We start from the raw sequence: 72089 nt of genomic DNA on the forward strand, positions 1-72089 counted from the left end.
AGAGCGTGAGCAGGGGAGGGAGAAAGAGAGGGAGACACAGAATCCGGAGCTGACTCCAGGGTCTGAGCTGTCAGCACAGAGCCTGACTCGGGGCTCAAACCCATAAATGGTGAGATCATGACCTGAGCGGAAGCTGGACACCTAAACGGCTGAGCCACCGAGGTGCCCCTTAAAAACCCACTTGTAAAATGGCATGAATAAATGTTTTAAAAAGAAAGCAATGAAATTCTCAAACTGACAGCAACATAACTCCTAAAAGTTTCATATTCTGACTTATAAAAACTGATCCAAATAACGTCCATGCTCACATTTCACTGGAGATACGGAAAAAATGTAAATCAAAAAAATTTCAGTTACCACTACACGTCTGTGAAACCAGCCATAATAAGTACAAATGGTAGTCAACGTGAAGGACCAAAGCTGCAGGAAACGAAAGGTATTCCCAGTAAACTATCTGACACTGTCAAACAATATTTACAAAAATCTGTAACAACGTGGAGTGTCTACCCACATAGCCATGGGAGAAGGTGGGGGGCAGGTGGGAGGGGGGTCCGAAGCGAAGTGGATCCCGTGGTTCATTTCTGAAATTTACAACTGAAGAAATAGCAATTTATGGGTTGTTGTTGTGTTGTTGTTGTTGTTTTTAATAATATGGACCTAATTACCTTAAGAAACAGACAAGACAAGCTGTGGCCGGAATCATGAGGAAACGGTGAGGCAGAAGACTGCTGTTTGTAATAAGCCTTGGGATATTAATCAGTGTTGTGATCATGCTTTGTTTTGAAATTTTTTTCTAGCATAATTAATTAATTGATTTGAGAACCGTGTGGGCATCATGCAAATTTTCCACTTCCTTATGTGCAAATTTGGCTGCAAGAAACACGAGCAATATTGCACCCAGCTGACCTGGTGGGAATACACAAAACACACACACACACACACACACACACACACACCCCTCAGATATCTACCAGCTGTCTCCATGCACCGTGTGTATGAACCACACCCCTCCACAGCCCCTATTATGCATCAGTATCACTCTTGAAGATGAATAGCGATAAGTGTGGCTGTTTCTTCCTAGTCACGCCAGCATTGACAATTTTAGCTATTTTTTTTATTTTGCTCTTAACGAAAGTATTTTTAAAATGTTATGTCCATTCTGATCACTGTGTGTCAAGTCAATTTATGTCACTGATGACGTTTTTGTCATGCCCCTAACTCCATTTTTTGCCTTGCGGTCTTTGTTTGTTTGTTGTCGGGTTTGTTTGGCATGCGTAATTAATAGACTTGATTTTTTAGAGCAGTTTTAGGCTTACAGAAAAATTGAATGGGAAGCATAGAACTCCCCCAAACAGTTTCCTCTGTTATTAACATCTTGTACCACTGTGGTACATTTGTTACAAGTGAGGAGCCAATATTGATGAATTATTATTAACTAAAGCCTGCAGTTCAGTCTTTGTGTTGTACATTGTACGGGTTCTGACAGATGTGTAACATGTATTACCGCATCTTACACAATAGTTTCACTGCTCTAAACATCCCCTGTGCTCCCCTTACTCATTCCCCCCACCCCACTAACACTTGGTAGCTGCTAATCTTTTTACTCCCCATAATCTTTTTCCTGCCCTACGGGGAGTAAAATATCATGTAATTGGAACCATACAGTATTTAGCTTTTTCAGACTGACTTCTGTCCCCTAGTAATAGGTGTTTAAGATTCTACCACGTGTTTTTGTGACTTGGTAGCGCATTTCATTTCATTGCTGAGTAATACTCCATTGTATGGATGTGCCATAGTTTATTTTCCCATTCATCTACCGAAAGGACATTTTGGTGACTTCCAAGTTTGGGCAATGACGAATAAAGCTGCTATAAATATTTGTGTGCAGGCTTTTGTGTGGACATAAGCTTTCAACTCATTTAAGGGCAATTAAGTTTTGTTTTATTTGTTTTAGAGAGAGAGAGAAAGCACCAGCTGGGGAAAGAGACAGAGGGACAGAGAGAGAGAGAGAGAGAGAGAGAGAGAATCACAATGAGGCTCCATGTCGAGCGTGGAGCCCAATGTGGGGTTCGGTCCCCCAGGACTGCGAGATCATGACCTGAGCTGAAATCCGGAGTCCAACACTCAACCCACTGAGCCACCCAGACGCTGGGAGGGGCAGTTAAGCTTTTTAACTCAAGGAACGCAATTGTACGGTAAAAGTAGGTTTAATTTTGCAAAAAAAAAAAAACAGCAACAACTATGAAACTGTCTTCCAAAGTGGCTGTAACATTTTGCATTCTCACCAGCAATACAGGAGAGCTCTGTTTACTCCAGATCCTTGCCATCACTGGATGTTGTCAACGTTTTGGATCCTGGGCATTATAACAGGGTGTGTAGGTGTACCTCATTTTTTTTTATTGCAACTCCTTAATGACTTGATATTGAGCATCTTTTCACATGCTTATTTTCCATCTGCGTATCTTCTTTGGTAAGGTGTCTTTTCAGACTTTCGTCCATTTTTTAACTGGGTCGTTTCTTTCCTCGCTGTTGAGTTTTAAGAATTCCTTGTGTATTTTGGATACCGCTTCTTTATCAAATATGTATTTTGCAAAGATTTTCTCAAAAACCTGGCTTGTCGTTTCCTTTTCTAAACAGTGTCTGTCACAGAGCAGAAGTTTTTAATTTCAGTGAAGTCCAACTTGCCATTTTTTCTTTCGTGGGTCATGTTTTTTATTGCACAATTTTGCACAAGTCAACGATTTTTAGGAATTCATGGACTGTGATAGCCACTGACCACACTGAGCCTTTTCAACCATCCATTTATTTGACCAGATAATTCCATTTTGAATAAAGTCCCTAAAACAATTGGTGCCGATGTACTGAGCAGCACAATTTACAGTGAAAAATAGGAAACCTACCGCCAAACAGAGGAGAATGGAGACATAATAATAGAGAATATTAACGTTATAAAATACACTGTTGAAGATTGTTAACACGTCAACATACTTGGCACACAAATAGAAGTTCATGGAAATGTTAGGTGCAGAAAGTGGCACAGAAAGTATTATTTATCCATTAATTTCAACTGAGAAAAAATACGACCTGACAAATAGAAATGAAAATCTAGAAACATGTTTTCGTTAGAATAAGTAGCACTAGTTGCTGTAAAACACATTCCAAAGTTCGTAGTAAAAGTTGAATTTTTCATTCATGCAAAGCCTTATTTCAGGTTAAGTAACCGTTAAGGGACCCAGGATCCTTCTATTTGGGGCTGTACCCCCCCCCCCCCACCCCGCCGGCCCCGGGCTGTGGCACTCTTGGCCCTTCCTTCCTCTGCGTTTGGCTGGCGGATGAAAGAAGAATTTGGGGGATCACACAGCAGGTTTTCATGGCCACGTTTAGAAGGCTGAACTTGACCTGCACACACCTGGCTACATCTACCTTCAAGACAGGCTGGGAGAAGTGACCTAGCCGTGTGCCCTAGACATGAAGGGATGCTTCTGTGCCTACATAACGCTGCACCTGACAAAATTAGACTGGTGTTCTTAGGTTTCTTTCCTTTTCAATTTTGCTGGACTCCGTAGTAATACATAAGTATTCTTTATCATCTTAATCTATTTAGTTCCAGAGTCCAGATTATGAGAGTTTAGACACCACTTATACCACTTACCCAAGTCTATCAGGTTCCTGTGTTCAGATAGGAAGAGTTTTGATAGCTATTATTTACTCCTTCTTTCCTTAAAAAAAGAAAATTGAAATTTGCAGCCTCTCTGGATTCATCCCCTATCCTTCATGTCAGACAATACCTCCTAAACCGACTTGGAGTATTGCTGGTCCTATTTAAAAATTTTACAGCAAGATGACATGTCTTGCCAAAGAACAACGCCGAAAAATCATTTCTGTGATTCTTTATTCCTAACCTAAATTTATGTGTGTGTGTGTGTGTGTGTGTGTGTTGTGGTCGTTGCTTTGTTTTTTAGAGAGAGAGAGAGAGAACACGAAGGGGAGAGAGGGGCAGAGGGGGAGAGAGGGAAGCTTAAGCAGGCTCCACACTCAGCATGGAGCCCAACCCAGGGCTCGAGCCCACAACTCTGGGATCATGAGCTGAGCCGAAATCAAGAGGTGGACGCTCCACTGACTGAGCCACTCAAGCGCCCCTAAATTTTTTTTTTGTTTGTTTTCTAAGAGAAAGCAAAATTCCTAAGATTTTCTTCCCTGCGTATTAACAACTAGTGTTTGGTTATGCATCAAGAACATTCATCAGGGTCAATTCTTGTAGAAATGTTTCATATTAACACAGATTGTTTATATAAGGGCCTGTAAACATGTTGTATTTGAAGCGTAGAACATCTTTATATGATAATCCATTTCTAAAAATGTTTTTTTTTTTCCTGTGGCAGCTCTTCCTGCCCATGGGTTCTCTCCCCGTGTTTTAATAAAGTGCTTTAGTGTAAAAAAAAAAAAAAAATCCGTTTCCATGATCACCTTAACATTGTTCTCCAGTCACCTTTTTTTCTTTTAAGATTTTATTTTTAAGTAACCTCTACACCCAATGTGGGGCTCAAACTTAGAACCCCAAGATCAAGAGTCACAGGCTTTATCCACTGAGCCAGCCAGGTGTCCTTCCAGGTACCTTTTAAATTTAACAAAAGTTTTGGGGCGCCTGGGTGGCTCAGTCGGTTGAGCATCCGACTTCAGCTCAGGTCACGATCTCGCGGTCCGCGAGTTCGAGCCCCGCGTCGGCTCTGGGGTGATGGCTCAGAGCCTGGAGCCTGCTTCCGATTCTGTGTCTCCCTCTCTCTCTGCCCCTCCCCCATTCATGCTGTGTCTCTCTCTGTCTCAAAAATAAATAAACGTTAAAAAATTTTTTTTTTAATAATAAAAAAATAAATTTAACAAAAGTTTTGAAAAACGTTTGAAGGTTTTCTAAAGTAAGTTGATTGTTAGTATCCTTGTGGTTTTTCCAGATTTTTTACTATTAATTTGCCAATTTGTATAAAATGTCTCCTACAGGCTCTTAATATATATTTACCCTTTATCTATGTTTACCTTAAATAATATTTGCATGTTTAATGTATTTAATTCTGTAGTTATGAGTGTCTGACTTTATTTTTCCTACGAAGGTTTTATTATATTCTGTTAATATATATTATACATTCCAAGATAAATCACTATCCATCTATGCAAGGCTTTGTTGCTAAGTTATTACATTTATTTTTTTTTATTTTATCTTCTAACTACATGCCATTAATGTAAGTGTGCAATTGATTTGTTGAAGACCACATTAAAATCTTGCCATTTTGTGAACTTCTCATTTTTTGGTTGATATCCTTGATTTTCTGTATGATTATACAATTAGTAGAGGTTGACTTCCTAACAAACTATCCAGGAAACTTATTTGCGACTTTCCTTTAACTAGCTTCTTATACAGTAGTTTTAAGGTTTCATTAAGATATACAAAGTTCAATCTGTGTGCACTCTTAGTTTTGTGATTAAGTAAACCTATTAAAACCAAAATATTTATAAAACTAACTGAATTAAGGAAACCGTGACAGATTGGGAATTATATCATCTGACCTCATTGGATTTGGAATTCTATCTCTATAGACGTTAAAAGAACAAATTACCAATGCATTGCTATCCTAAGTGAATAAGTGTAACGTAAAAAATTTTACAAATGCACTTTTTGTATAACCGTAAGTATACTATAACACATTTTGTAAATGCATTTTTTTGCAAAAAATAAAATTTGACTACAATGGCAAAGGCTATTTCTGAAATGAATTCTGAGAATTACAGTCAGTTATCAGATCAGGAACTGTTTGGAGTGTTACAGTATCACCACCTACTGGAGAATTAGAATTGCAACATTTTTTATTGTGGAAATCCTCATCAAATGGCGATATTTACTGAATTTAGACATCCCTAGACTCATAACATTTCTTAAGATGTTGGGGTCCTAACCCCTTACTTTACACACATGTAAAAATAGACACAGAAGGGTTAAACAGTTCAATGATTTGCCTAAAATCACTAATTATGCATAAGATGAGTATATATGCCAAATTGTAGATAAGACTTTACGACATTTCTACTAGTCCTCAGTCCCATGATCTGTGGTCTCTATCCTGTGTCTTCTACTGCAACACTCATCATGTTCGTTGTCAGTGACCTTTATAATAAAGGCGAAAAACACTCGTGTTTTCCTACCAAATGATTTAGCATAATTTCCCATTTTTCCTTTACTGCCTCAGAATAATGAAGAGCTAAGTGTTCACTGCATCCTTAGGTTTTCTCCTACCAATGAATGCTGATCAAATTATCTATATTAGCAGCCAGTTTCTCAATATCTCTCTTGCATTTTCCCACCCACAATCTAAAAAGGAAGACAGCACTTTCCAACCTTCTGCCTACAAATTAAAAGGCTGCTGGAAACTGTATGAGAAAGCAGGCTCCCTCTCAAACTGGGAGAGAATAAATTAGTGTTAAAGTTTGTTAGTAATTTCACAGCACTGTATCTATCAGAAGCTTACCTAATGTCACTTTGACACCACAATTCTACTTCTGGGTATTCATTCTCCTGATAGTTTTGCCCAAATATTCATTGCAGTATTATTGGTGATAGCAAAAACAAAACAAATCTGGAAACAACCTAAATGTTATATAAAAAGATACTGATAAATTATGGAACATTGACACAGCCAATACTGTATGGAGTACTGTTCAGCTATTTTTTTTTAATCACATGGTTCTGTGCACACTTATAAGAAACAAAGCCTAACCTTTATGCTTAAAAAAAAAAAAAGAGCCAGTTTTTATTTTATTTATTTTTGAGAGAGAGAGAGAGACAGAGACAGAGTGTGAGCAGGGGAAGGGCAGAGAGACAGACAGACAGACAGACAGACTCTGATGCAGGCTCCAGGCTCTGAGCTGTCAGCACAGAGCCTCACTCGGGGCTCGAACTTATAAACCACAAGATCATGACCTGAGCTGAAGTTGGATGCTTAACCGACTGAGCCACCCAGGAGCCCCTGTACTTGTTTTTTTTTCTTTTTTTTTCTTTTTTTTTAATATTCAACACGTGAGATTGAGAGTTTATAGGAGTATAAGTATCCATGTGGGTTTAGTTCTTTGTTGACTAAACTTGAGTTTTCTGTATTTATTTTGTAGTGGATTCTTTATAAAAACTAGAGTGTATTGAATGTGCCTACCTTTTAGGCTGTTAAATAAACCCTAATCTTAATATTTAATTATCTGTAATTTAGCAAATGGGTTAAGGAGTCCTTCAGCTCTAAAAGAGAGTTATGACCTTACACTGTCATTTAAAAAAAAATTTTTTTAATGTTTATTTTTGAGAGGGGCAGAGAGAGAGAGAGAGAGACAGAATCTGAAGCAGTCTCCAGGCTCCGAACTGTCAGCACAGAGCCCACTGCGGGACTTGAACTCACGAACCACAAGGTCATGAACTGAGCTAAGTCGGATGTTTAACCCACTGAGCCACCCAGGCACTCTTAGTCTAACTCTTGATGGCCACCTTTGATGAAAATCTTTATTTGCACAAGAATACAATTTGAAAAAATTATAATTACTTTACAACCATGCAAAAACTTTAATATACCCGAGAGTCTTTGTCTTTTCAGTTAACGTCTTATCTTTTTCCGTCATCAATAAATGTAATGTTAAAACTTCTTTGGTGAGGTGACTGGATTTCCAAGTTAACCAAACGCTTTCCTACCAAGTATTTCTCAGTCTAAATAATCTCTAATTTGCAAAAAGACATGGGCCTTGTTAGAGCAGTCACCCTCAAAGTGGTTTGGATGGCCCTAAAAGGGCATGTCTGCCCCAAGTAGGCAGAATTAGACAATATCTGTGGTGCACAGGGTTGAATAGTGTCCTCCACAAAATTCATGTCCATCCAGAACCTCGGAATATGACTTGATTTGAAACAGGGGCCTTTGCAGATGTGATCAAGGTCATGTTTAAGGTAAGATCATCTTGGATCAGGGTGGGCCCAAAATCCAGTGGGACTTTTCTTAAAATAGACAGAAAAGGAAAAGACCCAGGGATACTGAGAAGAATGTGATGTGAATATACAGGCAGGAGTTGAAGTGATGCATCCTCAAACCAAGGGAGGCCAAGGATTGAGGGCCACCAGCAGAAGCTGGGAGAGTGGAAGGGACTGGGTTCTCCCTCAGAGCCTCCAGAAGAAACCAACCCCGGTGACGCATTGACTTCAGACTGGTGGCCTCTGGAACTGGGAGAGAAGGTATTTGTGTTATTTTAAAGCCTAGTTTGTTTATGATGTCCAGTCAACTTTGCCATGGCATCCCCAGGACACTAGTATACATGGGATGCCTTCTCGAGGATGGGATGCCTGGGGTCGGGTGGGGAGTCCGGTAGAGCTCTCTTTCCATGAGGTAAACCAAGATTTCAATTTCAAGATAGAAAACCCATGAGGCTCAGCTGTGACTTTACTCAGCACTCCACAGCCTGGGCCAATCCACCTCCCCCATGCCCCCCATACAAACGCTTCAAGGAAACAACCTGTGAGGGCAACACTGAGAGAACAGCTCAGGAAAACAAGATCTGTATTTAATTCCCATTACAGTGCAGTAAAATGTCGTAGAGAATGAAGAAAATGATCAGGCTTTTTCAGAGAAAGCCGCATCTGTTGGAGGGGCGCCTGGGTGGCTCAGTCGGTTAAGTGTCCGACTCTCGATTTTGGCTCAGGTCATGATCTCAAGGTTTGTGAGATCAAGCCCTGTGTCAGGTTCTATGCCGAGCGGGGAGTCTGCTTGGGATTCTCTCTCCCCCTCGCTGTCTGTGCCTCCCCCGCTCACTCGTGCATTTTCTCTCTCTCTCTCAAAATAAATAAAACCTTAAAAAAACTGTCGGAACGTCAAGAAAATTTTAAGCACATAGGCAGTGAGTTTGATGAAAGGCCATATTTGAAAAACATCTTCGAAAATATCAACACATGTGAACCTCAGCCACCTGATACTAGGTCATGCTGCGGCTCCAAAATGATTCTGGGAAAGAGAATCTTCTCAGACAAGGGTTAAATGAAGTCTTCCTCTGAGACCACCAAACTGAAGGACATTTGGTTAATGATCCTAAGTGTCTTGGACATAGAATGTGGGCAGAGAGATATTCTGCAGGTTTTCAGTGTATTAATGGCTGGGGCTTAGTGTCAATCACCCTAATATCCATGCAGGCTTAGAACAGAGCAAGACATAGTTGGCTCAAAAGAAATACAATATTTATAATATAAAATATTTATGGGGCGCCCGGTGGCTCAGTTGGTTACTCATCCAACTCTTGATTCCTGCTCAGGTCATGATCTCGTAGTTTGTGAGTTCAAGCCCCACCTCGGGCTCTGTGCTGATGACAGGTCCCGGTTGGGATTCTGCTTCTCCTTCTCTCTGCCCCTCCCCTGCTCATGTTTGCGCTCTCTCTCTCTCTCTCTCTCTCTCTCTCAAAATAAATAAACTTAAAAATATAAAAATATTTACACGGTATCACTGTTTTCACAGCATTTAAATCCGTGAAAAGAGTGCACAAATCAAATTTTACAAATATAATCATATCTAAACATTCTATAGAATGTTTTTATTTGTAAGAACCACAGAAAATACCCTTGTGGACACCGAAAAAAACCTCCTGCGGCAAAAATATTTATTTTGTTATTAATCTCTTTTGTTTATAAGGTACTTAAGTATCTTTAAAGTGAAGAGCCCTCTGGGGCGCCTGGGTGGCGCAGTCGGTTAGGCGTCCAACTTCAGCCAGGTCATGATCTCAAGGTCCGTGAGTTCGAGCCCCGCGTCGGGCTCTGGGCTGATGGCTCAGAGCCTGGAGCCTGCTTCCGATTCTGTGTCTCCCTCTCTCTCTGCCCCTCCCCCGTTCATGCTCTGTCTCTCTCTGTCCCAAAAATAAATAAACGTTGAAAAAAAAAATTAAAAAAAAAAAAAATAAAGTGAAGAGCCCTCAGAATTTGTTTTCTGACATGAATTTTTGTTTGTTTTTAGAGCTTTAGTGCAACATAACTGCCAAAAAAATTGTGAGATATTTAAAGTGTATGTGATTTTGTATATATAGTATATATTTAAATATATTAAATATGATAATCATATTAATATGTGATATATTTAAATATGTAAATATTTAATACATTACATATTACAATATATACTATTGTATATTTAAGTATATTAAATATGATGATCATATTAATATGTGATATATAGTTAAATATCATTTAGCATTAAATGATACACATTTAAATATTGTATATATATATACATATATAGTGAAAAGATTCCCCACAATCAAGTGAACCCACCCATCTCCTCCCATATTTACCTTTTTTGGGAACCAGGGGGACACTTGAGATCTATTCTCTTGGCAGATTTCAGTTACGCAATGTAGTACTATCAACCATAGTCACCACGCAATTCGTTAGCGCCTCAGACCTTATTCACCTTGCACCTCAAGGTTTGTACCCTTCCACAGCCTCTCCCTGCCATTTCCTTACCCCAACACTTGGCAACCACAATCTCCTCTCTGTTTTATGAGTTTGGCTTTTTTTTTTTTAAGCTTCCATGTATAAATGGTACCACGCGGTGTGTGTGTGTCCTTCTCTGAATGATTTCACTTAGCACAATGGCAGGACATAACCCTTGAGTTCCTACACGTCGAAGAATGCGGGACAACCGACGGGGGTTCTCTGAGACGCATACTTAGCCGTCGGGCTTCCTTCTCTAGGCGGGGACGGTACCTGGTGTTGTCTAGGAATTTAGGGTGAAATTTCCTTCATTGCATTTTTGTCATTCACATTGCCTGCCCTAATTCTGGTCCTTTCTGCAGATACTGGGTGTGTTTGTCTTGTCGTGGCTGTGTTTGCCTTGGGGCCCAGGAAGAGGGGTGAAGTTCAGGTGCTGGGAAGGGCCTGGGGTAGTGAAGAAGAAAACTACTGGCTCTGTGCTCTCCACAAAAAGCTGAGGGCTTAAGGAATAGCTTGGTCAAATGTGCGATCAAATCAATCAATACAATTTGATTACACTAGACTCTCTAAATGGCTTTTTAAATGTTTTTTTTTTTTTTTTTAATTTTTTTTTTTCAACGTTTATTTATTTTTGGGACAGAGAGAGGCAGAGCATGAGCGGGGGAGGGGCAGAGAGAGAGGGAGACACAGAATCGGAAACAGGCTCCAGACCCTGAGCCATCAGCCCAGAGCCCGACGCGGGCCTCGAACTCACGGACCGCGAGATCGTGACCTGGCTGAAGTCGGACGCTTAACCGACTGCGCCACCCAGGCGCCCCTAAATGTTTTTATGTGAGTATAATTGACACAGTAGTTTCGAATGTACAACATAGGGATTCAACCTCTCTACATTATGCTGTGCTCAAAAGTGTAGCTCCCATCTGTCACCATACAACACCATGACAACATCATTGACTATATTCCCTAAGCTCTGCCTTTTATTCCCATGGCTTTATTCACGACATAACTGGAAGCCTGTATCTCCCACTCCCCTTCACCCATTTTGCCTTTCCCCCACCCCCTCTGACAACCACCAGTTTGGTCTTTGTATTTATGGATCTTATTCTACTTTTTATGTGGTTATTCATTTGGTTTGTTTTTTAAATTCCACATATGAGTGAAATCGCATGGTACTTGTGTTTCTCTGTCTGACTAAATTCACTTAGGATAATACCCTCTAGGTCCATACGTGTTTTCACAGGTGTCAAGATCTCATCCTTTTTTATTGGCTGTATCATACATATCTATATATCTATATCTATATCTATATCTATATCTATATCTATCTTATCCCCATATCTTGGCTGTTGTAAACAAAGCTGCAGTAAACATAGAGGTACATATAGCTTTTAGAATTAGTGTTTTCATTTCCTTTGGGTAAACACCCAGTAGTGGAATTATAAATATTGGGTCATATGGCATTTCTACATTTAATTTTTTGAAGAACCTGCTAAATATTTTTTCAACTTTCTTTCCCAGGTTATTTGGCAAAGAATGGGAACAACCCCTGCAAATTTCACCTCACCAGTTCGACTCTCCCTCTCCCTCCCATTCTCTCTCTGTTTCCTAAACTCAGCTTTACAGGGGCACCTGGGTGGCTCAGTATGTTAAACATTTGACCACAGCTCAGGTCATGATCTCATGGTTTGTGAGTTCGAGCCCCACGTCAGGCTCCGGGCAGGGGAGCCGGCTTCGGATTCTGTGTCTCCTTCTCTCTCTCTCTCTGCCCCTTCCCTGCTCTCTCTCTCTCAGAAAACGAATAAAACTTTTTAAAAAATTTTTTAATAAATTCAGCTTTACATTTCTATATAATAGCTATCAAAGTGATATACTTAATCCGCTTTTAATGTATATTTTATACATTTACACATTTATAACACCGTATGGCTGAGAACTTCAGTCAAGATTAGGAGGAATCTGAAGCTCAAATTGGGAATCGCAAATTACAGGCAAGTCTGTGGGCTGGTGCCCCCTCTGGTGGACAGTTTTTACATTGCACATGCTTTTTTTTTTTTTTTTTTAGGGGCTTTTTTTTTTTTTTTTTTTTTTTTTTTTTAGTGTTTATGTATTTGAAAGAGAGCGCACACAGGAGTGAAGCAGGAGAGTCAGAGAGAGAGGGAAAGAGAATCCCAAGCAGGCCCCGCGCTGTCAGCACAGCCCAAGTCAGGGCTTGACCTCACGAACCAGGCGATCATGACCTGAGCCGACACCAAGTGTCAGACACTCAACCCACTGAGCCCCCCAGGCACCCCTGTCGCTTGGCTTTGTGTAGGTCCTACAGCAGAAAATGGTGCAGAAGCTGATTCTATGTGCCGGGTGATTTGGGGTTCTGGAGGTGGCTGCCTGAGACACAGCTCAGAGTCTGAAGGGGCTGCTGAATGTTGGAGGCCAACCCTAATTACCACTATGGTCCTTTGTTGGGAAGATGCGTAAGCCCATGATGCTGCAGTGTCTCTGACTCAACACGACCGGAGCACTCGTAAGAGTCAGAACCAACGCCGTAGGTCGGTGTTTCCCAGCGCGGGAAACGGCGGCCTGCGTGTAGCTTCCTGACCGAGGCGCCGGTCCAGAGCCCGTGCAGGGTAACCTCCCACCCGGTGTTGCTTTCCAAGGCCCAGGAGCATTAGTACCTCCGCACCACTGTAGCCCACCGAAGGCACCACTGTGGCAGGTCGACGGCACGTGGGTGGCTGAAATGGCAGGGACTTGGTCAACAGGACTGAGCGTCGCCCTCTGGACAGGGCTGAGGCCTTGGGCCTGCCCCGGGTCTTCCGCGGCTCTAGATGCGTCGTCCTGTTCTGTGTCGTCTTGTCGTTGACGGCCTCTTTTACTGAATGCTACCTGGCTAGCTTCAACCGGGTGTTTAGTTCCTCTGTGAATGTAGTCAATGGCTCTATTTTCAGTCACAGGCGGACAGAAATGCAATACTACAAGTTTGGTGGCCGCCTTTCTTCCTTTGTTTTTACCCTTCCTCTGCATGGTCATTTTGCTCCGGCTAAATGCTTCACTAACAAAGATGGTAACACATTACACAACTGAGAACAGGGAAGTTGGGGGGGGGGGGGGATGCCTCTGAACAGCCAAAACAGATATTGCAAAGCCCATGTGTGAGATTGATGTAATGTTTGCATAATCCTGAAACCGCTATCTGAGGACAATGCTAACATCTTTTACTGCTATAAGGGAAGATCTTTTAGAGGTAAAAGAGAGCAGCTTTCTGGGAAATTTGCAGTGATGATTGTCCCGATTTACTAAGTATCTTTTCCATAGCTACATTTCCTAGTCAGCTATTGTTGGGGAAGGTCATCAAAAGGACATGACCTCTAGAAGATACTTGTAAATGATACACCCCATAAAGGGTTAGTATCCAGAATACGTAGCAAACTGATACTGCTCAACACACACACACACACACACACACACACACACACACACATAATCCAAATACAAAATGAGTAGAAGTCATGACCAGACATTTCTGTTTTCTTCCTAAAGTCATGAACAGACATTTCTGTTTCTTCCTAAAGAAGACATCCCAATGACCAACGAACACTTGAAAAGATGCTCAACACCACTCATCATTGGGAAAATGCAAATCAAAACTACAGTCAGATATCTCCTCACACCTGTCAGAATGGCTAAAATCAAAAACAGAAGAAAAAATAAGTGTTGGCAAAAATGTGGAGAAGTAGGAACATTTGTGCCCTGTTGGTGGGAATGCAAACTGGCATAGCCACTGTGCAAAACAGTATGGAGGTCCTCAAAAAATAAAAAATAAAATAAAATAAAATAAAATAAAATAAAATAAAATAAAATAAAATAAAATAAAATAAAAATAGAACTATCCTATGATCCAGCAATTGCACTACTGAGTATTTATGCAAATAATATGAAAACACTTATTCCAAGGGATACATGCACCCCTATGTATACAATAGCCAAGATATGGAAGCAACCTAAGTATCAATTGATAGATGAATAAATATGTGTGTGTGTGTATACACATATATAACAGAATATTCAGCCATTAAAGAATGAAATCTTGCCATTTGCAACGACATGGATGGAGCTAGAGGGTATAAAGCTAAATGAAATAAGTCAGTCAGAGAAAGACAAATACCATATAATTTCACTCATATGTAAAATTCAAGAAACAAAACAAATGAGCAAAGGGGCAAAAAAAAGAAAGAGAGAAACCAAAAAACAGACTCTTAACTACGTAGAACAAACAGATTGTTGCCAGAGGGGGAGGTGGATAGGAGGATGGGTAAAATAGGTGAAGGGGATTAAGAGTACACTTATCTTGATGAGCACTGAATATATATATATAATATATATATTATGTATATATTATATATTATATATTAATATACTAATATATATAATATATTATATATTAATTATATATAATATAATATATAATTATATATAAATATATACAAATGATCTATATATAATATATATTAATATATTAATATATTATATATTATATATATTATATATATGTGCAATATACATTATATTTATACAATTTTTGGATCACTATATTGTACACCTGAAATGGATAAAACACTCTATGTTAATTACACTGGAATAAAAAAAAAAAAAAAGACATGATCACCAATTGACCCAAGAGCTAGACTGGGCACTTGGAAGTTCCTCACCTCCTCCCTGTGCTGGGAAACTGGGTAGACTTGCCTCTCCTACTTCCAGAGGCTGCTCCCAGGTCATGGCCTTGAGACAGTGATGTGGTGTTGGCGACACCTGCATGGTATATATGACTGAAACCAGTTAAGGCCTCTTTATAAACTTTCAAGATTTGGATGGTGGGTGCTGGGATCCATTCATCCTGTTGCCCAGTACAAGCACCATATGTAAGTTGCTTTTGCTTAGTGAAACCACCACCTACCATACCAACCTGTAGTGGCCTGTCTCTTTGTCTGGTCTCTCCCTGCCCTCTGCATATGGGGGCCAGTTTCACATTTCACCTGGGAAGTTCCTGGGAGGGTTATGAACCAACGGCTGTATAGTATCTTGGTCACAATTTTAGCATTAGATGAAAGAGACTATTCACTCTTAGGACCAGTGCTTCAGAACCAGTGCAGGAAAACTCTTTAATACTCCCCTGTTCATAATTTATGAATCACACTGAAATAGTCAGTGCTATTCTCTGAGATTTCCACTTCTTCAAAGCACACCATAGGATTGTACTTCCCCAATTCCTTGAGTTGGGGATGGCCATATGATTTTCTTTGGCCAACCAAATATGCTTATTCGAAGAAATAATGGTCCTTTGGGAGCCTACACAATGCATATATTGGTGAGCTGAATGGTGTCCCATAATTCCCTCAAGCTAGCTTCACTCCTTTTCACTCTTTTTAATTTTTGCTCCCCTGATTGGATGAATTCCACTGCCTTGTCTTGGAGTTCTTCACTCTTAAGAAAGAAGGAAATCCTGCCATTTGCAACAACACGGATGGACCTTCGGGGCACTATGATAAGTAAAATAAGCTGGATATTACATGCTACCACTTATATGTGGAATCTGAAAACAAAAGTCAATCTTACAGAAACAGAGAGTAGAAAACTGGCTGCCATAGGGAAAATAGGAAGTTAAAAGGTACAAACTTTCAGCTACAAGATAAATAAGGTCTGAGGATCTAATGTATAACACAGCGACCACTGATAACACTCTATAATTAAAATTTGCTAAGAAAATAGCACTTAAATGTTCTTGCCGTGTGTGTGTGTGTGTGTGTGTGTGTGTGTGTGTGTGTGTGTAAATGTGAGGTAATGGGGGTGTTAATTAAGTCAGTGAGGGGAATCTGTTCATAATGTATACATATAACAAATCATTACAGTGAACACTTTAAATATCTTACAATTCAATTTGTCAGTTATACTTCAGTTTTCAAAAGAAGAAGAATTTGTACCATGTCAGTGGAAGTAAGGGTAGAAAAGAGAAGACATGCTCAAGAGATATTTTGGGGGGAAACTTAAAAGATTTGGTAAACAATAAATGGTGTGGGTAAAGCAAAAAGGAATTAAAATGACTCTGATTTGTAGCTTTTGCTAAATGGTGATGTAATAAACGCGAAACTAATAAAGAAGGTTTATAGGAGAAAAAAAAGAGTTTTTGGTTTGAGACACGATGTTTTTGAGACATCCAAATGAAAATTACGGTTGAAAAGACGATTGGAGATGCGGGTCTGGAGTAGAGGAAAGAGCTAGGTATTACAAAAATAGATTTGGAAATCCTAAATGCAGTCAATCCTCTATTCACATTTCCATATTTGCAAATTCACCTACTCGATAAAATTTATTTGTGACCCCAAGTCAATATATATGGGGCTTTTGTGGTCGTTGGCAGACATAAACACAGAAGCAAAATACTCAAATTACTCAAGGAGCATGTTCCCAGCTGAGGTCAAAGCCGGCAATCCTCTGCCTTCTTGTTTCAGATCTTCGCTGTATGCAAATATCCTTTGCAAGGTCTATTTAGTGTCACATTTTTTACATTTTTGTGCATTTGGTCGATGATTTTGTCATCAAAAAGGGCCCCAAGTGGAATGCGGTACTGCTATTCCGAAATCCAAGTTCATAAGTACAAGGCTGTAATGCACCTTGTAGGAAATGGAGGAAATGTATGTGTTAGATAATCTTCGTTCAGGCATGAGTTATGGTGCTATTGGCTGTGAGTTCAGTGTTAATGAATCGACGATGTATATTAAATAAGACGTCTTTTAACAGGAACAGAAAACAAGGCTATATATCAATTGGTGGATGAAAATATAATCGGAAGCTTGGAGAACCCTAACCTTGTATTTCCTCTGGGAGCAATGGTTCAGTACTCACTAATTCAATGTTCTTGGCAACGTTATAGGACATAACCATGGCGAATAATGAGGATTTTCTGTGTAGAATAGTCAGTACGAGACTGGGAGACATTGAATAGCGAAAGCATAAACAGCAAGAAAGTAAGAAGGCTAAAAACAGAATTCTAGGGAATGCCAGTATTTAGAGGGTGGACGGAAAGCAAAATGTTAGGGGAAGCTCAAAAGGAAAGGTCAGGTAGGTAAGCAGAGAGTGCCAAGAAGTATCCTGAGGAAATGTCATTAAGGGAGCAATCCCCAATGTCAAGAGCTGAAAAAAAAGCTCCCAGGAGACCCACAGATGGCATAAAGGAAACGCATGTCTTTAGACCTAATAGACCTGAATTTATTTATTTTTAAAAGATGTTGATTTATTTACTTTGAGAGAGAGAGTGTGTGTGTGCATACACATGAGGAAGGGGCTAGAGAAAAAGGAAAAGAGAGAATCCCAAGCAGGCCTGGCACTATCAATGCAGAGCCCGACGATAGGGCTCGATCTCATGAACCCTGAGACCAAGACTTGAGCTGAAACCAAGAGTCAGATGCTCAACTGACTGAGTCACCCGGGGGCCCATAATAGACCTAAATTTAAAACTTAGTTCTGCTACCTAATAGCTGGGTGATACAAAAAAAAAAAAAAAAAAAAAAAAAATCAGCTTATTTCCCTGGTCTTTAATTAATTCTGTAGAATGAAGACAAATCCTAACCCAGTAGATTGTTGTTGTTTACGTGAAATAATGAGCCACTAAAAATTCTCCATATTCTGTAAACACCAAAAAAGTCAAGATTAACGTGTTTTAAAGGGTCGTATACTACAATGACCTCGGATCTTGTTACATTCCAGCAGAAGTAAATTACACAAGTGTGCGTTTCACTTAGGTTGGGAAGTTCGCAGCGAGATGCAGTTTATTAGTCTGTGATGGATAGGACTGCATTTTATTGTCTTTCCTATCCATATATGATGGTCTCTGTTGATATTTCTTGTTATTTCTTGCAGAGTTGCAGCTCTGTCTCTGGAGAGAGTCAAATCTCGGTTTGAGTTATGGATCCCTACCTCCGTCATTCACTATCTCACTCATCCACTTATTAAAGATTCATATTATGTTCCAAGCTCTACATCAAGGCACTGGAGATAAAGAAATGGCCTGTAGCCTCCAGGATCTTACCATCTAATGGAAGGAAAAACGAAGTATAACAAGGTATAAAATTACGTTTCTAGTTTAAGCACCCCAAGGAACAAGACATATTGTATGTTGAAACAAGTGTGAGACAGAATCTCCTGGATTTTATATCATAGAATAAATGTCGTGATTCTTGAACCCCCCCCCAACCACTTTGAGAATATAAAATAAAAGATGGAGGGCAGTGAGGTATTTGTAATCATAACTCTTTGGAGAAGAATGGAAAGAAATACTATAGTTTTCATCACAAGCCAAAAGAGAGGGGACTTCCAAGTGACCAGGTGAATGTCAGCTGATATTTTTATTGAAGTTAACAAGATTTGAGTGAAACAACACAAACGTATGGAGGAACTCAATGACATGACATGAGCAACTTCTTTTGTGAATCCTCTAATAAGCTAATAATTTACAAATACTGGAATAAAAGGTCTTTTCTTTTTTCCTTTTTTTTTTTTTTTTTTTTTTTTTTTTTTTGCTTTTCATACTATTAACAGCTATAGACACAGCATACTTTTAAATCTTAGCTTCATTGCAGGGGCACCTGCGTGGCTTAGTCAGTTAAGCATCAGACTTCGGCACACGTCATGATCTCACAGTTCGTGGGTTCGAGCCCCCGTTGGGCTCTGTGCTGATAGCTCAGAACCTGGAGCCTGCTTCGAATTCTCTGTCTCCCCCTCTCGCTGCCCCTTCCCCTGCTTGTGCTATCTCTCTCTCAAAAATAAATAAACACTTAAAAAATTAAAAAAACAAAGTCATACCCTTAACTGAGCCACCCAGGTGCCTCTCTCCACCACATTTTTAAATCTAGAGTGGACTGCGAACAAAACAATAAATCAAACCTTTCCTTACAGTATTTGCCAATTTCTGAGGTGTGATACTCCCATCATGGTAAATTTCAAGCCACCACATGCAGTTGCTGAATGCATAGAGTTAGGAAGAGGGGTTCAGTAGCATGCCGTTACATAGTGTCTCCACCATATGGATACAAGAGATATAAATAACCTCAACAGCATAGATAATAATAAAATGTATTCAGGGGCGCCTGGGTGGCGCAGTCGGTTAAGCGTCCGACTTCAGCCAGGTCACGATCTCGCGGTCCGGGAGTTCGAGCCCCGCGTCGGGCTCTGGGCTGATGGTTCAGAGCCTGGAGCCTGTTTCCGATTCTGTGTCTCCCTCTCTCTCTGCCCTTCCCCCGTTCATGCTCTGTCTCTCTCTGTCCCAAAAATAAATAAACGTTGAAAAAAAAATTAAAAAAAAAATAATAATAAAATATTCAAATAATTAGGCAACAATGATTTTTGAGTATTCATTACGTTGGTTTTTAATATGACTTCATTGTAAGTTTATGTAATTTACTTTTTTTTTTTTAATTTTTTTTTTCAACGTTTATTTATTTTTGGGACAGAGAGAGACAGAGCATGAACAGGGGAAGGGCAGAGAGAGAGGGAGACACAGAATCGGAAACAGGCTCCAGGCTCTGAGCCATCAGCCCAGAGCCTGACGCGGGGCTCGAACTCACCGACCGCGAGATCGTGACCTGGCTGAAGTCGGACGCTTAACCGACTGCGCCACCCAGGCGCCCCTGTAATTTACTTTTTAATAATGGTTATGTTCTACAACTGCTTGTGAAATTCCTGAAAATTTAACAATAGGCTCTCGCAAGCCAGCCTAAGCCACTTCTTACACAACATTGACTTTAAGTACATTGAAAACATAGACCTCACTGTCCTAGCTGCCACTCTCAAACTATTAAATATGGATTTTCCTCTGTATGAAATTAGTAGTGACCTTTGGTGCGCCAATCTCCTCTTCCTTTAATCCAGCAGACACTTTCTGGTCCTAATCTTACTTGATTTTCCGTAGGAGATGACACTGTTGGTCTCTTCCTCGAAACCACCCTGTCACTAGTTTTTCCAGTCTCTCGCCTTCATCCTACCTGACTATTCCTTACGTTTACTTTGAAGGCTCTCCTTTCTCCACTGCGTCCTTCAGTGTTGGTGTTTCCGTGTATCGTCAATCCTCATAGCTTCTCGTGTTTCACATTGCCACGGGAAGCCTCACCTACTCTGCTCTCACTAGTCTGCAATCAACACCAAATCTGTCTTTCTCCACACCAACGTTCTCTCCTGGTCTCCTAGAGTCCACATCCACAGTTGCGATTGTTCCGTGATCTATTTTCACTGTATCGTTTCGCATGAATTTCAAATTCAAAATGTCCTTAACGGAATGGCTTCTTTCTGTCGAAGTTTGTGTCTCCCTTTCTACTCAGGAATTTGCGGGTAGCACCATTTCTCAAACCACCTGACCAAAACCTGGAATGTCATTCTTTATTCTTCCTTCCATGTATTTCCCATGTAAACTCCAGCATCATTGGGTCTGACCCTAATATCTCTACCAACTGTTGCTTCTTTCTGTACTCACTGCCACTGAGGAAACTTCTAATTTCCTAACAATGCTTCATCCTACACACTGATGCCTCTGTGATCTTTCGAATCACAAATCCTTTCGTGGCCCCCAGTTGCCTCAGATCGGTGGTTCTCAACCATGGTCGCAGAACAGAATTATCTGCAGAGATTTTTTTCAACCAAGTTTATAAATGTATAATTTACGTATAATAAGGCATGCCTATTTTAAGTATTCAGTTCAGTGTGTTTTTAACAAATGTATATACCTGCGTAATTACCACAGCAGTCAAAATATAAAATATTTCCATCATCTCAGAAAGTTCCCATGTGCCCTTTTCCAGACAACCTTCCCAGGGCTTATCTTCCCCAAAGGGACAACCCTAAGCAACCACCAGCTTTCTGCCCGTAAAGATTAGTTTCGCCTGTTCTAGAATTTCATATACATTAAATCACACAATATTTACTCTTTCGCATCTGGCTTCTTTTACTCAAGATGTCTTTGAGATTCATCCATGGCGTGTGAGTCCATACTTTCTCTCTTTTTACTGTCGAGTAGCATTCCACTGTATGAACTTATCAAAATGTTACCCATTCAGTTGCTGATGGGCATTTGGATTATTTCCAGTTCGGAGCTATTATGAATGCAGCTTCCATGGACATTTGGGTACAGATATTGTTGTAAACATGTTTTCATTCCTCTTGGGTCAATCTTAGGAGTGGAAATGCTAAGCCTTATGATAACTGAATATTCAACTTTAGAAGAAATGATCTTCCAAAGGGGCTGTGCCATTCTCCATTCCTACCAGCACTGTGTGAGAGTTCCAGGCAGAAAGTCAGAGCAAACACAGCTCATCTTGTTTGTTTCTCTTCTCTGGGATATCCCAGACCTGTACTGCCTGTTATTCAATATCTGAAAACAGTTATTTCATGTACAAGTTTTTTAATTGTTGGGAGTGAGAGTGTAAGGGTAGGGCTAACCTGTAGCCTTAAGAGATAACAGCTTTGATTTAACACTATAGGTTAAGAGATAACAGCCTTATCCTATTAATCAAGGGATGGATTAGCACTTGATTGGATTTGGGCAAGGGCCTGTTTGAACTGTTTCCACCTGGGAACTATTCCTTTGTTCTGTTCCCAGGTGATAATAAGACGATGTGGTCAGCTATAAAAAAACTCAGTACCCCAGCTGTTTGTGACCACACTCTGGTCAAGAGTGTCGGTCCCGATCAATTGGTTTGCCTTGCCTCTCATTGCAATAAACTTTGTTGTGACTGTCACTGGTACCCATAGCATTCCATTTCAGGAGTCGTGTGGATGCAACAAGAGCAAGTCTAGTGCCAGCTGCAAAGTCACGGCCAGAAGCAAAGTCCACTTGGGAAGCAACTTAAAAAAATATGAGCTTGAGTCCCACCCCATATGAATTAAATTCGAGTTTCTGGGGTTAAGTGGGGAGGGAAGGGGGTTCTAATGTGAGCTCTAATGCGCAGCAACATTTGAGAATCACTGGCCGAGAGGTAAGGTTCAATCTCTTCACTAAGACAAGATCTTTCAGAACCTGTCTGTGCTAAGCCTACATCTTCAGTCTAGATCTGTACCTCACCCAACCCATTTCTATCTTTTGTCATTTCCCCTAAGCTTCAACCATGTAGTACTTTATCGACATGAACATGGCGTCTCAAACCAATGCCATTCCTTGTGATCCCTTTTGGTCCGTAGTCGATTGGAAGTACTTAAGATTCCTTTAAGATTCGGCCAAAATGTCCTTGGCTCTATGGAACATAACCAAGAGCCAGGGATTTCTAGAGCAGATGTTGTATGAAAAAAAGAATACTGGAACCGCCAATACCGGATTTGGTACCTGGACTGCCATTTACAACAGGGTGAATCCAGCCATTATTTATTGTCTGGTCTCCTTGGGTACAACACGATAGTAACAGTACGTAACGAACAGAGAGGCGGGATTACACACGGAGCGCACCTAGCAGGGTGCACAGGGCAGGTACCAGCAAAATACTCTCCTTCACACCCCACATCCCACTCATACCATTCAATGCAAAGCTCTATTGCAAATCGCATTTTATTATCTGTTTACATCTCTCTTTTCCCCCACTAGATTGTGAGTTTTAGAATGACTGGGGCCTCCTATTTTCTACCTTTGCACCTCGGGGGCATAAAAGTGTCTGGAATAAGACACGAGGAGTTTAAACACATCTCATTTGAATGAAGAGGGTTTCGCAGTCTCCAGCTCTGCGTGCAAAGAACTTTCACCGTGTTCTTCATCCTCAACACCGATTCACGCACTGGGGGCGAGCGTACCACCCAGTCTTTGCTGGGGAAGATGGGCTAATTTGACCAAGACCTGAAAAGCAAGGTTGCGATTTTTAACAGACAATGCGTCCAGAGGACGTTTCCATTGTTGAGTTAACAGAACCTACACGTCTACGCCGCCCTGCAGGGCGGCCTACACCACCACCAGGCGCGTGGCGGACACAGCGCGCGGCTTACGTAGATACGTCCCTGCGGGAAAAAGCCTCCGAGCCTACTTCCTTTAAGGAAAAGAGGATTAAGGCCCGGGAGGGACGGCGCCGGCAAAGGGCGACGCGCGCCCCACGCTCTGGGGAGGTGGGCGCGCGCAGGCACCGCCCCTCCCGCGGTTGCCTGGCAACCGGCCCGGAAGTCGCGGAACGCGCGTCGGCGCAGGCGCCTGTGAGCAGGTGCAAGATGGCGGAAGGCGGTGGCGCCGATCCGGGGGAACAGGAGAGGTCTTCTGGGCCGCGGCCCCCGAGCGCGCGGGATCTGCAGGTGCGGCGAGCGGCCGAGGGCGGGGCGCGGCGGCGGGAGCTGCGCGGCGGGGTGCGTTTCGGCGGCCGCCCCTGGCCGCGGCCGAGCGCTCGCCAGACCCCGCCTGGGGACCGAATTGTAACTCCCGCGATGCAGGTCTCCCCAGGGCGGTGCAGCGGACAGTGGTGTTCGTGGAAACAGGTGCCCGAGCCCAACGCTCTGGTGCCCGCGCCTCTTTCCCCTCCACCCGATTTGCAATTTAAGAAGCAACCGTACATTTAAAATGGCATTGTGTGTGGGGTGGCTCACTGGTTGGTGCCGCCTTCGGGAGACTTCTTGTAGAAGAAAGCTTTCCGGTGGCCGCGGGCAGTCAGCGGTCACTTTATAAGTAATGATACGTGCCGGCTTGATCTTTCTTGTCTCGGAGGCTGTTTTCTGTCTGGATTACTTGTGTATAAAAATGATTGCTTTTAATCAGGGAGCCTTTCCCTTTTAGAAGGGGAGCTAAGGTATTTCATCCTAAGGCTGTGCATCCTCGTTGTAGAAACTGTAGTGCGTGAAACATTGCACGTAAGCAACGGCGGCTTAAAACTTCATGATGACATTAGTTAGCTAAATAAGAATGGGGCAAATCTCGCTTTCTCAGATACTTAACCCTACTGTCCTCATTTAGGCTTTTCCCCCCTGTCTCATAAGACCGTTGATACAAATTCAACAAGTAAACAATCATAATAAGCTGTGTAATTAGAAGTAAATGACACGGAATCTGCATGCGTTGGTAGAGAAGTTCTGATGCAGTTACACCTTCAGTTCTGCTTCTTTGAACAAGTATTGAACCACCTGCCATGCATCGTTCCCGCCTAACCCCACAGAATGAAGAGACGAGTAGGACATCAAATCCACAGTTGGTACTGGCCACTCTTGAAGGGGATAGAAGGGGAAAAGGCATTTCTATCTATTTGTTGCAGAAATAATCTATGAATATGTTGAACACAGCATTTTAAGGCGGAGTATGATTGAATGCCAAGTTAAGCAGGACATAAAATGAAGAATTTGGAGAATGGAGAGCTCAGTGTCAGGTTAGAAGACAAACTGAATGGGGAATGGTCCCAGTGCTCGTAAATTAATTCAGTGGTAGTTACCATCTACTTCTTCTTTTCTGTTGTAGACTACCCTCCTTAAGAAGCAACATGGGATGGTGGGGGAAACCGGTCCTGCCACTTAGTAGACTTGTGAATGTCAGAAATGTCTTAATCCCTCTGATGATCCTCAGTGTCTTTATTTGTAATCTAGGGGTGATGTAGGTGGTGTCAGAAATGAAATGTCTATGAAGTGCCCATGCACTCCCATAGTATCTTGGGCTCTATACTTGCTTGGTAAATATTTGGTTCCTTTTTCTTTAAAGGAGGAGAATACTATACCTTTAACTGGTTAGTCCATTCTAATACTATTAAATTGAAAACCCTGTAACTTAATATCCTGTCTCTAACTTCAATCCATTTCTTCTTTTCATGTGAAAAATGAGAAAAGTTTGGTTAATGATTGCCTGATACTTGGCAGATTTACAGACCTAATTTAGTGGATTTGATATGATTAATGGTTACAGATGTTTTGGTGAATGTCACTAATTGGAGAATGCCGACCTCTTCACCATCAGTTAGAGGACAGGGATTTTTTGTTCTTATCTACTTTCTGGTAGGTTGGTACGTGGATAACTAATATCTTATGAACGTGATTTGGATATTACATACATTAAGTATTGATAATGTTTCCTTTAGAATTTAATAAGCATCTGAAGAACTTGCGAATAAACCTGAAAACAACCAAAGTGATGATGTCCGACGAAATAGAGGTTTAAAAGAATGATGTTCTTCTCCCCAATGAGTTTCTTTAATATCAATTATTGTTTTATCGTCTCGTTATTGTCTAATCTAGCTCTGCTTTCTTAAGTGTACTTTTCAGCAGATACTTCTTTCTGGAAAGCTCGTTCTAAGAGTCACAATATTGTAGAGGAAAAGAGTAATGTATTACTAATTGGAACACGCAAAAGATACCCCTAAGCATGCATATGTTAGCTGCCAGGCAGTGTAGGGTTTGTTGGCATCTAAATCAGAAGAGATTTCCTCATTTAGCACAGAAGGAAACATGGACGGCTGTCCCCCAGAAAGCCTCCCGGCACTGTGAGCCTCTGACTTACAAACCGCAAAAATCTCCTTTGTGTAACAAACCAAGAGCACATCTTAGCTCCCTTCCTGTACCCCCAAAGTGGGAGACATTCAGTGGGAAGGCTTAGGATGGGATTGTTAGTGACAATACTAACCCTAAAAACCGCAGTGTTCGTAAGTTTCTGAACATTTTCAGAGACTTTTCTCTCTTCTGGTTCCCCTCAATCAATCCACACGCACATGGGTTTAACACTTGGTTAACATATTTAATTGTATGCTTCTGTCCCAGTTTTCCTCCAGAAACATATCAAAAGAAAAAAGGTTTCTGTTCTCAGTGCTGTGTTTCCCTATAGATTGGAGTTGGGGGTGATTAGAGATGACTTCAGTACCTACGAGAGTCAGGACGGGTTGGGGGAAATAGTGGAGTTCTGTAAGTGGGCAAAAGAGTAAGAATGTCTGATCCTGTGTTACAGTTGCCACAAGTATCCTAATCCTGATGGCTATCAGTATTCCGTATCATTGGTTCTCAATTTAGTGCGTGTCCGAATCATCTAGAAGGCTTGATACAGCGCAGATTGCAGGCTCCTCCCCCCACCCCAAGGGTTTTTCACTCCCTGGGTCAGGGTGGGGCTGGAGTACGTGCATTTTCAAAGCTTCCCCAGTAACGGTGATGTTGTTCTTCTGTATAAAAACCATACCTTCTGGCAGTTGTCACTCTAAGACTGAGAATTCCAGGAGTTTTCATCTTTTGCTGTCTGCTTGATTAATCTCATTCTCAGTTAGTTTTCCTACAGGTTTCGCTTCATGCTCTTCACATTTTAAATTCTAGAGAAAAGATGATCAGTGCTTATGCGCTTGATTCCCTCTGTGCAATTGAAATAGCTTCATAATCTCATTGTTTAGCCCGTGGAACTTTCCGTCCTGATGATTCACATGCTTCATTACTTCATAATGCACACATTCTCATCTCTATTTGACCGATATTTTGTTGTTGTTCTGTTGGTTCTGACCAGTACTTTAGTTTATTTTGATCCGTTTAAGTAATCATTTCCTTTTCTGGTGTGGTGTCTTTTGCTGTGTCAACTAATATAAATTAAATTTCTTTGTAACATTTACGAATGAACTTACACCACATGATGCTGCAGGGACATCATGAATCCCAGCATTCATTCCCTCTAAATATCATTTTTGGTTACTTTTTTCCCAAAAGGTCTTCCAGAGATGATCATGCCTATTTGGGAGACATTAAGGGAAATTTTTGAATTGTTCAACTTGTCAGAAGTGGCAACAAAATAACTTAATGCTGAAATTTTATGAATAACTTTTTAAAATTCCAATGTCAAGAACTATGTTGGATTTTTCTTTCCATTTTGAAGGTACCCAGCCATGTATCTATAACGCATTATTTGGTAATACTGCTTTCTAAAAGTTATATAAACCATATGTACAATTATCTTATATTTTTAAAAGTTCATTTGCCTAAACTTGATGAAATTCAGATGTCTGTTAAAGTTTTAAATAGAATAATTTTGAAATTATTTTATGTGCTTGGATTTTGAAAACTTAAACAGCTAAATGAAATAATTTTATCAGAGCAGACTGACATGAGTGTAAAACATCTTCAAGTATTTTTTTTTAATTATAGGAAAATTGTACACCCAACCTTGTAAATATTATCAAATGCAGTTTTTGAAACAGGTGAATAGTTAGTTGAAAACAATTAAGCAGTTATTGTAACTTTAATTTATTCTAGTATATGTGGCATTTTGATTAGTTTTATCAAGTGAGAGATACATTGGTTTTATTTTGGAAGGAGGTCATCGGAAGCAGCAGCCTTTATTTTTCATTAAAACTTTTACAACTCAGGGGCAGCTGGGTGGCTCACTCAGTTAAGCGACCCACTCTTGATTTCAGCTCAGGTCATGGTCTCACAGTTCCCGGGATCAAGCCCCAAATGGGGCTCTGCGCTGACAGTGCAAAGCCTGCTTGGGATTCCCTCTTTCTCTCTCTTTCTCTCTCTTTTTCTGTCCCTCCCTTGATCGTGTGCTCTCTCTCTCTCTCTCTCAAAAATAAATAAATAAACTTAAAAAAAATTTACGACTCAATCACAAGTTAATATTCTACTCTTCATTTCTACTTGTCTGTAAGAGTTCATTCCTAGGGTTATACTTCATGACAAATCTGTTGTTTTATAGTTGGCCTTGGCGGAATTATATGAAGATGAAGTGAAATGCAAATCTTCCAAATCTGATAGACCTAACGCTGCAGTCTTTAAAAGCCCACGAACACCACCTCAGAGGTAAGTTTTGTTTTGTTTTTGTCTTGTTTTGGTTTTAAACATGGCGTGTCTTTTTAGTTCACCAATCCTCTTATTTTAAATGGCCTTGGGAATTTTTTCTAAAACTATAATTTCTAAAATACATATTATTTAGGTAGTATTCCTAGAACAATAATAGAAGGCTAAAACATACTTATGGAAAAATTGTCTTAAAGTCCTGATACTTTGGTAGACATCATAAAGAAATACACACTGAATAGTATTTTTGTTGGACACTGTGGTCCTTTTTGAGTCATAGGACACACTGAGGATATGACAAAAGCTATAGCCCATCTCCCCACAAAATAGCATTTACGCACAATTTTATTAATTGTTTTTAAGGATTTGTGTTTCTGAAAACCCACTCATGGAGTCCCTATATGCCTTCTATCCTCCATTTAAGAACCTAGAACTTCAGAAACCTGTCTGTGCTTTCACGGATGATGACCCATCAAATAAGTGATCTCTTAGACAGTACTTGCTATTGTTAAACCCCTGAACTAGAAGGAGAACCACTAGATTTAAGAGATGAGAGCCAGGTACACTTCATTACCATGAGTTTTCCTGTTTCTAGGAATGTTTTCATTAATGTCTTTTTAATACTGCGAATTTCATCACTGTGGAGAAACTTGGAATTTTTCCATTATATCTCATTCACAGAAAGTCTGTCATTTTACCAGAAATTTAAGACTTCACTAGAAATCATCCTTTCTTTTTTGTTTGTCACTACTCCACATCCTTTTTTCTGTAGGGGAGATAAAAATGATGTACCTTTTTTGGACATGAATGAGAAGAAAGAAAATTTGTCCCCAAACTTTTTATTTTATGAATTTTCAAACCCATAGGTAATCCCAAGATTAGTACAATGAATATATGCTGTATATGCTTTCCCTATATTCCCCGGTTGTTAACATGTTACAGCATTACATCTGTAGAAACACTCTGTTACTCAACTACTTGGAAGCAAATTGCAGCCATCATAACGTTTCATTAGGTACTTCAATAGACTGTCCACTAAGAAGAGGCACATACACCTTTATCACCTGGTAACGTATCAGAGCTGAGAACATGAACAATAATTTCCTGAAATCCTGTAACGTCTAGTCCATAAATATCTCTTCAAGCCCTTTTTGGATTTAGGATCTAACCAATGGCCATGCCATCCACTTGATTGTGCAGGTTTTGAATCTGAATCCAGAGCATTCTTCTCCTCATCTGTTCGTTGTTTGCTCTTAGCTCAGCTGTATAGTCCAAAATTCATTACATTGACATTCAAGGTCATTGTTTCTTCACCATTAGATTCTTGTGAAACATATTTGTCAAGGATACTAGTAAGTGATACTGTCTGCCCTGTATTATATCACATCAGGAGCCATATGTAATTTCAGATGTTCTCACTATTGGTGATATGTTCACTTGACAAAGGGGCAGATCACCACATCATTCCATTGTAAGACACGGTTTTTCTTTTGTACATCGGCAGCTTGGTATCTTGGCGCTGTTTGAATATCCTGTCCTTTCATTTTTGACACGTATGCGTGTATGTACATATATATGTAAAGTATATATAGAATACATTTTAACTTCTTGACTTACACATTCTCCAAGGTTTTGAAAATACTTAAAATGTTTATGTACCAAAGTTTTATTCATTAACTGTTTGACCATTGTTTCGCCAATTTGAGCGTATTTTGAACAACTTAATTTGCTTACGATATAACAAAATAGTTGACTACTTATAATAAGGTTAGTGTATTAATGTTTTCCTTGCTCTTCAAATATAATCATTAAGATTTTTTTTTTTAATTTTTTTAACACTTATTTTTGAGAGACAGAGCATGAGCGGGGGAGGGGCAGAGAGAGAGGGAGACACAGAATCCAAAACAGGCTCCAGGCTCTGAGCTGTCAGCACAGAGCCCAACTCCGGGCTCGAACTCACAAACCAGGAGATCATGACCTGAGCAGAAGTCGGATGCTTAACCGACTAAGCCACCCGGGCGCCCCAAGATTTTTTTTTTTTTTAATGTTTATTTATTTTTGAGAGAGCACAAGCAGGGTAGGGGCTGAGAGTGGGAGGCAGTGGTTCCAAACAGGCTCCAGGCTGGACAGCAGCGAGCCTGATGTGGGGCTCGAACTGTGAGATCATGACCTGAGCGGAATTCAGATGCAAAACCCGTTGAGCTGCCCAGGCACCTGAATCTTTAAGATATTTTAATGAATGGTTTTTTTCTCTTTTATTTTGTCCTGTCTGAAACAGTGTTGCCATTAATAGTTGCAATTTGGTAAGGCCATTTTGAAGAACTTTGTGCCTCAGATTTGATCTCTGGAAATATTTACATACCCAAAAGGAGGAGCTGCCCTAAAAGTTATTGACTGAGGCTTAAGCTGCGTTTAATCTGCTTAGAATACAATGAAGCAAGTTATTGGCGATCTTTTTTTTTTTTTTTTAACTCAGTATGCTATTTCCTAATACTAAGTATACAATTCTTTTGATTCCATCCTCCACATTGACATATACTCAGTTTCATTGCATTTCTGCTGCTTTATTTGGTACAGAAGACCTGCTTATTTTCATGGTTCACTTTCTTGGGCAGTATTGCATATCAAATTATTTCTCTGCTCATTGTCATTTTTAAATCCAGTATATTTTCACTGTCGGAACTCTGCACATAATGCGGTCTGTGTTTGTAATTTAGGAGAGGAGGGATAGAATCTACAGAACTCGGAAGATAGCCTGACACCAGCTTTAACATATTCATCTGCAAGAGTTGACATCTAACAGAACCTAAAAACAATGTGCCTCCTTGTTCACGCTGAACGACTATAAAATTGGAGTTATTCAAAAATTTGAGAACTTAAAAAAAAAAATAAGTTCTTTTGAGTCATCAGGCAGTAGTTTTATTTTGAGAATTAAATGAGATAAGTGTTTAAGATGACTAGCACAGTGTTGGAACCTAGCTGGACCTTAAAAGATTATTAGGATGCAGGTACCACAAAAGACAAGGGACAGGGTTCCTAAACAAATGGGCACAGAGGAGAAAATGATAAGTATGATGAGAGGGATCCGAGTAGGAGCCAGCGGAACTTTAGTAGACCAGCTGCAGATAAGGTTGGCTAGATAGAGTGCTTCCTGGCCGTGTGACCTGTGCATTCACACAGAGCCCCATGCTGCGAAAGGCCCCGTGCTGGGGTTAGTGTTGTGCCGTTACTATATTGAAATTCCTAACAAATTTTGAGCAGAGAGACTCCTTTTCGTTTGGCACTGAGCCCCGCAAGTTACATAGCCAGTGCTGGATAGAGCCACGTTATGGGCAGACAGCCTTGAATGCCAAAGGGGCTTGTACTTGTGTAGAAGGCAATGGAAAGCCAGCATATGTTTTTTAATGTCAATTTTATGCTAAAAACTGCAACACAGTGAGAAAAGCTTTGTTTCTAGAGACAGAATCAGTTCTAATTTTTTTTCCTCTCTGTTTTAATAAGGTTTTGCCAATGGACAAGTTTTTGAAACTCCCTAAGCTTTAGTTTTCTCTGTAAATCAGAGATAATACCACTGTTAGGAGGATTAAATGAGCACATAGTTACTCCTCGATAAGTGGTAGCTATTGTTATCTATTTTAGAAAAATAGGACTGGCGATACAGTGTAAAATTAATAGTAATGGGGAGAACAAGATAAGGAGAAAAATTAAGAAGAAAACCATGACGGTGATCGAAGAAATGTGGCAATAAAAATTTGGACTCAAGTGGCGTCAGTGGAATGGAGGAGAAAGAGTAAAATCAGTGTGGGATACTTCCAAAGGATTTACTGTAGAAACATGGTAACGTGGGATATAGGGAGCAACTGAGTAGGAAAGAGACCTACAGGCTGTACAGGGAAAAAATGTGACTGTTCATGAGAAGATTTGTGTGGGGAATACAGGTTTAGTTTTGGAGACATGAATTCGATTCAGTAGGTGCTTTTAAGTTCAGCCCTGGACCCCGTAAGTCACAGGAGGCTAAAAACATATTTGAGAATCGCCTGTAGAAGAGGTCGTTACCTAGGGAAGTGCACAAATGTTTTGATGATCAGAGGAATTCACGTTTGAGGACAAGAGTCAAGGATATAGGCGTACTTAATTATGAAAGAGGAGAGACGGATGGATTGTGATCTAAATATAAAGGGAAATATAAATAGGGAAATAACATATAATAAGAAAAATAAAATAAGACTTCTGGAAGAAAGGGGAATATCTCCACGACCTTCAGGTAGGCAAAGGTTTCTTAAACAGGAAAGAAAATCATTAACCATAAAGGAACTAGTAAATCCTTTCCCATGTCAAATTTTTCCCGTAAGGTCTTTGTAACCAGGGCTGAGATGAAAAGGAAATACTTAGTTGTGCTTTCCAGAATAGAGACATGGGAAGGAGCTACAACAGGAAATAGCTGCAACAGGCAGCTTTTCTTTTTGTTTTCCTTTCCTCCCTCCTCTTCCTTTCCTTGGGCACAGCTGCCTGAAGTCCTCTGCTACCCCACCTTGTACCACCACTCGCCTTAAGAGCCAGCTGTGGCATTGTTCGGCCTTGCCTGATCTGCCGGGCCCTCTGAGGATAAGCTTGGCCCCTGAGGCTTCCATTGTCTGCTGCTCTGGGCAGACTCACCTCTGTACCTGCCTAGTGCCCTAGCAGGATGGGGTCCAGCCCACCGCACCCCTGTCCTCAGCAATCACGAGCTGGTCGTGTGTTCGCAGGGTTCTGATGGTGCCCACCTGTTCTCCAGGTGGATTTTTCCTTCGCTTACGGTGAATTAAGAGCCATTCTGCCATTCTGTCTTTTCTGTCCCGTTTTCCATATACTGATTTTGCAGAAAGTCTTATAGAAAGGCTATTCTTAGCCTCCAGTATTGATGTAATTTCCCCTCTTTGTTTTGTGAGTCAGTTCAGGACAGATTTAGAACCGAACATATGAGGTTTGTTATCTTATTCTGGGTGTCTCCATGTTGATATTTCGCTGGTTATATTTTCTGATACTCTTGACTGAAAAAAAAAAAATCTTGAAAGATAAAATAGATAAAATCTTAGGTAAAACATGATGTGAATTTTATGTTCCCTAGGACCATTATGAAGTTGGAGTCAGACTAGAAATTAGTCACTATGTAACTAATACACTGGAAAAATTGTGGTCTACATTATGCACCTTTGATACAGGGAATTATAATTTTTGAATCCAAAAGTCTCTGAGGAATAAATTCCCTGTGTGGGAGTAGGTCCCTACTGAATGTGGATTCGTCAGGGGAAGAGACTTAATTCTGATTGTCAGCTCTGCTTTGCCCACCACACCAAGAGTGCCCACGTTGTGCGAGAGATGCGTTTGCTAAGCACTTACAGAAAGGGGATGGGAGAATTGACAAGCCAGTTCTCGTGTGGGATGTGAATTTGACTGCCATACTCCCCACAGACCCCATCAGGAGAAAGTGTATGAACCATTTACTATTTCATTCCTTAATCCCATTTTTAAAATTAAGAATTTCCACAGAAGTCATAGAAATGGTTCTTCTTAAACAAAGGTCATGTCCCAAGACTGTAGCTTTTTACTTCAAAGGAGTTTATGTTTGTATTCTGAGTTTTTCTTCATGAACTTTAATGTCGAAAGGTTCTATTCAAGTGAACGTGAATACAGTGGATTACATATAGTTCAACCTTCAACTGGGAAGATTGTGAGTGAACTTTTCAAAGAGGCAAGAGAACATGGGGCTGTCCCTCTGAATGAAGCCACAAGAGCTTCAGGTGATAACAAATCTAAGGTAAGTGCTAAATTTAAAACTGAAATACACCGTTTATATATTTGATCTCGTCTATAGGTTTTTATCTTATTTGGAAGCATTGTTTTCTGACTACATGTTTCTGTTTTAAACATTTGCTCTATTTTTATAAGATTATAATCCGTTAATGATTGAAAGTCGCAGCAAGTTTCTACGTTTCTGTGAAACTTGCCTGTTTACCCTTCCTTAAAAAATAATTATAGATTCACATGAATATGCAAAAAGAACACAGAGAGGTTCTATGTGCCTTTCACCCAGTTTCCTCCAGTGGTTATATCTTACATAATTGTAGTACAGAATCAAAGCCACCACATATAGTTCTGTGTCGTTTTCTCACATGTGTAGATTTGTGTAATTGTCAGCCCAGTCAAGGTACCGCTCTGTCATCACAAGGATCTCCCCCATGGCAGACCCCGCTGTGGTCACACCCTCCTAACCGCTTGCCACCTAACCCTGTTCTCCATCTCCGTAACGTCATAACGTTGAGAACGTTATACAAGTGGGATGATACAGTAATAGTGTGTGACCTTTTGGGATTAGCTTTTTTTCACTCCGCTCCATGCCCTGGAGATCATCGGAGTTACTGAGTGTCTCAGTACCTTGTTCTCCTTAGTCCAGAGTAGCACTTCATGGTATCGATGTGCCACAGTTGGTCGAACCTTTTGCTTACTGAGGGACGTTTGAGGTGTTTCCAGTTTGGGACAATTACAGATAAAGCTGCTGTGAGCAGTCGTGTCCACATTCTCGTGTGGATGTCAGTTTTCCTTTCTGTGGGATAAATGCCCAGGCGTCCAGTTGCTGGGTCATAAGGTAAGTGTATGTTTAGTTTCTTAGAAACTGCCGAACTCTTCACAGTGAATGGCAGATCCAGTTTCTCCATTCTCGCCAGCATTTGGCATTGTTGCGATTTCAAATTTTAGCCATTGTGATAAGTGTGTGGTTATAACTCATTGTGGTTTTCGTTGGCACTTTCCTAACGGCCAGTGATGTCAGTTTGCGTTTTCCTGATGGCTAGTGATGTGGAACATCTTTTCATGTGTTTATTTGCCATTATCTTTACTCTCCCCCACTGCAAAATGACTTTGGCCTCTTTTCAAATTGGATTGTTTGTTACTGTTGAGTTTTGAAAGTTCTTTAGAGATTTTAATAGGTATGAGTCCTTTGTCAAATATATGCATTCAAATATACATATATATTTATATATTTACATACATATGTATATGTATTTACATATGTATTTATACTTATACGTACTTATATACATTTATAAATTTATATGCATATATATATATATCCGTACATGTGTGTGTATATGTATATGTGTGTATATATATGTATTTGAAGAAAGACTAAGAGAGCGCAAGCTGGGCAGGGGCAGAAGAGAGAGGGAAAATCCCAAGCAGGCTCCTTGCTGCCAGCACAGAGCCCCATGCGGTGCTCAAACTCATGACACCCTGAGATCATGTCCTGAACTGAAATTGAGTTGGACACCTAACTGACTGAGCCACCCAGGTGCCCCTGGATCACAGATATTTTCTTCCAGATGGTAGTCGGGTCTTTTCATCCTCTTATCAGGGCTTGTCACAGAACAGAAGTTTTTAGTTTTGACAAAGTCCAATGTATCTTTTTCTTTTTATGGATTATTTAGTCTATGGAAAAGAAAGGAATGTGATCATTAAAAGCGTATTTCTGATATGGAAAGTGATTAAAAGGAATGGTATTTTTACTTCATAAGCCTTCCTCCCTGAAAAATAGAAGACCTTGTGATCGGTGTAATAAAACAAAAAGTACAATCTTAGTTGACTGCAACAGTTAAATAAAAGCAGCTTATAAAATAAATGTGCAGCCTATCTTCAGAGTAATTTATACCCACTTATAAAATTCTTCCTTAACTCTGTGAAACTGTTATTTACTTTGTGAAATATGATTTAAACATAATTTTTATGATAAAACATAAAATATTAATGGTGGCTTTTTAAAATCTGTTTATACTTGAAATTAGATATTTCAGTATGTAAATACATTAACAAAATTTTTTTTTAATGTTTATTATTTGAGAAAGAGACAGAGAGCAAGCAGGGGAGGGGCAGAGAGAGAGGGAGACACAGAATCCAAAACAGGCTCCAGGCTCTGAGTTGCCGGCACAGAGCCCGACACCGGGCTGAACCCACAGACGGCAAGATCATGACCTGAGCTGAAGTCGGCCGCCAACTGACTGAGCCACCCAGACGCCCCTGTAAATGCATTTTTAAATTTAAAATTGGCCTAAATTATTTCAACTCAAGTCACTAATGTTTTTAGGGAAGAAACATAGTATCTTACTTGAGTATACTTCTCTGTAACATAAGAGCTTCATTTAAATAAAAAGTTTTCCTTGAAAGTGCAAACCAGTTGGGCTAATTATAACTGATCTAGTTTTAAAATATATATCATACATTATCATAACGTTTTTCACTATAAACCTTAGTGAATTTTTCGCTCATTTGCGGTGTATTTTAGTCATTTACAGGTGGAGGATATAGATTGGGCAACTCCTTTTGTAAGCGGTCTGAATACATCTATGGAGAAAACCAACTGCAAGATGTAGGTACAGTAGCCAAAATGAAAAATTGTAGACTTTTGCCTCTAGTTACTGCTGTTTTAAATTTAAAAATTGATAATATAATCTCTTTTCTGTTATTTTTTGAAACCTGGATTTTAAAAGGATCAATGTGTAAGCTTTTAGTCTCACATTTTATATTTTGTATCTCCATTATGCCTTGTACTTAGATTGTAAATATTTTCTATACGTTGAAAGAACGTGTGATTCACTATCAAAATGAGCTTTACGTACATACGATAATAATTACCCTTAGTGGTAGACTGTCAGAATATAGAAATAGCTGAGTTGTAAACAGTCATTCTTTGTTTTTGCCTTTTAAAATTTGGAGTTACAATTTCATTTAAACATGTATAGTTTAGCCTTGGAGGGTCATTGGAAATTCTCTCTTGCCCCTTGACATAACTGGTTAAGCCCTGTAACAGACAGGAGTGTGGGTACAGATGAATGAGAAGGGTGGGTGTGAAGTGACAGCTGTATGCTCTCAATCCTTTCATTTTCTCAGTGACCCAGAGTAATTGTACTTCAAGGCCAGGGTCTAGCTGTGGGACCTTTGGTATTTCAGCCATTGTTGATTTGTTAAGCTACATACAAATCTGCCTGGCAAACACATGCTTTCATTTATGTCTTTATTTTAACTGTGAATAGAAAATAATAACTCCCATGTTTTAAATAAAGTGGGTGGCTTAATATGTTGTGAAATATCACATTGGAAGCTTAAGATTGTTCAGTAAGATGGATTCTTATATGCCTTTGTCTTTTTTCCTATGCCCAAAAGGTTCAGATTTTGCTTAAACTGTGGAGCAATGGTTTCAGTTTAGATGATGGAGAACTGAGACCTTATCACGACCCACCAAATGCTCAATTTCTGGAGTCAGTTAAAAAAGGGTAAGATGTATTGTGTTCTGTTTGTCACTTGGGGTGGGACTTTTTCACGATGCTGGGATGTATTATGTAAGTGGTTGCTGAGGGAAGGGTATCTTTAAATATCTAAAGGGTATATTGCTATCTGTAAGTCTCTGGTTCTTAACTTGCTGGGGAGGGACAGTAGACATTGGCCCCTTCCAAAATCTGATCAAGCTATGGTCCCAGTTCCAGGAAGAAACCTCTTAATGTAGTAAGTCAGTGCATGGATTAGCATGTAGCTGTCCATCCACTAAGCCACTCTCCTGCTTACCATTAACAGGATGACTCTCATTGTATGTGTACCTGAAATTCAGCAACTTATATTAACATTTTTAAGGTGGCTTTACTGCTGGCAGAAGATTTCAAAAGGTTAGTTGGGGTAGTGGTTCGTGAAAGTAAACCATCTATACGATGCTCTGACCCATCTAACGAACATCATAGCTCACCAGCCCTTCTTGCTAAAGGATGAGGCATCAAGTGATTTTGCTATGATTATGAAAGCTTTTCTGCATCAGCGTGATCGTTCCTAAGTAGAAACGCAACTAAACAGAGAAGGTTGGTGAGTAAGTGGGAGATTTAAGTAGCAGGGAAGGGGCTGGAGTAGGAGCTTATGCTCCATCCAGGAACTGAAGCTGGGGCTTTTCCAAGCGATGTAAATACGTCCAAGGAGAGTGGCTGAAGTGGAGTAGAGGTGAAAGTCATTGGCGTTGAGGGAGTCGAGAACCTCTATTTTTAGAACGCTAATCAGCATGAATTTTGAATTTGAATTCTACAAAGATAATGTTTGGATCCCAAAAAGTGCTGTAGGCGATATGCTGAAGTCCTTGAGAAAGGTGGGAAGCTGTCCTAGAAGGCAGTATGTGTCGAGGGTAAATACGAGGAAATAATAGTTTAAGACAGTGCTGTGGACCGGGAGACCTGCAGTTACTGGGAAGAGCTGGGAGCAGCTGGTTAGGCAAAGTGAAGATCTGCTAAGGGAAAATCAACATTGCTATTGAAATTGATGCTTGTTTCAAGATGGTGGAAGACAAGACCATGCTGATGTTGGATGTACTATAATGTAGACCAAAACTCATTTATTCTTAAATGAAAATAATCCACAAACTTTATGGACTAATATTCAAGCAGTCATGGTATCCTAAAAGAGTTTTTTTTAGGAGTTTTAATTTGAAGTAAAATTATGATCAAGAACAGTTTTTAAAGACTCCTTGAAAACATTGATTTGATGTCAGATAGTAGTTGGCAACTGTAGAATCACTGTCCTCTTTTTATGACAAATATTTTGTGCCACCACCTTCACTGTCCTCAAAGAACTCACAGATGACATAATCTGCCCCTGCATATTATTTCCCCCCAAAATGATCTAAAATTTACTTTAAATGTATTGAAATAAAGGAAAGTAATTTATCATAAAATTGTACATATTTTAATTTATAACTGCTTCATCTGACCACACCAGAAGACAAAATAATAGTAGTCAGATAATCCGCACCTATGTGCAGTCTTACACCTCTCAAAGAAAATGTGACAAACACAAACACAGAATGATGAGGTGTGTGAGTCTGGCAACATAATTACCATCAGTGGCGTTGAAGTCAGGGGCTTGGTAAAGCTCCAAGCAAACCAAAGTGCAGTCTTCTCTGTTTATATGATACACATATTCCTGAAATTTTCGAAGTACATTAATACAATGCTCCCCGTCCCCCCAGAAGTGTCTTGCTTTTTTCTAAGACAGACCCGAAGCCTGAAGTTCTAGACTCGGACGTTACCGACAGTGTTGTCATCCATGTGAGTCTCAGGCAGGGCATTCAGTGATTCTGTGGAACCCAAGACAAGACTTGATTCGGCAAACAGAACCCCTGTGGCAGACCATCTCATACCTGGGTCCCGACCCTGAACGGCAGCACTCGCGAATCACTCGACAATCAAAGACACCTATCGATTTTTAAACTTCAGCTTCTTCCAGAGAGTTTAGAAGTAAATATCTATATTAACTCTTATGTCCTCATAGGAATTTGCTAGTGTTTATTTAGGGATAAATTGCCATCTTACAGTTTGGCTTTCTAAATGTTAGAAGCACTCCAGGATCGCTGATGACAAAAAGTCCCTGTATTGAGAACCACTAAGGAATAATGTGATACAACTTTTTTACAAATTCTGATTCCAGTATCATTATCATACGGTGTTACATGCATTTCAGGTGTACGATGTAACGATCCAACAATTCCCACATCACCCAGTGCTCAGCACAAGTACAGTCCTTAGCCTCCTCACCTGTTTCACCCATACCCCACCAACTCCCCTCTGATAACCATCCCTGTGTTCTCTGTAGCTAACCGTCTGTTTCTTGGTTTATCTCTCACTTTTCCTTTGGTCGTTTGTTTCTTAAATTCTACATATGAGTGAAGTCATATGGTATTTGCCTTTGAGTATCTCACTTAGCATAATACTCTGGCTTCTTCCACATCATCGCAAACGGCAAGACTTCATTCTTTTTTTTGGCTGACTAATATTCCATTGGGTATATATAGCACATCTTTATCCATTCATCAGTCAGTGGACACTTTGGCTACTTCCGTGTTTTGGCTACTGTAAATAATGCTGCTATAAATATAGGGGTGGGTGTATCCTTTAGAATTGGTGTTCTTATATTCTTTGCATAAATACCCAGTAGTGCAGTTGCTGGATCACAGGGTAGTTCTATTTTTAATGTTTTGAGGAGCCTCCATACTGTTTTCCAGAGCGGGCGCACCAGTTTGCGTTCCCACCAGCAGTGCGAGAGGGTTCCCTTTTTGCCACATCCTAGCCAACACCTGTTGTTTCTTGTGTTTTTTTTACTTTAGCCATTCTGACAGGTGTGAGGTGAAATACCTCATTGTGAAAGAATTGGAAGATGACACAGAGAAATGGGAAGACCTTCCAGGCTCACGGATTGAAAGAGCAAATACTGTTAAAATGCCTGTACTACCCAAAGCAAACCATACATTTAACACAATCCCTGTTAAAATACCAACAGTATTTTTCACAGAACCAGAACAAGCAATCCTGAAATGTAAATGGAACCACAAAAGACCCCGAGTAGCCAAAGCAGTTTTGAAATAGAAAAGCAAAGCTGGAGGCATCATAACGTGAGGCAGCTTGAAGAAGAAAAGATCTACAGGGACAAATCCATCATCGTGGGAATTTCTGTATTATAACTGTTTCCCAGAGTAGCTCACAACTTGGTTATAATCATGTTAACGGTGTAGATTAGGTTTTTTTTTTAAGTGAACTAAAACCTTTTTCCCTTTTTAAAAGAGAGATTCCCCTGGAGCTTCAGCGGCTGGTTCACGGTGCCCACGTGAATTTGGATATGGAGGACCGTCGGGATCAAGAATACATAAAACCTAGACTGAGGTTCAAGGCTTTCAGTGGAGAAGGACAAAAACTTGGAAGGTAAAATCCTAAAATGAGAAGAATACTTGTCTTTGTCCAGCATGAGTTTTCTTCGAGAGTAACAAAAGCAAAACAACCTAGAAAGTAAAAACTAAAACGTGAACTGCGAAGGCCTTGCCGATAGAATTACATATGCAAATCTAGTGATAATGTTGGTAGCTCATACCTAGATAGCAGTCACCACATCCCTGGCCCAGGAAACACTTTAAAATACATGAAGTCACTTAATCTTCACGACTCTTGGCTATAGATCCTGTGATGACTTCATCTGCTGACGCGGCAGTCTGCCCAAGGCGACGGGTCTGGGAAGTGGTTGCTCTGTGGGATTCAGGCCCCACACTCTGGCTCAAGCTGGTGCTTTTGACCCCTGTGCGGTCCTGCCTCTTTCTGATTACATGGGCGCACAAGGGGAGATTGTAAAGGGTTGTTGATTAGATGAGACAGTCGGCATCTTAGGTCTCAGCTGTGAGCTTGCCTGTCCACCATAAGGCACTGCTAAGCTCTCGCAGCAGGAGCTGTGTGCTGAGGTGGGTTTGTGTTCAGCACATTTAAAGCCACCAAACAAACCCTTTCTTCAAGTTAGGGAAACCCAGCACGGAGAACATTTCACGCGACCTGAGCTTGGATTGCAGAAGGAAGGCATTGCTCTGGAGATGTTTCTAAAGAGCCCCTAGGACTTTGCCGAATTCAGTTCAGAAACCGATGTGCGTGGCATCGTGTGTGTGTGAGCGGACTCCTTTATGATAGCCGTGGCTTAAGAGAATTTTCAGAAATCTTGCGAACTTTGTTGGTAAAAGTCACCCTGTCTTTGTCCACGTATTACGAGTGACACGTAAAATAGTAACACGGGCCTTGTTTCCATCACAGCCTTTTCGGTGCGTCCTTTGTTCCTTTCCACGTGATTCCTTCCCATCCAGGTTCTTTTCCCTTGCCTCGTGCACACTGGTTGGCTATTCCCCCTGGCGTTTCTCAAAATAGGGAAGAATTCCCGTCAGTTCTTTATGCTCATCTCTCATACCTCGAGTCTCCCTTTCTGTGTCCTTTTCTCCTGACAGACACTGACTTCTGAGACAGGTAGGGAACACAGGGACATGTGTGGCCCTGGCTTCTCTTAGGACCCAAAGCCTTCCGTGCCCACTCACAGATCTGTTTGGAAATTTTCTCCCTTCTCTCTCCTTACCACTAACACGGGTCAGCTTTCTCCTGACGGTTTTCTTCCTCTCTTTTGTTTTTATAACTATGACCTTCAGATGCAGCACTCCTCTTTTCTTAATGTTTAGTCAGATTATGATTTTTAATTTAGAACACAGGTAAAATGCCCAGCCATCTCTCTGCTTTGAACATAGTCTTTCTTTTTTATTTAAATTTATGACCAAGAATTAGTGTTACAGTGCACACCTTGGTTAGTAGAACAGTAAATCTAGAACTGAAAATGAAGAAAGTAGCATAAAGGGAAGGTAGCTGAGACGAGCCAGTGATTACAATGGACAGTTTCAACTCATAAAAATAAGGGTGTTATCTCATTGTTGTATCTTACAAAGACCGGTCTTTCTTCTCATAAGGCAATTAGCTAGAGAACATGACCCCCCCCAAAGAAAGGAGGTAATGATGACAAAATATATGACAAAAAATACCTGACAAAATGACAAAAATAAGTGGTGATAATGCTGTGTTGTTAATCATTAGCCATATTGGTCAGGGTTTTCGAGTGTAGAAAACAGAATCCACTTACTAGCTTAAAAAGGGGCTTCTGACAGAACCCTGGATAGTGTATAGAATTTCTGGAAATAGCAAATCAAGCTTTCCTGGAAGAAACAAACGCAACAGAGAACTTTCTAGAGTGAAGACTTCCTGTGTCCCCCTCAGCTGCTCAGTGCCCACGGAAGCTAGGGACCAGACACTGGAACATTCTGTCATGGCTGCTGTAGAAGAATCAAATGCCTCCAAGACCTTGGGGACCAGAAGAGCTGCAAAACGTTGGCCTCGTAATGCTTACGTTCTCGCTGCAAGGGCGTCTGAGAAATGTAGTCTTCAGAATTTTCAGCTTCTACTGTGTAGGAAACGACACTAGGAGATTAACATGGTGGTGTGAGCCTCTCGGATGCACATGGATCGAAATGTAGAGTAGTAGAGTGTATGTTACGTTCTCAGAAAGTGAAGAACTACCTAGGACATTTTAGAAGGCTTTACGTTAAGAAGTCTGTTAAAATATAAAAGTTCTCTAACAGTTCACCTTTCCAGATTCAGAAAGTAACTTTCTAAAATGGCTCATTTCCTAAGAATTCCAGATGACGACTGAACAGAAATCACAAAACAGAGGCAAACAAAACAGAAATGGAAATAAGTCCATTGTTTTCCATAGCCGTCAGTCGAATTGCAGACAGAACGTTACACAAGATAGGGATGCCTGGGAGCCTCGGTCGGTGGAGCTACCGATTCTTGATTTCAGCTCAGGTCGGGATCCCACGGTTGAGTTCAAGCCCCGTGTCGGGCTCCGTGCTGACAACACGGATCCTGCTTTGGATTCTCTCTCCCTCTTTCTCTCTTAAAATAAATAAACTTAAAAATACATATAAGAACATTACACAGATGGAAGCTAACTTAATTTTTTACTGGGATATGACAAATGTAGGAAAACCTAAATGCAATAAAAATATTACCTAGTTCCTTCGTGTAATATCGTAGGAGCAAGCAGATCATAGGTTTGAAGCTACAAATGTACAGTGGCAGAATAAACTGTTTTCCTGCATAAAAATTAGTGAGCTGGAGTAGAACCCAACAAGACCCAGGAAATCACAGAATCGTTTCTGATAAGCAGGGCTAGTAAGTAGACCGTCGCTGTAGGTCTGTGAGCTTGTGTGTATGATGATGCAAATCATGATTTGAAGCAAATCTCTCTGCTTAACAACAGTGGCTGCCTGTTCTCATACTGTGCAGTGCAAAAGAACCCACCTGCCACTCACCTGTTCTGAGTTTTGACTCCATCTCGACCCCTGGACCCTAAGGGCTCTCTCCTCTAAAATCTAACAATCCTTCCCTTCCTGCCTTTTCTTCCTTTTCTTATCTCAGCAATTCTGCAGCCCCTCGCCTTGCTGTGCAGCCTGTGGATTTGTCTGCCCCTGTGCAGCCCAGTACTGTCGGGGATGTTCGCACCCGCATGCCGGGCGCCCCCATGCCGGACGGGCAAGCTGCCCTCTCCCACTCTCAGAGGGCTCATCCCAAGTGTTTCCTGCCCTCAGCAGGCTTTTCTTGCTTCCGGCTTCCCTGAGAAAACGGAGCCTGACCGGAATTAAGTTTCTTAATATATTCCTCTTAGCCTCCAAGTTTAGGAAATCCATGCTTACTGCCCTCTCTTAAGTTAGAAGATGCTTCTCCACCTGACCAAGAGACTCACTCTCCTTCCAGACAACCTCCGTCCTTCCCTCCAGTTTGCCTGGAGAGTTTGTTTTATCAATTAACTTCCCTCTGTCTCTTCATTTTCCTTTTAACGTAATACTTGAACCATACAAACAGTGTATCAAAAATGTCATCCTATTTTGATGAGTTGAATGATAAGGAGAATGTTTTGATAAGTAATAAAGAGGTATAACTTTGAAGGCTAACTGTTAAAGTTGCCACAACTTTTTAAAATGTGGTTTTATACCTTACTAACCAGCTTACTCAGCTAACTATCTTTCGTGGCTTTGAAAATGTCTCTCAATCTCTGTGACTCTGCTTTTTTCCTATAAAGTGATATGGTTGGCCTAAACCTTCTTGTAAACCCATTCCTGTTCTCAAGTGTTATTATTCCACATAAGTTCATTTTGACATACACACATCTTATAAAGAAATGCATTGAACAGCTTTCCTTACCTAGTTTCCCCACCTGGTACTTTCTTTTTATATTTTGAGAAGAAGCTTATCTGGTCAGAATCTGTTTTAAAAAAAAATTCTTTTAACCTGTTTTATTTTTGAGAAACAGAGAGACAGAGTGAGAGTGGCGGGGGCGGGGGAGGGAGGCAAGGGGAGGAAGGGCAGAGAGAGAAGGAGACACAGAATCAGAAATAGGCTCCGGGCTCTGAGCTGTCAGCACAGTGCTGGACGCTGGGCTCGAACCCATGAACCGCGAGATCATGACCTGAGCCGAAGTCGGATGCCCAACCGAGTGAGCCACCCAGGCACCCCGGTCAGAATCTGTTTTTTTGGTTTTTATGTATGTATGTATGTATGTATTTATTATTTTTTTTTTCAACGTTTTTTATTTATTTTTGGGACAGAGAGAGACAGAGCATGAACGGGGGAGGGGCAGAGAGAGAGGGAGACACAGAATCGGAAACAGGCTCCAGGCTCCGAGCCATCAGCCCAGAGCCTGACGCGGGGCTCGAACTCACGGACCGCGAGATCGTGACCTGGCTGAAGTCGGACGCTTAACCGACTGCGCCACCGAGGCGCCCCTGTATTTATTATATTTGAATGTTTTAATTTATTTTTGAGGGAGAGAGAGACAGAGTACAAGCTGTGGAGGGGCAGAGAGAGAGGGAGACACAGAACCCGAAGCAGGCTCCAGGCTCTGAGCTGTCAGCACGGAGCCCGACGTGGGTCTTGAACCCACGAAGAAGTGTGAGATCATGACCTGAGTCGAAGTCGGACGCTTAACTGACTGAGGCACCCAAGCGCCCCCAGAATCTATTTTAAACAGAAAGCATGAAAGTACAGAAACAGCATCCCAAGCCGACTCTGTGCTGACACAGGGCTCGATCCCACAAGCCGTGAGATCATGACCTGAGCTGAAATCAAGAGTTGGACGCTCAACCAGCTGAGCCACCCAGGCGCCCCACAGAGTTAAGCTGTTGAAAGAGATTGGATAAACCATAAATTAGAATCCTAGGATACACGATAATTTTAGTATAATGAAAGAAGTTGGAGGAATTATGGGAGACCCAAAGGAAGCCGTGTTCTTACTGGTCCAGATCCCAGGCAGGAAAACTTGAGAGTCAGCTGTGGATGTCAGTCATTATTCCACTGTCTTCACTGTTTCACGTCTTACGTATTCAGACTTGTGTTCTAATTCTTCAATTCTTCCTTCTCAGCCTTACACCTGAAATAGTCAGTACCCCTTCGTCTCCTGAAGAGGAGGATAAGTCCATACTTAACGCCGTTGTTCTCATTGATGATTCAGTGCCAACGACAAAAATTCAGATCAGATTAGCAGATGGGAGTCGTTTGATACAAAGATTCAATAGTACACACAGGTGAGCTCAATCGCAGTTTTACACGTGGTTCCTCATCCAAATAAAACTATGCGACGTGAGCAGAGGAATAGGAAGTTCATTAGATACACTTTTTAAGTATGTTTTTGACAGAAGGAAAATAAAAGGATCATAGCTGTGTGAAAGGTCAGTGTTAGAACATCCTCTGTGAACTGCTCACAGACTAATGGAAATTCAGGTATCTCTCCAAAATAAAATTGTTAAAGGTTGCAGTTTTGCACTGTTGCTAAAACCATGTAAGTGGGATCAAATTTGGTTTAATATAGTATATATAGTAAAACTTTATTTGGACTTTACTCATTTAAAAATTATAATTCTGATTGGAGTTAACTTTCTACTTAGCAGATTCTTCATAATATAAATTTGTGGTGTAGATAAAGTATAATTGTGCTATTGACAAGCACTGTCAATAAACTTTTCAATGTCATTTTAATATTCATTTGTACTTTTGTTGTACTCAAAAGGTACCATTTTTATTTGTTCATTGATTCCCTCTAAGGGGTATATTTATCATCTTAGTTGAGTTACCAGGGATATGTGAAAGTCATTTTTTAAAATGATCCTTATGACTTACACCTTTGGTAGTTATAAACTCACCTTGACCCAGGCCACTCAAAGTACCTTTTTCTGGGCCGTCTGCTGCTAAGATATTTTATACTCTGAAAAAAGTGTTAATAACATTGTTGACATTTATTTTATGTATAAAACACTTAAAGATTATCTCTGTTTACAGTTAAAGGAAGTATTAGCTACACTCAGAGTGAATGCTCATGTTTTATCTATAGTCCAAGATAAATCCATCCGTTGAAATAATGTACGTTTTTAAAAGCTACAACACATTTAAATAAGGGTTAGGACTTAGCATCGTCTAACTTTAGCTAAAAGCTTACATTAAAATAAAACTTTTAATATCACAAATCATTTTTATCTTATTTCTTCAGGATCCTGGATGTCCGGGACTTTATTATACAGTCCCGTCCTGAATTTGCAACTCTTGACTTTATTCTTGTGACTTCATTTCCAAACAAAGAGCTAACAGATGAAAGCCTGACACTACAAGAAGCAGATATTCTTAACACTGTGATACTCCAGCAGCTAAAATAACATGGCTCCTACCCATGCAATAGCATGTAGGAAAGATAATGTGCCATAATAATAAGGAAAATGCGTATAGCATTAAGAAAACAAACTATTTTTATTATTTATACAGATAAATTTTGGGTTTATTCTCATTCTGTCTTCCAGCCTTAGAATAGATGAATTTGGACGAGGAATAGATTTTGAGAGAAATATGTTTGAGGTTTTAGTTGCAGGGCTGGCTTATGTTGATAGCCTGTAAATGTCCAGGCAAACCAATTTGTTACATGCTCTGTATTAATGTAACAACATTTGTTTGCAGAGAAAATGAACAAAATCCCATTTTGATAAATGCGTTTGGTAAAATTTGCACTAAAGTTGCTGCATTGAGCAACAGCCATCAAGAAATCTTGTGATCAAATAGTTTGAAATTTTTTCTGTGTCATGTACCGAAAAGTATCTGTGTTCTGATTTTGAAATACGTTGATCGTATAATTATTCCTCCTATTAAGATTGTACGCATCCTTTTTACTGATTTAGCTATATTACTGTGCCAAAAAATAGTTTGGCCTTGTATTTTACAGAACTATGACCATCATAAACCAGAAGCAAAGACATAAAGGCCAGCAGTTCTTGAGAAGATCTGTTAAACAGCACTTTAGAGTAATTACAGTCCCTCTCAGAGCCTGTCTTGATCGCATTCATGTATTTATTCAACACATTTTTCTAGGGGACCCACTATATATACTGAACACTGTTCTAAGTGTTCACCCCAGAATGTATTCTACTCCAGGGCACAACGAGTGTACAAATTCAGAAATGTAAATTCCGTCGGCCAGACTGGATCTAAAGAACTACCAGCATAAATATTTGCATTTCTGCCAAAGCCAGCTACTTCCCGAATGAGGTAGGCTACATCAGGAATGATAGAAAAGCTTTTTCTTCTTCCCAGATACCATTTCATCTTTGGTCACCACTCCTGGTTCGTTTTCTGTGGCTGCTGTAACAAGTGACTACAGACTTAGTGGCTTCAAATAGCACAGATTTGTGATCTTGTAATTCTGTAGGTTGGACGTCCACCATGGGTCTCACTGGCTAAAATAAGGCATTGACAAGGCTGTGTTCCTTTTGAGAGGCTCTAAAGGAGAACCTTTTCCTTACGTTTCCAGCTTCTAGAGGCCACCTGCCTTCCTTGGCCTATGGCCCCTTTTTTACATCTTCAGAGCCAGGAATACTGCCTCTCTGACCCTTCTCTGTCGTTAGTTACACCTCGTTAACAACAACCGGGAAGGGTTCTCTGCTTTTAAGGACTCATGTGATTGGATTGGGCCCACCAGATGATTCCGGATTATCTCCCCCCTTATAAGGTCTGTGGTAACCTTAGCCGCATCTTTAAAAAGTCCCTTTTCCCACACGAAGTGGCACATCACAGCGTCCCTCTGGAGGCTCCAGGGGCGAGTCTGTTCTCTGCCTCTTCCGAGGCTGCTGGCATCCCTCACTCTGGCTGCGTCCCGCCAATGCCTGCTTCTGTCCTTAGTCCTTTACTACCGACTTTATTTCTCCTCTTTTCCTCTTACCAGGACCCTTGTGACCACCTTTGGTTTACCTAGCATGATTACCAGGAAAGGCTCATCTCGAGTTGCTTAACTTCACCACATCTGCAAAAATCCTTTTCCCACATGAGGTAACACATTTATGGGTACGGTGATGGGAACGGGGACGTTTTGGGGGCCGTCCTGACTACCACAGCCCACTCCTGCGTCAAGGATCCATATGCATCCCACAGAAAGTCACCCCTTCCAAAGATGCTCGAAAGTGTCAGCCCATTCCAGCATCGACTTAGACTGCAAAGTCTTACCTGGATCCCACCGGTTCAGAAGTCCCAAGCCTCATTTGAAATCCTCTACATCAAGTGTGAGTGAGGGTCTGGGCATGATTCGTGGGACACAGTCCTCTCCACCTGTGCACCTGTGAACCTAGAAAAACAGTTATCTGCTCCCAAATAGAACGGTGGGACAGGCAGACAATAGGGTTTATAGGCACCATCCCTGTTCAGGCAAATGAGAAAAAGAGCCAACCATGCCAAGCAATTTAGAAATGAGCCATGCGCACGCCATTAGGTCTCAAATCCCGGGTACAGCCTTCTGTGGCCCATCTAGGCTCGTGGTGTCCTCCCAGAGCCGTCTTTCCTTTCTTGTGAAAGGTGGCACCCGAGCAGTTTTATCGGCTTGTTTCTTACCTGTGGAATTGTGGGAAGTCTGACCGTCTTTCACTTCGTACCATCTCCACCCATTTCAACGTAAGAGAGCAGTAGCTGCCCGTATGACATCCGAAGAAACTTGAGGATCTTGCGTGCGTGTTACGAGGGTTCGGTCCAGTAGACCAGAGGCCCCTGCACAGAGCATTCCTAGCTGATCGCGTCTCCCTTTGTGGCTTTTTCTGAGAAGGCCGAGAGGACCGATGGGTCACACCCTTAATCTCTTCAAAGAACCTATAGTGTGACAAAAAACATTCAGGCCTTCCTCAGGTATTAGCAAAAGGTTCCACAGCTGCACCCTCCTCTCTTTCCCCTGAGCCGGCTTTCCCGGCAGGGAATCTCTTAAGGCCCTTTGTCATTCCGGTGGACTGAGAATCTGCGAGTCATTTTTGAGTCCTGTTTTCCTTAACACGTATGTCCTCAATGTATCTGGCTCCTCTCACCTCTCACTGTAACTGGCGAGAAGAAGGCAGGCCGCATCTGGCCCACTCTGCTTGGAAATCTCTTCAACCAAACAAGTGTCTTGGGTGCATCCCTTACAGCTCATGCTTTCCACACAGCTGCTGACCCCATGTTGCTAAGCTTTTTGCCACTCTGGAACCAGAATCTCTTCCTTCGGTTTCCAACAGCATGTTCCTCATCTCCTAGGAGCCCTCATTGGCAGCACCTTTAATGCCCTTGTTTCCTCTGACAGTCCGTTTATGACGGTTTACGTAATCTCCATGGCAGTTGAGGTGTTCTCTACCCTGCCCTTTACCTCCTTCGTGCCCTCATGAGCGTTAACATGCGTAGATCCGCTCGCTAACGGCACTCGGGGCCATCTTGCCTCTTTCTGTCATGCTCCTGAAAGCTCTTCCAGCCTCTACCCACTGCCCGATTGCAAAGCTCCGTCCTCATTTCCAGGTATTTGTTCCAGCGGCGCCCCATTTCCAGGTGTCTGGGAAGGCACTATGCCTACTCACTGCCACGTGACGTGAATGCACCAATAGGAGACCAGGGATCCACCTGCCTCGGGTGCTCCGGTCGTTTTTAAGGAGGTGAACTGACCCGTGGCAGAGGTCTTCCCCCTGGCAGGGCTGGCAGAAGTTCCACGGATGGAAGTGTTATCTCACCTCCACGGAGAAGCTTGTTCTCAGTGTCACGAGGCAGAGTGACGTCATTCCTGAGTCTTCTCGGAGCAAAGGAAGCCATGCTCCTCTCCACTGACTGATAACGCTCGGAGAATCTGTGAACAGATGGCAGGCTAAAACGCTTACCAGGAAGGAGCTATGGTGTCACAGGAGCAAAATCATCTTCCTTCGGAAGTCATCCGTTGGAACAAATGGACATTTTATATTAAAGGACATTGCCATATTTTGGATTCACAAAACCCTGTAAAATTGTTTGAAATGTTATTCCTGTAGTTCCTTTTTATCGTGTAGGTCGCGTGCCTGTAGACGCACACACAAAAGCCACTGCCATCTATATATATGATAGTCTTCGACAATGTAGAAGTTAGGAGGGAGAATTGGGCATTCAGAACAACACTTTCACACGTACTACATGGCGTTTTGCTTCCTTAGAGTCATTTCCCCGAATTCTTTTTACTACTGGAGTCACTGTAACCTGTAGGATTTATCATCACCCCCCAAAAAGATGACATTACATCGAGCTGTTAGACAACCACGTGTGAGGGCAGTTGGTTTGCATGACATACGTAATCAAAGAGTTTAAGTGTCTGCTTTACCAATAAAGAATGTTTTCACTGAAAGTCATTGAAAATCCTTTTCAAAATCTCCTTGATTTGCAGGTTTATTTGAGTGACGTAGATTAAAGCATGAATAGCCTTGCCTGTGCTTTAATTTCCTGTAGTGTATCTTCTTGATTGACAGAGAAGAACTGAATTGTAGCTACAGTATCTCAATTTCCCGTTACCGTTTTTGTTTTTATTCCATCAAAATAAAGGTGCAAAATTTTCTGTATGATTTTGTGTAAGTCTGTATAATTCTCTGTATAATTTTAAGTATCTTTTAACTCCAAGGAAGTAATTTATAAAAGGAGCCCCAATGCACGTGTGTGTGTGTGTGTGCGTGCACGTGCACGAGCATAGCACCCAAAAATTATCGGTTGGTATAGATAGCAACATAATCATGTTTAAGGCAACGCCTTTTCCTGCTTTGACCTTCGTGATGGAAGATTGTTTAAAATGAGCACGTGTCATTTTATGCCTTCACAGTTGCTTTTTGGTTCATATTTCCCGTCTCTGCAGAGTGCACCTTTCCACGTACCTTTTAGAACATTGTTAATTATACAGCGTGTCAGGCCGGAGTTTCCACGTTTAACATCTTTCCCGTTATGTTCATTTTTGTCTGTGTGGGAAGGGCTTGTTTCTTCTAACGTTAGCAGATTTTGTCATTTTTTGTCCTAGGATTGGGAATGGTAAACGTGTAATTTTTAGTGTCCCATCAGAATCTGTGTTGATTAAAAAGTAGCAACTACAAATACTGGAAATATTCAGAACATCAGTAGGCTTGAACGTGAACGCATGAACATAGTTGAATCCGAGTGGAGGTCTTGCTCCCAGCAGCCTGGACTTTTTAGCCAGGTCTGGGCTTCTGAGCGTAGAAGGTAGTAGGGTAGAGTGGCACCTTATAGGAAGAAATGTTCATTCTCAGCGTGGATTTAACAGTCCCTGAGGTGAGGTGATCATTTTTATTAACATAGTAAAATCACATGCAAATAAATGGTTTAGATACGCATATCATAAAATATAACATGAAGGCTGGGTCTTTTTCCCCCCCTTGAAAACACACTGTAAATGCCCATAATGTTAGTAGATGTCACTGGAACGTTGTGTACATAGGTATTCTATGGCAATTCAAACTAATCTGACTTTATATTCTTTTTTTTTTTTTTAATTTATTTATTTATTTATTTATTTATTTATTTATTTATTTATTTATTTTAAGAGAAAGAGTGAGCAGGATAGGGGCAGAGAGAGAATCCCAATCAGGCTCCACACTGGCAGCACAGAGCCTGATGGGGGGCTTGAACCCACGAGCTGCGAGATTGTGACCTGAGCCGAAATCGAGAGTCGGATGCCTAACCGACTGAGCCAGTCAGGCGCCCCTGACTTTATATTCTTTAATTAAGCTTGTGCGTGATTCATTTGCAATAAGGCCTATAGATAATAAGTACTTGGGTTGAACATTGATTGAGGGCTTAGGAAGAGCAGGGTCCCATATTCGATAGGCAGATGGCACTCATGGTCAACATCCCTCTCAGTTTGTCACCCTGACTTCAGTGTAAATGTGACTTCAGAGAGACCTTTCGTGAGGCCTCAGTCTAAAATCACGCCCTTGTCTCTGTCACACTACCCTGTTTACTGTAGCATTAGCAATACCTGATATTTTCTCGTTAATTTGTTTGGCTTTTACCAACATCTAACATGGAGACGGTCTTTCCTGTACCCTGTCCCCCCTTTCAAGTGACGAAAGTAAAACTATTTAGCAACAGCTTGATGTCCTTTACCTAAGGGAAAACAATCCGTGGGTTGGGTGGGGGGTGGGGGGGTGGGGCCGGGAATACACAGCCTCACAAGCCCTGGAGCACTGACCCCAAGGGATTTGGGGCAAGAGTGAGCCTTGTAGATGGTACAGGAGGCAACTGAGAGACACGCATGATTGTCGGGGGGGGGGGGGGGGGGGTTCCTTACAAGACTGGCAGGGCCTGTTTTCCAGAGAAAAGTAAGCTAGCTAAAGCTGAGACAGAGGATTATGATTGGTGTGTGCTAGGTTTCCTTGACGGGCATTTCCCATAAGAGCCAGTTTGGGTTTAAATTTGTGACACGGGCCAGACCCTGGGGGCATCCTACATTTTGTGGATCCCAATATATGAACTCACTTTATCGCCCCAGATAGCCCGTGCTATCCACTGCTGGGGACATCGCTTGGAGCTTAGAACAGTACCTTAAATGTGAAAGTCCTAAGTGGTTAGTAAGTCACCAACCAGTGAATTAAGAATGGGACCCTCCGAATGTTGGAAGAATGTGTATATACATATTTTGAAACAGAGATTCAGAGGTGCTAACAGAACTGACACCGGTGACAGAAAACATTTGTCCAGATGTTTGGGTTTTAAAGGAAGAGGAACAAAGTATTGTACAAGTGGGAGACTTGATTCATCTCCAGGAGCGGTGCCACCTATAACTCCAAGTGGATGGCCCTGGCATTTTCTGTGGTAGAGCTGGGATAAAGAGAGCTGAAGAATAATGCCCTCCCGAGAAGCCAACAGTAAGAGAAACACCCGATGTTGTCTGGATCCCAGTGGTAGGTGCTGTGATTCTACAAGTTCAAGAATAAGGAAGAACTTTGTTCTGTAGGCATGGTTGAGACCCTCAACTCCTTATGTTCTACTTGATTATTCAGAAAGATATGCTGCCCACCTATCGTGTAATCTAATTGCTTCTAGTCTGATTTTTCTCTTATGGATTCTATCCTTACATCAGAGTTAAAATACCACTAGCCTCTCAGTAGCTATTACTTAACTTGCTCCCTTTCACATAAAAGGTTAGCCGTTGATGTCTTACGGTAGAATGTGATGCCTCGTCATCGTTTATCTGTTAACTTTAATACTGATACCTCAAAAATGCAAAAGTTGATGTTAATGAAATTTACTTGAAATGTACTTGAAATTTATTTAATTGGGAGTGTGCCGCAGTTTATGTCAACCCTCATCAACTGAAAAACTGCAGAAAGTCAGATGATACTAGAAACTTTGCTTGCACATCGCTTGTGCCTTTGAGATGAAATTAGTGTGAGGAACTGTTTGTTGACTTTGGCTTGACTCTCACTTTGGCCGAACTGATAAAATTCTCACTAGTCACTTTATATCGTTCTTGTTCTCTAAATTAACTCCCATTGCCCAATCTTCCACGCAAGCAAAGAAAGCAGAAATGACCTGGAGTTACGGATTTCCAAATAACCTTTATAAACAGACAAGGATATCAGCAAACAGGTGTGAGTTTCAATGTTCTTGAAATTATTTTTCAGAGGGAAAATAATGCTTAAAATTCTCTTAATTCGGGGGCACCTGGGTGGCTCAGTCGGTCAAGCATCCGACTTCAGCCTAGGTCATGATCTCACAATTCGTGAGTTCGAGCCCTGTGTCGGGCTCCGTGCTGACAGCTCAGAGCTTGGAGCCTGCCTCGGATTCTGTCTCCCTCTCTCTCCGCCCTTCCCCTGCTCATGCTCTGTCTCTCAAAAATAAATAAATGTTTGAAAAAATTCTCTTAATTTTGATATTCTTTAAATGTTTATTTTTGAGAGAGAGAGAGAGAGAGAGAGAGAGAGTGTGTGTGTGTGTGAGTGGGGGAGAGGCAGAGAAAGAGGAGAGTCCCAAATAGGCTCTGCATGGTCAGTGTGGAAGCCGATGTGGGGCTTGAACGCATAAACTGTGAGATCATGACCTGAGCCAAAACCAAGAGTCAGATGCTTGACTGACTGAGCCACCTATGCACCCCAATTTTGATATTCTTTAATAGCACCCTTTATGTCTTTATGTATGTTAAAACACCTAGTACTTACTTAATTTGCGTAGATTTTTAACATACTGTAAATAAATACAAATATTAAGTATATTTGACACTCAAAATGGCACTGAAGCTCATAGCTGTAAATGATCAGGGGTTCCCTATGTGCAGCCCATGAAATAAATGACTTTTAACATAGAATTATGTCCCAAGGCATCCTAATCATTTTGTTTGAGATGTAATGAAAATTTCAAGAGAGGCTACATTCGATTCCAAGGCACACACATGACTCATTGAGCGTGTGGCATATGCTCATTAGATCTTGTCTCCTCAGACAAGGACCACTGGGTGATTCACAAACTGTATTTGTCTTTTCTTTCTCTAAATATTTTTTTTTAATAAGAGGATCTACCGTAACCTATCAGTGAAAACAATTATAAAAACTGTTCGCAGTTTTAGAAGTTTTCAATTTTATGGGGCGCCTGGGTGGCGCAGTCGGTTAAGCGACCGACTTCAGCCAGGTCACGATCTCGAGGTCCGTGAGTTCCAGCCCCGCGTCGGGCTCTGGGCTGACGGCTCAGAGCCTGGAGCCTGTTTCCGATTCTGTGTCTCCCTCTCTCTCTGCCCCTCCCCCGTTCATGCTCTGTCTCTCTCTGTCCCAAAAATAAATAAACGTTGAAAAAAAAATTTAAAAAAAAAAAAAAAAAAAAAAGAAGTTTTCATTTTTATGACTTAAGCTTTTCGTTTCATACCTGCAAAGAAGTCCCCTAAATCCACTTCTGGATGGTTCTCCAATGAAGGCTAAGACTTTTACTCAAATAATTGCATTTAGGTATATGTAAACATATTTTTGGTTATTTCCCCTCCTTATTCTTCCTGTTATAAACAATAGTTAGTGCCTACTTTGATTCATAGGGTCTACCAAAATATCTAAGCATCTTCATCCTATAGGTATGTGGGGGGCTGGGAGCGGTGGTGGTGATGTGTTTTCCAACCAACACACAAACGTTCGTTTCCATTCTCGTTTCTCCTGCCTTCCTCTTGTCAGGTTGCCTTTTCTCTCTTTTCTCCATATGCTGTGAAACATTACTTCCCAAACTTGTTGACTGGCTGGGAGCTTCCCATGGAAGAATCAGTTCTTCATCCTCAAATGTGTAGGGGGAAGGGCCGCGTGTAGGGAAGACGGGGTGAGGCGAGCCTTCACGGGAGCCCTGGGAGACCAGCAGCATCAATGTTATCCCCGTTGTCCTTATGGGAGAAAAACTGAAATGACTGGGGAAGACTCACGTTGTGAGCAGAGATGAAGTCAGCGACTCCTGCCTCTCGGTGTGCTTTTGTTTCCAGTAGGGTCGGGCAACAAACGTTGTCCTCATTTCTTTTTTTTTTTTTTTTTTAGAATTTTTTTTCAATGTTTTTATTTATTTTTGGGACAGAGAGAGACAGAGCATGAACGGGGGAGGGGCAGAGAGAGAGGGAGACACAGAATCGGAAACAGGCTCCAGGCTCCGAGCCATCAGCCCAGAGCCCGACGCGGGGCTCGAACTCACGGACCGCGAGATCGTGACCTGGCTGAAGTCGGACGCTTAACCGACTGCGCCACCCAGGCGCCCCACGTTGTCCTCATTTCTGATTAAGCATCTACAGTGAACGTACAGAGATATCAGGACACTCATTTTACAGACTGTTGATAAAAGGTTAAATAATATGCTAAAACATACTCGGCAAATATGGCAACTCTTAACTTTACCACCAAAGCCATCCTCAAATACAATCTTACTCCATGATGATTTGGTCACTTTGGTGCTCTGTAACTTCTTGTGTGGAGTATTCAAATATAGTTCAAGGTTTTGTTCTATTTTTCCTCAGTGTTTGCAGTTTCCCTAGCAATTTTATTACGTCAAGAATAATGAGGCAGAAAAAAACAAAAAACGGTATGGGAAGGAATCAGGCACTAGTCCTCTAAGTCTTTTTTTTTTTTTTAATTTTTTTTTTTCAACGTTTATTTATTTTTGGGACAGAGAGAGACAGAGCATGAACAGGGGAGGGGCAGAGAGAGAGGGAGACACAGAATCGGAAGCAGGCTCCAGGCTCTGAGCCGTCAGCCCAGAGCCCGACGTGGGGCTCAAACTCACAGACCACAAGATCGTGACCTGGCTGAAGTCGGACGCTTAACCGACTGCGCCACCCAGGCGCCCCAGTCTTTTTTTTTTTAATCGGAGCAGTGAATGTCGAATTCTTTTTACATTGATCTAGCGCATGAATCTGGTATTCTTGCTCAACTTTAAACCGGAATATCTTGAAAGCCAAAATGTTAATAAGCCTAGGAATCTGAAAAATTCTTCGTGTACAGCCTTTGAAAAATCCTGTGTGCTAAAACATGGCGGTGGATGGAGGCTGGCAGGTGGTTATCTTCAATGTAAGAAAAGAATTGAGCTTACCGTAACAGTTATCACCGCCTGGCAGCAATTAACAATATCAGACATGCTCTTGTTGATTACCGGTTAACTTCTTTCACAAAATGACTCCAATCTTATAAAACAACCCGGGTGGAAAGTGGAAGGACGGCATTTTCGCCCATCAATGCCTGTGTCTGGAGGAGGAGCCAGGGGAGGTAGGGCGGTGAGTGAAGAATTTCTTTTTTCATATGTCATCATCCGGTAGTAAACATCGAAGGCCACCGGCCCCGCTGATCTTCACAAGGATCGAGGTGCTGCTGTTAACAAGACAGAATCCTATAGTGCCTTTGACAAGTTAGTGCTGGGACATCAGTATGTGCCAGTTCGGCTCCTGAGTACTGTCTCCAGCAGACAGTGCGGAGGCCCTGGGATAGAATTTGCATCGTTGTCTCTCCCTTAGCTGTTTGAATCAAGTGTAGGGAGAGGATGGAACCTACTGGTTAAAATAAGAGCTGGGAGTGACCCAGACCGCGACATCATTCGCCCCGCATTTTCTGACCTGTGCGATGCCTAAGGAATACGAGGCTGAACACAACGTGCGTTGTCAGAAATGTGACAGTAAGATGTGAAACTGTTGACAGTGTCGTGTACTAGTCCTTAGGGGTTTTTCGGTGTGGTGTCATTGCCCAGATGTTTATCACTTGGGCACATTGTCCACGGGCCATTCTCTCCGGAGAGCATCCAACTCTTATGCCCCAAGTGTCTTAACTCCCTCACTAATGCACTCGCCAGGGGGCGCCTGGGTGGCTCAGTCGGCTGAGCGTCCGACTTCGGCTCAGGTCATGAGCTCACGGCTTGTGAGTTTAAGCCCCGCGTCGGGCTCCGTGCTGACGGCTCATATCATATTCCGTGCTGTTTTCTTTGGCTAGATTCTGATTACTCAGATTCGATTCTTGCAGTGGCCGGTTCTTCCAAATTGTGTGTGCAAACCGTATGCTCGCCGGGCCCGCTAATAAAGACAAAATTGGCAGAGTTGGCAGGTGGAAACAGAGAAGACTGGCTTAAGAGCTGGGTGTCCTAAACTGCTCAACATGCTTTATCACCAGCTCTGCCAGTCCCTGGTCTTCTGTCCGGAACAAGGACATTCGAACATGGTCCTTCAGCTCTTAATTCTGATTCTTTCCACAAAACTGAGCCCTGACCAACATAACGTGCCTAAAGGTGGTTGCGATGGAGGTAAAAATGGCCAATAAGTAAATCCACAGAAAATACACCTTGTGTTGTTTATTCTCTTCCTTGTAGGTGGGTTTTCTGGCGCTGTTCTACTGGTAAAAGAATTTGAGGAATCTTGTCAAAAGCGTTTTTAGTATAGTAATATCTGTGGAATAGCTGGTAAATTATAGCATTAACAAATAGGTTAAAGACAGTTTTACAGGTTGGGGCGCCTGCATGGCTCAGTTGGTTAAGCGTCTGGCTCCTGACTGCAGCTCAGGTCCTGATCTCTCGGTTTCTGAGTTCAAGCCCCGTGTCCAGCTCCACACTAACAGTGCAGAGCCTGCTTGGGATTCTGTCTCTCTCTCTCCCACCCCCCCCCCTTCCCTCTGTTCATGTTCTCTCTCTCTCAAAAATAAACACTTTTTAAAAAGACAATTTTACAGGTCAATACAATTTTTCTCATTGTTTGAGAACTTTAAAAAAAATTGTTAGTGTCTAACTGTGCAGATCTAATCAACAAAACGTATGGTGTCTGTATAAAATATTATTCAGTCATCTTTTAAATGCAGAATATTTAATAATATGAAAAAATTCATGCTAAAAACAAAGTCATGTTAGAAAAGATTTACCATAGGGGCACCTGGGTGGCTCAGTCGGTCAGGCGTCCGACTTCGGCTCAGGTCATGGTCTCACGGTTTGTGGGTTCAAGCCCCGCGTCAGGCTCTGTGCTGACAGCTTGGAGCCTGCTTCAGATTCTGTGTCTCCTTCTCTCTCTGCCTCTCCCCTGCTCATGCTCTGTCTCTTTCTGTCTCAAAAATAAGTATTAAAAAAAATTTTTTTTAAAGAAAAAGTAAAGGTTTGCCATAGGATGACAGTTTACTTAGGGAGAACAAAGCAAACAAACAAGCTTCTTACCATTTCTAGCCCAAATTTCAGTCTCTAATATTATTCCTCACCGAAAGTAACCAGAGTCCCTTCAAAAAAAATGGCTGATTTCAGCAGCCCCCTAATTCAGGGACCGCACTTAGCATCCCCGGTGGTGAAACAGCCAGGCACTGCACATCTCCCAGTGGGTTGCCTGTGGCATACGTGTAGAACTTGCCAGATAACTCTCTACTAGAACTGTAACTTGAATCTGTCAGCCTTAGATGAAAGTTGCGCTTCATAGGAAATATATAGAAGAATAAGTTGAAGGTCAACCAGAAGTGATCAGACAAATCCAGAAGGTGAAACATTTTACAGGACAGATCTATGTCATGAAAAGAGGAGACTCTTCTAGATTCAGGGAGGGATAAGGAACACAACTGGATTAGTGTGCATTGAACTAGAGCCTGATCCGGAGAGACAAACTCTAAATGATGTTTTGAGGGCAACTTGTGAAATACGGTCGGGGAATATTGAAAATTATGATTGACCTTGTGAAGCGTGGTTAATATTTTCAGCTATGTAGAAAAAGGTGGTTAACGCATACTAAAGTATTCCAAAAATTTTAATGCTCATTAATGACAAAAATGTTAATGGTGGTGGAGTGTATAGGCTTTGGAGACAGGTCTGACTTTGACCCCTGACTTCATCATTGACCAGCGGGTCGAGGCATGTTAACTCTATGCCTTAGTTACCTCGTTATGCTATGCCTACCTTATACGTAATGGGAATTGTACAAGATAATGTATAGTTTAACAACTATCTACGGCACTTTCCCATTAACCTCCTGATGGTTGACCTATTTTCTATTACAATTTTTTTTTCTAAATCTCTCTGTTCCTGTTTTAAGCTTTCACTAGATTTCATCCTTATTTCCACTCAATATTCTTCTATTCTCTGTGTGCTGTGAGGACTCGGGGTGAAATTATCCATTGTTATCTCCGTGCCGCTGAGTACTCTGATTGTACATAATCATTCACTTCTCTTAGATCTTTTTGTCACTAAAGAATTCAACAATCCCTGCCGCTGTGTCACTTGGTGACAGTTCATTTAGGACAATACCTTTTTTCTTACTGACTTCCTAATCTCCTTCAGCCCTCTATTTTCTAAAATAGTCCTGCCTGCTTTATTTTGGTTCCCAATTCTTTTTTTTTTTTAATTTTAGTTAACATAGAGTGTAATATTGGTTTCAGGAATAGAATTCAGTGACTCACCACTTACATACAACGCCCAGCGCTCAACACAACAAGTGTCCTGCGTACTTTGTTCGCGATCGTTCTATCTCTCTTTTTTCCTCTCCCTCTCTCTCCCTCTCTCCCTCTCTCTCATTCTGTCTCTTTCTGTGTCATTAAAGAGAGCCAGATTTTCTCTCATATAAGGGAGAATAGTTTTTCTGCTTGACAGTGTCTACTTCTCGTGTCTTTCTATTTCCTTCGCCTTGCTCCTCAGTGGAGTCCGAACCCACTTGGCTTGCGTAAACGCTTGAACTGCCTCGCTGTCCACTCTCCAATTCTCTCCCCAGTTTGGGCTCTGACTTTTGTTGCCCTCAATTATCAGAAACAGCCATGTTAAGGTCTTCCTTAACCCCTTCTTCTTCTTCTTTTTTTTCTTTTTTAACGTTTCTTTATTTATTTTGAGAGAGAGTGAGCAGGGGAGGGGCAGAGAGAGAGGCAGGGAGAGAGAATCCCAAGCAGCGTCCACGTTGTTGACGCAGAGCCTGAGGCAAGGCTAGATCTCACAAACCATGAGATCATGACCTGAGCCGAAATCAAGAGTCCAATGAGCCACCCAGGCATCCCAACCTCTTTCTTAACTAAATCCAAAATCTTCGTGGTGATCTTTAACTTTCGGACTTTTCAGCCACTGGTAATTGTGATCAGTCTGTCTTAATTTACCTAGAACTGGCTTTCTTACTTTTCCAGTAATGTCTTTAATGCTCTCACTTGATTACAGCTACTTGTCATTCTCTCCCACCTGTCCCTCATTTGCACACGGTTTCCCTATTTTGATCATACTTACTTTGCAGTCCCTGCAATTTCTGTGCGAAGAACAGAAACAGTGTGTTTTCTGCAGCAAATTCCCCCAAGAAAACAGACTGCTGAAGAACCAGTGTTAAGAGAGTAAATGCAAATGATGATATGGCAAATGTCATTCATTCCTTTAAAATCTCCTTTTTCCTTTAGGGATCTGAATATATACGTCAATATATCGTTAGTCTCACTAATGTGTGGCAAAGTGAGTTGGTTAGATCACAAGCCACCAGAGATCCTCTCTGCCCCCAGTGTAGGGAAGTATGCTTTTCAGTCACTCTGGGGGGGGGGGGGGGGGCACGTTGCGTCCATGTGCCCTAAACATCATCCTGGGGTCAGGTCTCAGCGTAATCCCTCACTCTCCCACTGTTCAGTAGTGTCCCTGGAAAAGCAACCCAGAGCTCTAATATCTTCTGTAAAATCAAAAAGAAGCTCATAGTACCTCCTAAAGGCAAGATAAAGAAAAGTTCTGTAAAGATACTTGTGTATTTGTTAACCACCCCCTTCCAGAGAGGAAAAAGGTGAGCAGGAGAAACATGGAATTACTTCTACCCAGAGCGGCTATGCTTTCTCATCCTTCTAATTTCTACATGAGACCAGCTCTGACTTCCCTTCCACGTCCTGCAGAAGTCAAAAGCCCTCCCCAGCATTGCTCCACATTTGTCTTGTTTTCACGAGCATCTTTATTCTGAGCTCCTTGTTTCTAACGAATTAGTGCAATTTGTGAACCGCCATGCCACTGCCCCATCCCACCACCCTGTTCCTATGCTGCACGACATCGATGCAGATGTCGAACCTGGACATCACCCATCCTGTCCTCCCCCAAAAGCCCAGCAAAAACAAAACTCTGCCTACAGGGTCTTTCTTTGGGCAGCCAACTTTAATAAAAGTTGCAGAGGAAGCGGAAAGAAATATTACAGCAAGACAAACAACTTCAGTAGAACATTCCAGCCCTACCACTGTCTATTCCTGGGGATTTTTCTTTGGCCACCTTGTTCTGTGCTGCACCTCCAGGCTTATGCCACCGTGCCGACTTTATGCTCTCTGCTAGGAAGTTAATGCTCCCTAAAACTCCAAATTTTCTAAGTAAAGCCAATTCCCTCTTTTCTGTCTATAATCATAAACTTAGCCTCTTCACCAGACCAATTGAGGTCCTCAGCAGAAAAGGGTGGCGATGTCTTCCTTAGTAGCTGTATATGGCATTTTCACCATCCATTACATAATGGCTTGGTTCTTAGTGAAAATGTGGCTGTGGTATCACATTTGTTTTGTTTTGTTTTGTTTTAAATGCCGTTGACCTAGAGTTTATAGGCCTAAGAATAAAGAACTACCTCAGAGTAAACATAAGAAGTACAACACACACAGGATCAAGGCTACATGCAAATACAGTTTGGTTTCAGCGTTCCCAAATAGCTGTAGGGGGGCCAAAAAAAAAAAAAAAGACCTTGATAAGTACTGTTCAAGGTCTATTCTTATCAGTAAATGGCCTTGATCTTGGCTATTGGGTCCAGAGTTGAACAGGCCATGTATATAACCTACTGGCTTATGTTGACATTGGAAGCTTTATAGCTCTTCAGTGACAAAATGCTTGCTATTTCCAAACTTTCTAATATACACACAAATACACACCGTTACCTCTACTGATATTTCTTTGTCCTAAGAGATATAGTTATCCGTTTACCTTTTTGTGCAAGCCAATTGCTTATAAGCTTTGAAAAGTATGCTATTTCAAGGTGAACAGAATAGGGAGAGGGAAATAATATCAAATATTCAAATAACACATCTCAATAGAACCAACTTTGGGTCCTCCTGCTTTATTAGAGGGAGATTTTTAAAACACTTATAGCACCTAATGTGTGGCCAGTATCAGATGAACCCAACGCGAACTGGAGGCTGGAGTGTGGGGTAAGTTCTTGCTTTCTTTCTTTGAACTTCCGTTAAGCAACCAACAAAAACAGCATGTCCCATGACATCAGTGCTTGGACCAATTTTTCAATTAAGTTTCGGTAGATCAGCACCATGGCAATGAGCTCACTGGGTTACATGTTTAAAGTTTTGTATTTCTCGAATATTCATGTCTCATGTGGATTTCTGCAGAAGCAGTATGGTTTATGGACACATCATGGCTTGGCAGGAGGAAGAAAATGACTATATAAACTGAAGTCTTGTCTTTATTCCACCACTTACCATCAATGGGACATTAGGCAAATCACTTCACCTCTCTAAAGTGTTCCACAACATAAGAAGTCATTATGTATCATCTGTCATCTATTGATTTAAGGCCTTCCTTGCTTTGCTGACCACTGTCTGTGAAATAGAGATCGTCCTTTTTAGTTTTAGTTTTTCTAAAATTTGTTTACATCTTAAGGAGTCTAGTACTTTTGAAATAACTTGACATTTGATGAAAAATAAAGTTACTCTGTTGATAGCTGTCATGATCTTTCAGTCATCCCCCAAAACTTTTCTCAACATTTGGTCATAATAATAATAACATGCTGACTTAGAAGTCTATTTGCATGTATTTCTCCCCAAATAGGAAATCAACATAGATCACCGTTTCTGAAGATTCTTTCAGCCTTGGAATGGTTGGAAGATTTCTTGAGGATTGTGACCAGACCAGAAGAGAAAACAAATATGGAGGCAACATATTAGTCAGTTATAGCCTTAGTTAGGTATTATTTGAATTTTTCTTTGGATGATTTACCTTAGAACTGTTTGGGCACATCCAGGCTCAAAGATAGACTTAACCCGTTGTACGCATAAAGCAGGATTTCTATGAGGGTAACGCTTCTTCTAGCCTGGCATTTTATAAGGCAGCATCACTTCTGGTCAAACCAGCCACAGCCCACCCAGACTCAAGGGCAGAGGGAATTGACCCCGCCTCTCAAAGAGAGGACTATCATCTTTAGTCTGCCACAAGTTCATTTTCCAGAAACATCACTCTCAAACATTTTTTCCTAAAATGACATTTCAAAAAGCCATGATGAATTCTAAGAGTAACATTGGCAGAATTTGATCTAAGATACAGAGACGTTCCTCCTTTATTTTGGAGTTAAGTGTACTCTAATGTAATGTAATGTGTGGTGATATAGCAGAATGCAGGTGCCCTATTTGGGGGATCCATTTTCCTTGTTACGTGACTTCAGAAAATACCCACTCTGGGTTAAGATAAGTTATTTCATTACAGTTGTGGGTGGTTGGCTAGGGAGAAGAAATAATTCTTTCAAAAGGAATGAATACTTATGTTTATATCCAAAAGTCATGGTGAATGTGAAAAATAATGTCCCAGGGTCTGTTAGTTGTGCTCTATCTACTTTAATAACAACTAATGCTTATTCTTATTGTCAATCTCGTGTAGCATCTGAGGACCAGCTACTAGCAGCTAATCAATCAGGCGCTTTTAAGTACACATCGTCTTGATGTTCAAGGCTTTGCCGATAAGATCAGCAGGCTACAAAACAACAACATCCGGAGTAAAACCGCTCCATCTGTTCAGAGCTACAGGTTATACACATTTAATTTGTCGGCTTTGGAATCTAGCCATTGACAGAGGTGATCATCATGCGAAGCGGCCCTGCTGATGGGACTGAGCCATGAACACGTGTGCCGTGAATAGGTGACTGAGTGCACTGACAGTCAGCACTTGGCAAGCTGGCTGGGTGCTGGGACGGCTACAGTCCCCCGACCGATGACCTCCGGCTTCAAGCAGACCTTTCCAGTTACCCCCATGTGCCTGAGGTAGAATAAGGTCTCTACGTGTACCATGTTGAAGGAAAAAAATGAAGAGCCACCCACCCGAGGAATAGTTGTCATCAAATTTTTAACTACCCAGGTCGGAAGGTCATCTAGCCTAAAACCCGGACTAATTTATCGACACATATCTTTGTTTGCTCACAATGGCAAGATTCTAGAACACTGATCTCACCGGCTGATTTTTTTGGAACTGTGGTAAAATACACATAACATGAAATTTACCATCGTAACCATGTTTACGTGCACAACTCAGGAGTGTTAAGTACACTGTTAGGCAACCAATCTCCAGAACTCTTTTCCTGTTATAAAATTATAATTCTACCCCCTTAAACAGCAACTCCCTATGGCCCCCTCCCCCTAGCCCCTGGAAATCACCATTCTCTTTTCTGCCTCTAATCATTTGACTTCTCTAAGCACCTCATGTAAGGGGTATTGTGCTGTGTATGTCTTCTGGTGACTGGCTCGTTTCACTTAGCATAATGTCCTCAAGGTTCACGTGTGTGGTAGCGTGTGTCAGAATTTCCTTCCTTTTAAAAGCTGAATAATATTCCATTGTGTGCAACTGCCACGTTTTGTTTAACCCACTGATATTTTACGCCTGTTTTTATTATTGATACAGACTTACTTCTGCAGCCTGATCAGGGCATCTAGAAGCCATTGCATTGTGATTCATTTTCATTTATTATCCCTCTTAAACAAATGCATCTGCCATAGGTCAACCACAATATTTGGGGGGGGGTGTCGGGGGGGGTTGTTTCTGTTTTTGCCTTGGTAATGTGTAACGGATGTTACGTAATATAAATAGAGCAGAAATTATTAGAACTCTAGTCCAGGTCAAAGCACTTGACTGTCTATGACATTGAATGAAATACCTTTGATGGCTGGATTCATTACAGGATTGTGTTAGTGAGGACTCCTGGTTGCCAAGGCCTCGAGGGCATCTCGCAAAATCTAAAGAGAATCTAAGGAGTAGAAAGGGAAGGACTGGGGCGCCTGGGTGGCTCAGTCGGTTAAGCATCCGACTCTTGATTTTGACTCAGGTCATGATCTCAGGATCATGAGATCCAGCTCTGCATCTGGCTCCACAAGCCTGCTTAAGATTCTCCCTCTCCTCTCTCTCCCTCTACCCCTACCAACCTTCCCCCCACCCCCATCCCCCTACCCTGTACTCTCTCTCTGAAGAAAGAAAGGAGGGAGGGAGGGAGGGAGGGAAGGAAGGAAGGAAGGAAGGAAGGAAGGAAGGAAAAGAAAGGAAGGAAGGAAGGAAGGAAGGAAGGAAGGAAGGAAGGAAAAGGAAGGAAGGAAGGAAGGAAGGAAAAGAAAGAAAAGAGAAAGAAAGAAAGAAAGAAAGAAAGAGAAAGAAAAGAAAGAAAGGAAGGAAGGAAGGAAGGAAGGAAGGAAAAGAAAGGAAGGAAGGAAGGAAGAAAGAAAGAAAGAAAGAAAGAAAGAAAGAAAGAAAGAAAGAAAAGAAGGAAGGAAGGAAAAGAGAATGACTTATTTGAGGTACAAGAAGAGCTGGACCCGGAACTCAAATGACATGAAGACCTTCTCCCTTGTATCTACTTCTCTCTTGTCTGTCAGCCTCATTCTTCCCTCTCTACGCATCCTGGCCTTCTCCACCTGGCAGAAAATGTAACAACTTCAGGACCTAACTGAACCGTTAACAGTTGACTGGCTTTAGCAACTGACTGGCTTTAGCAGCCTTCGAGGAGCCCAGATTCCCGAGAGCCCACTTCAGACGTGACCATGAGGCCAGTGAACACCCTGCCAGAGGGAGGATCCCAGGGCCTGGAGAACACAGACAAGGGAACATGATCAAGGTCTACTTAAGGCGCTACACACCCACTTCCAGGCACAGAATCCTTATGGTCCCTGCCCTGGCGAGATTCCGTCTTCGCAGAGAAGCAGTGACTGCTGTGTTTCCTCTTTTTCCAAGTGGTGGTTCTTGTTGCAGTCACCAAGCTTTGCTTTACCACATTCCCATCTAGAACGTGACGCGAGCAGGGCCACTCTGTGGTCTCATCTTCTCAAGGTGTCTCTGATGATACAGCTCTGTGTGTCTGACTCCTTTGTCCCCACCTCCATCCCCTGTCCTCCTTCCCCACTTTTGCTCGTGGAGGGCTGGGACAGTAGCAAGAGTGATGTTCCGCCCTGTCAACCCTTACCTGTTTTGTCAAACCCAGCTGGCCTGCCTCAGATCTTTCTTTCCTCAGAAAGAGTTCCTTCACCCTCTAATCAGTGACTAGTGAGTGGAGATATAGCTTGAGGTTTCCCAACATTCTTACCGTGTTAGTGCGGGTCTGTAGTGATCTGGCCCTGCTGGGACGTCCAACATTCATAGTGCGCCCCAGCATACTCCCATCCCACAACCAACGGTTTGTTACTAAACACCTTCTGCCTTTCCCTTCTTGCCGACAGTAGCGGAAGGTGTTTGCGCTGGGGCCTTCGGGGTACAGATCATTCTTGGCCATGAGTCACTTAGCTTCTGTAAATCTCAGTTCCCTCTTCCGGAAAAAGAGCCAATAATGGTATAAACCTCATAGGGTGATTGAGGCAATCCATGAAGAGCCCCCAGTGCAGTGTCTACCTCATAATAAGCATGTAGTACATTTACTATTATTAGGAGTCTCAGTCCAAAATATTGGATGGAATTAGATACTGGGGATTTCAAGCTGATTTAATAAATCAAGAAGTCTGATATGTGAAAATCTCAACAGAATGCCTGTGTCACTTCCCATCGGTAAATTTCTTCTTCTAGGTGATTTATTTACCCATTCCCCTGGATATACACATCGGTTGGGGGTGGAGTTGAAGGGTCGGAAAATCTTTGGAATTCTTATCCTGAAGTTGGAGGTTGGCCTCTGACTTCCCTTGATCCTACACTTTGCAGCCTGACAGGTGAATCATGAGAGTGTTTTCTTTGCTGGCAATTGCAAGGCTTTTAGGTCTGGTGGGGAGGCATAGCTGTACTCTGAGGTCAATAAGATTTGCAAAGATATGTTTACTTTGACTTTAGCTCTATTGGAATTCTGTAACCTTGGGCAGTTCTCAAATATATTTTTTCTGAAGGGCAAAGTCAAGAGGTTCTCCATCCCCTATCCTCTTCTTACGAGTAAAATAGAGATAGGGAGCCATCAGAAACAGAAGAAGGTAGGGGCGCCTGGGTGGCTCAGTCGGTTGAGCGTCTGACTTCAGCTCAGGTCATGATCTCATGGTCCATGAGTTCGAGCCCCGTGTCGGGCTCTGTGCTGACAGCTCAGGGCCTGGCGTCTGCCTTGGATTCCGTGTCTCCCTCTCTCTCTGCTCCTCCCCTGCTCAGGCTCTGTCTCTGTCTCAAAAATAAATAAAAACATTAAAAAAAATTTTTTTTTAAAAGAAAGAAACAGAAGAAGGCTGCTGGTCCTCAGGTTCTGAGAATTTGGACTTCCCTGATGAGATTTTTGGTTCTTCCCATCAACATCTCCCTCTCCACCCAAGGCCCTCTTGCCGTGAGATGGGAACTCCACTCGGGCGGCCATTTATACTTTTGCCATTTTATTTTTCCTTCGGTACCACCTCCCTGTGGGTAATGCACGTAACAAATATATCACCTCCTGTGTAACCCAAGACAGAAAGTTCTCATTTTTAGCCCCACAACATTTTGAGATCCAGAGTACCAAGCAATCCCTTGTAATAATCACCAAAGCTTCTGGAAGGCTTACTTAGTGCTAGGCGGTGTTTTAAGGACTCACTGACTACTCATAACAGCTCTGTGAGGTGGGTGCTTTATTATCCCCTTTTTAAATGTAAGGAAATTCAAGCACCGAGAGATCAAGATCATGAGGCTAGTGAGTGGAAAATCTGAGACATGACCGCAGGTATTATGATTCCAGAATCAGACTCCTAGCCACTGTGCTATACAGCCCCAAAGTTGGCCCCAGTGATCCCTGCCTTCTGGGATTCACGCCTTGTTTGGGAGCTAAAAACTTTGACTTGCTTCTAACAATTAGAAGACAGCAGAAGTGATGGGATATTACTTCTGAGGTCAGGTCATAAAAAGACTGTAGGGTCCATTTGGGGCCTCTTGCCAACTCTTGGGTGACACTCCGTGGGGGGTGCCAGCTGCCATGGCATGAAGCAGCCCACATAAGTAAACCCACACAAGTAAACTGGATACAAATTTCTCAGGTCTGCCAACAGCTACATGAGTGAGCCTGGCACCGGAGTCCTCAGCCCTGATCCGGCCTTGAATGACTACAGTCTCAGGAAAGACCTTGAGCATCGGGCACCCAGCTAAGAGGTCTGGACGTCTGGCCCGTAGAAACCGTGAGTTGATATTTATTGTTGTTTTAAGCTACTAAATCTGGGGGTATTTTGCTGTACAGCAATAATACAACCGCTAAACAATACTGCTCGGTTTTTTGTTTGTTTTAAACCATACGAGATATCACAACGAGAACTTGCGTTTCTTAACAAAGCCTATAGTTAGCGAGGGCACTTGGCTGTTTGTGGTGCCTGTGTTGATTGCTTACTCCGAGCAAGTTCTTTTATGCATATCTAATGAGAATTATTTCTATAACAATTTCATGATGGATTTTGTGAAACTTATCGAAGACTTTCTGAAATTCTAAATGGGTCCACTGCATCCTGTTAATCTGATGCCTCCCTCAAAGAAATCCATTTGCCATGCCTACCTTCCTGGAATTATGTGGTCAACTTTTGGTTAATGAGACGTGATCATGTCATATGATGGAGGCTCCATGAGCTTGGGCAGTGTGAAGAATCACCCCTAGGTGGTGACCCAACTTACCTTCCCCATCTGGTGCTTTTAGTGTCTTTCTTACACCCTCTTCTGTCTTTCTTTTTTTTTCTTCATCTCTGTGTGAGTATGAGTGCATCTGTGTGTGTGTGTGTGTGTGTGTGTGTGTGTACAGGAAATCTGCTTGTGATCTTCTCCTCTGGCACAAGTGAACATATTCTGGCCAGAAGCTTTTCCCTAGATTCTTACAAAATTATGAAATTATTTTCATTCAGGTGCATTATGTTGTTTAAATATTTATCAGTGTCGCTTAGAAACGATGAGGAACTGCAATGTGGTCTTGTGCGTCTAATTTGTACATTTTATTAATAAATTTGAGCTCAGAACCTCTTTAACATATTTATCAATAGAGGCCAAGGATGTACGTAACCGGTGAGTCATTAGCCTTTGTTCCTTTGGTCTTATCCCCATAATCATGAGAGGGTCCCTTCCTTTGAAGATTTACCATCACAGTTTGAGACATTCAGGAGGGTCCCCCCACCATCCTTAGCGTTTAGTAATCTGTGATATTTGTGTGCAGGAGTGAGTCACTTACCTGGTGAATAGACACTTGAACAGCAGTGGTGCTTGGGGGTTTGGGTGGTCTTAAAAATACATCTCTGACTACCAAGGGGCTACTTTATGTTTTCTTTGTTTGTTTGTGTTGTTCTCTTGTTTCTCCGCAAAGTCCTTTGGTTTGGATCGTGTTTAGCTCGCCGTCTAGTCTGGAGATGTTTTATTATTTGCAAATACTTTTTCCTTGCTCTTTTTGAATATAAGTTGCAAAAGGTTACTTAAAGTGTGTGTGTGTGTGTGCGTGTGTGTGTGTGTGTGTGTGTGTTGACCGGCCGTATCTGGGCAGGCCTGCAGTTTTTTGCATTCTTACCCATCAGCCTTGCCACTGCCCTTAAGTGACTTTAGATTCAAAAGCTGATTTACCGAAGATATAGCGATGGTTACATCATTTCACCCAAAGTAACCAAGCTGAATACTTTGCAAACAACTGTTGACCCTAGATTTCCTGCCAAAATTTCAAACACCATGAGACAGCATTGGAAGACATCCAATGAGGGTTATTAGTTTGGAGCACTGAGGCCAGGGTTGCTCTGCAAGACTCATACGGTGCACAAGGGTTGATAACGGCCAAGCCATTTTGATGAATAAAGCAAAAGGCTTGTTTTGTAAGTGAGCAGTCAGATAGAAGAGGCGACCACCGTGTCCCTAATACAGGGCCGGCCTCCAAAGAGCAATTGTCTCCAGGCCTGACTGCAGGACCTTAGGAAGACAGCTTCACCCGTCTGCCACTTGACATCCTCTGATATAGGATGGGGTCTGTTTGTTCTGAAGTTAGAAGTTACACTTTAAATACCTGCCCCCGCCCCAAAGGTATCATGTTATTTTAAATCCACCCTTAGGTATATGTGCTGTTGGAATTTCATCTGTCTGGGCTCCTAAAACAATTGAACTCAACTCTGAACTCTTGGAGGGCAGGATTGGGTCTTTTCATCTCTATGAATTACCAATCCTGGCACCATGTCTGGGCATTCAGCAACTCCTAACTCTTTCATGAATAAAAGATGGGCACTGGGAGATGAGGAAGGGACCGCCAGAGAGTAAGGCTCACTTCATAATTGCACCTTGCCTTGTTCTCAAGTCTCAGGCTAAAATCATGTTGGGTGAGTCACGGGGGTCATTCTCGCTACAGAAATGCTATAGGCTCTGGGCAGTTCAATATTTGTTATCTCTAGCTGTGAAAGGACCCACTGCCTGCAGGTAAATACAAGGTCCCAAATGAGGCTGAGATTTGCTCTGTGGCCCTATTAGTCCTACAATTACCTGCTTACCCAGAGGAAAATAGGAGTGAGAAGGGGCCCCACTATGTGTAGATACTTATGCTGCCCTTCTTACTCTTGGGTTGCAGTAAA

The 72089-nt window shown here is 41.6% G+C and overlaps 1 protein-coding gene across 5 annotated transcripts; it reads left to right on the forward strand.

Moving 5' to 3' along the window:
• Positions 1–23681: 23681 nt before the first annotated feature.
• On the forward strand, positions 23682–51521 carry UBXN2B (UBX domain protein 2B). Of its 5 annotated transcripts, none has more exons than XR_007148616.1 (9): positions 23682–23782; positions 28122–28225; positions 33869–34019; positions 36537–36620; positions 37415–37524; positions 40840–40977; positions 46047–46208; positions 47168–48210; positions 48884–51521. XR_007148616.1 is itself a non-coding variant. In XM_047842515.1 (9 exons), exons 1-8 carry the CDS (start codon positions 23702–23704, stop codon positions 48948–48950), a joined length of 897 nt encoding a protein of 298 aa, XP_047698471.1. In that variant the 5' UTR covers positions 23682–23701; the 3' UTR covers positions 48951–48987; positions 50464–50542. The 5 variants fall into 5 exon arrangements, 4 of the variants coding, with proteins under 4 accessions (XP_047698471.1, XP_047698468.1, XP_047698470.1 ...); XM_047842515.1 differs by lacking the exon at positions 47168–48210 and having other exon boundaries at positions 48884–48987; positions 50464–50542; XM_047842512.1 differs by having other exon boundaries at positions 47168–51521.
• The last annotated feature ends 20568 nt before the right edge of the window (positions 51522–72089 follow it).

The sequence above is a fragment of the Prionailurus viverrinus genome, chromosome F2 (assembly GCF_022837055.1).
Source record: "Prionailurus viverrinus isolate Anna chromosome F2, UM_Priviv_1.0, whole genome shotgun sequence".
NCBI lineage: Eukaryota > Metazoa > Chordata > Mammalia > Carnivora > Felidae > Prionailurus > Prionailurus viverrinus.

Bases quoted from the DNA above. Each gene is read 5' to 3' on its own strand.
- UBXN2B (XM_047842512.1), top strand. From the start codon at position 23,702: ATGGCGGAAGGCGGTGGCGCCGATCCGGGGGAACAGGAGAGGTCTTCT. The intron at 23,783-28,121 runs GTGCGGCGAGCG...GTTGTTTTATAG, and splicing joins CGAGCGCGCGGGATCTGCAG to TTGGCCTTGGCGGAATTATA. The intron at 34,020-36,536 runs GTAAGTGCTAAA...GGTGTATTTTAG, and splicing joins CAGGTGATAACAAATCTAAG to TCATTTACAGGTGGAGGATA.